This window comes from Odocoileus virginianus, chromosome 4, assembly GCF_023699985.2.
Source record: "Odocoileus virginianus isolate 20LAN1187 ecotype Illinois chromosome 4, Ovbor_1.2, whole genome shotgun sequence".
Taxonomy (NCBI): domain Eukaryota; kingdom Metazoa; phylum Chordata; class Mammalia; order Artiodactyla; family Cervidae; genus Odocoileus; species Odocoileus virginianus.
In genome coordinates, this window is record NC_069677.1 from 215,695 (window position 1) to 281,992 (window position 66,298).

Consider the following 66,298-nt stretch of genomic DNA (forward strand, 5'->3'; position numbering starts at 1 on the left):
GACACGACTGAGTGGCTAATCCTTTCATTTCACTTTTAGAACCCTGGTACTTCTCTGATGAAAAAAAGTTCTTGGAATTTCATGGAATGGAATTATGGCAACTTGGGTGAGGCAGTGTTCTTTTCAGTCTTTCAGATTTCCCTAATTCAGTTGGGTGCTTTTCTTTAGAAATATCATAATTCCATAATCTTTCTCAAAAATTAGAATTTATTAGTATTTTACCTTTTTTATTGTTGTTGCTGTTTGGGGAAGGAAATGTTTTTATAAAAAAAACAAACAACAACAACAATACCCAGACTTCCAACTACCAGATCTATAGCCCTAGAAAACAGATTCAGGTTACCTTATTCTTCAGTCCTCCCATTTGCTAAGATTTACTCTGCTTTTTTCCAGATTCTAGGATTTGAGGACATTTACTAATAGCATCTTCCTCTGAATGTGTCCCTTTGTTGAGCTGTGGCTTCTTTATTCTACAGTCCCCTAAATGATTACCCATGACTTCTCCACCCGCTCATCAAAGCGAAGAACCATTTCATTGCATTGCTAAAGACAATCTCAGTGCCAGTGAAACCAGAAGAATGCTTGAAAAAGTAACCTCATGTTATGAAAAACTGTTCTCTTTCTTTGGGTGCAGGAGCTAGAACCTTAACAAAATTATTCTATAAGAAAATGTTTATTATTCCTATCTAATTAGTTTCCTTGGGAGATGAAACTCCTTCATTATTGTATTTCCTGAAATTGAGACAATTTGGGCTCCTTACTTAGATATTGCCCCTGTGTAATTTCAGAGGCAATAATGAAGAAATCCATGGCAATTTTAAGCTGTGCTTCACCCTGCCAACAATTTAAGAGCAATGCACATCAGCCTGGTTCTTGCACCTGCCCTCCTCAAGCAGCTGGTATAGAAGGTTCTAGCAAAGAGGAGGAAAGATCCCCACCATGGGAGGAGGGGAGAACTGTAAGCATAATTTATACAATAAGTAAAGTATGCTCTGAAGTCACTTGTACTTTCTGAACTTTAGTTACCTGTAAAACAGGTAAGAATGAATGGTCTTTATGGAGAATAAGGGGCAAAACAAGTAATCCTTCAAGTTCATTTGAGGTAGAAATTCCACTTTTACTGTGATTGTAAGAAAGTTCGGATGAAGTAAAAGACAAATTTGTGCAAGTAGGCACAAATAAGTTAAATGCTAGCAACATTCACATGTGACTTCAATGCAGTTATTAATATCTGGGTTCATTAGAGCCAACAACCAATAATCAAGATTATTTGGAAAATCAATTTTAATAACAGTGACAAAAAAAATAAGCATTCCCATTACTGACAGAGGCTGGCACTGTCAGGATGCTAAAATCCAGGAACTTTGCCTGCCTGCCTTCGGGCAAGCTCATACATATTACTTGGTCATTGTTTGCTGGTAAAAAGTAAAATAATATAGAAGGAAGGAGGGGAAAGAGGGAGGGAAGAAGGGAGAATATTTAGTTTATATGCCGTATGTGAAAATAAATGCTCTATTTCAAAGACAAGGATTATATTTTGCACTCCAGTTATAATTTTATCCACTGTAATTTAGGAACACTTTCCTTTGAAGAAAAAAGGAATGCTTGGAAATAATCTCCTTTGTAATTTTATTTTAACAAGGTGCCAGTGTGTAATGGGCCTATTAGCAAACATGCCCAGGAAGTCAAGTGTGAAGAGTCAAGGTTTCCCATGCTGGGAATTCCATGGTACCTGATGGAACTCTGAAAGTGTCGCCTTTAGCTGCACAGCCAGTTCTGGAGGTGATTGAGGGTATCCTTTCCCCTGACACTAAAGATAAGAGAAACAGGGCAGGAAGTAGCTATGGTAACAAAGTGGAGTTTGGTACTTGCCCTGGCTTTGGAAGTCAATATCACTGGACTCCTCTGGTATCAAGCTTCAGGAAACAAACTCACAGTATAAAGCAGAGCCATCTTAATCATTCTTAGACTGACATTTCAAAAAGGGTTAAGATGCTATCTACTCTGTCTGTTCCATCTGTCCAGATGTTTATTTGAAAACATCTGTGCTGTGATCTTTAACAATCCTAGTTTTCACTTACCAATTAATACTTTTTAAAAAGTAATTCTTTTGAACATCTTTATGATTTAAGGTCTCTTGACAACTTATGAGTAGGCAAAATGTTGCTATTTATTTAATCTTGGAAGAACACTGAAAGAAAAAGGCAGGGAGTGCAGGCAGTGTGGAAGAACTCTCCCTTATGTAGCTGGCCACATGTGACTTTAACAGTTGCAGGGGAAACTGGCTGGGGCTAAGGTTACATATTTCTGTTCAGTAAGGATATCCATGGTGGTAACTCTCATGATGACGGTAGTCATCCTGGTAACCATCCTGGTATCCTTGATGGTAACTATGGTAACCATAGCCTGCATACTCATCTTCTGGGCAGCGCATCCCCAGTGACTGCTGAATGGCCATTTCCTGTCTCCGGAGTTGCATCGAATCAATTAAATCATATACAATCACCATGGACCACATTGGGGAAGGATACCAGGATTTCACATTTCCATCTTTTCCAACTAGAAGCATGGAGAAATACTCTGGGCTCACTTGAAAGTAGTTGCGTATGTCTTTCACCAGATGGGCTGGTATGTCTTCTCGCTCCACAACAGAGCTCCCTAGAATAGGATTAGAAAAGTTGTTAGTGGATTAAAGAGGCAATACTCAGGAAAGCATCAAGTGAGAAGAAATCACTGTGAGAACAGAGAAAGGACTCAAGGGTTTGTTCTCTACAGTTCAAAAATCCAATTTAGGAACTTTGCTGGTCTTTCTACTAGCAATGAAATGTTCCTGCTGTTCTACAATATGGATCACGTTTTGACTCACATGTCTCTTTACAGGAGTGTTATAAAATATAAAACTAGTTCCTTTATTTAATCCTGGCAAGAACACTGCCACATCAAGATCAACTCTGACATCCCTTGTTCACTGATATGGCAGGAAATATCCCATTTCTCATGCCTTATATTACTACCACAAGAATTAAATGAGATAACACAGGTGAAAATGCTTTGTAAGCCAATAAAGGCCCATGCAGACAAAAAAGAATGACATGTTTCTATTAAATGAATATCTTTGCTGTCAATTGTGAATGGTTTTTTAATAAAAACAACATGAGTGCTTATGCTCCCCTTCCCATTCTTCTACACACATTCTATGTATACATAAATTCTCACACCCATACACACACGTGCACACACACACACATGCATGGGGCACACACCAGGAGGGAGGATTTAGTGAGCTTTCTTCAACTGAGGGTAAATCCACTGCTTACATATGAATTAATATAACCCCACTGAACTTATCAGTAGTTTATACTCTTTTAAAGTAACAAAACTTTACCATTAATCGGGAACAGTTCTAAAACGCCCCCTACTTCCTCTCCAACACCTAAGAGCTTCAGAACCGTTATGTGGCGCAGACCTAAGAGAAAAAAATAAGCCACAGAATCTGTAGTAAGTCTTTTGCTTCCAAAGACTGAATATCTGACAATTAAAATCTCTAAGTTTAAAAAGAATATAAAACATAACCTGATTAGGTAAAATAAGTCATTTGAATTTTTTCCCATAAAAATGCATTTAAACATTTATAAAATCTTGAAAAGAGACTAATTACAGATTTTAGGATCAACAGCAGAGTCAAATGTGGTTTAGTTTTGTTTTTGCAGATTGAAAAAGAATTTGCTCTTAAACTGTGATTCTCACTCTATTAAATAACAAAACAAAAATGAAGCCATTGGAACTTTAAAATATCTAAGATGATCTGAGCTGATCAGTGTTCTGGAAAAAAGTCACAGCTGATGTTATAACAGCTTACATGGATAATTTAATTTTCCTCTTAAAGAAAAGACTACAGAGCGAGCCAATGTGATTGTTGAAGAAATTGTTCTGGCTTCCTCAAATGAAAGTTTGTCTGCTCAGTGGGCAGGGTTTTATCACTTTTTTAGAAGACTCAAAGGGGTAGCACTAAGGGAGGCACAGCTTGCTTCCCACCCATCCTCAACTAAAGTTTCAGGAAAGGAAAGAAGGTCACGCCTTGGTAGCTTGCTGGAATTCTTTTGAAGATGAAGCCCTTATGAAAAGATTCAGGAGAAAGAATATAGAAAGGCAGGGGGGCTATGGAGTCATCCTATTTAGATTTCATGGTTTTGGACAAAATCCGAGCCTAGTCACAGTAGTAATTTGGAACTATTAATAATAAATATGAATGTTGACAGTGTTGATTGTCCAGGAGAGAAAACTAAAAGCCACCAAGAAGGGCTCTTTTAAGGAAGAGCTGAAATCCAGGCAAAATGTTATTCCAAAAAAAATTTATGGGATTTATTCTTCTCCCAGAGAAGTGAAGCATTTCTGTTTTGCATGTTAAGTCATGTTTTCAAAAGGGACGATCATGAACTTAATTATCCCTTTAAAACATGACTTGTTCACATTTCCTATCTACTACAAAAGAGTTTGACTTAGACTCTGTGTAGCAATTCAAAATGAAACATCAACTAATAGCTGCTGCAAAGATGTCTTTAGAAAATTAGCAAGCCATGATCTTATTTATATATTCATATCATGGAGGGTCATTAACTGCCCTAAGAACTTCCATCTTACCCACCACTGTTGGTGGCTATTGAGAATTTAAATTATGCCTAAAAATACTGGCACAATCAAATCTTCCTTACATATACTGATATAAAATTTTAAAGCATTAATCTTGATAATAAGAGTATAAATAAACATTTACAAATTTTCTAATTATTCTTACTGTTATAAGCTTGTTTTCTGCCTTTTTTTTGAGTTATTATTTTACATCTTAAAACTGAAATATATTTATTATTTGTAGGTACCTGGTCATAGCAAGGACCCAGACTCTGTTAATGTTTTACAAAACTTATATGACCACCCTTCCCTTTTATAAATCAAACACAGTTTTATAACTAATAAATGATTCTTCTTCCTCATAGAAATATCAAAATGATGTGGATTCATCTATGTTCAAATTATGAAGTTTTAAATTTGTGGCCACTAGCTACTTTCCACCCCTCCACTGACTCTCAAAAATTCTTCCTCTGCAGAGGTGTATCTTAAATAAAATTTTTGTAGTAATTCCAACTTTTGAAATTACCACTATCTCTCTGGTTCAACATTGAACTTACTAATCATGTTCTATGTATTATGCATTTCCTTTCTATATGTATATATTCAGAATAGTATTAGCCCTTTCTGACCACTAGGATAATAATGTTTGGTAAAGAAAGCATACATTAGTTTTCAAAACACCGAGCAATTCACTGCAAATAATGATAGTAATAATAAACAGTATTTCTCTTTGACCTACTTGTCTTAAAGCATAAGGCATTGTTTAACAAATCTTGCTGTCTTCCCGGTGCTTAGTTAGAGATCAAAATCCTTTCAAAGGGACTGGTAATATAGTACAGTGGGGTTTAATTCATTCATTAATTCTCAAAGCCATTGTTGTCTTACAAAAATTACTTAAATCTATGGAAAAGCACTCAGTGTTGGTACCTAATTATTACCTAAGTAATTGATGATATCTGAGTTTTATTATCTTGAGACAAATTTTTAAAAAACAAACAAGAAGACACATAATACAGATCACTGTAAGTAAAACAGCAGGTATTTTCAAACATTTCAATAGAAAACCTGAGAGGGCAGAATACTAAAAAAAGAAAAACAGACCCCAGTTGACTAAGATTCCAGTCTGAAAGCAACTTTATCCTCAATATAACTGAGTAAGTGTCTGGGAATCTACAGTCTGGGCTGGGGAATATTTGGATGACCTAAGCTTCTGTGTTCCATTTTAGACCAGGAAGAGGGTGGTATGGAAAAGCAGTGATGATGAGGCTTCCCACTCACCAAAATTGCATGCCTGACCACTGAGGGCAGAGAGCTGCTGTGAATAGGCCCAGTCTTCATCATTAGGGGCCGAGATCACCAGCAACCGCCTCCTCCAACGGAATCTGGAAAAGAAGTAGAAGACCACAATTACTGCTTCAAACAATAGAGGCCAGTGTGAAAAAGCAGAGTAACATCGACTGTCACTGTTTTCCTGTGCCTGGAATAAAAAACAGTAACTTTGGAAATATTTCTTAGCTCCTCAAAGCCTAACATTAAACTGTATTACCACATTTCTTGCACTTTTTCCTTTATAAAGTCATGGTCTGCCTACTGTAGCATTTGCATGATGTGTCAGGCATGAATCTGGTCACCATGCATGATGAGGTCACTTAGGGAGAGAAGAAATTCTGATTTGATGAAAAGTAGCTGAAATTGTTTGTCAAATTATAGCAACAGAAATAAAGGAATTAGAAAATAACTGAAGAAAACTCAAGTTTTGGTCGAATTCCCCCAGGTTTGGCAGGGGGGGTGGTGGTGGTGGTGGTGAATATGGACAGGAAATAGTACAGAAAAAAAAAAGAACTAAATTTTAAGTAGATGGCAGTGACAGTAAGAAGGAAAATTAAAAAAGTATCTTAAAGGATCAAGCAAGGTTCCTGGAAAAATAAAGCTCTATGTACATTTCTCAGTAGCCAATGGTTTTTCCTGAGGCAAACGCTAGTTCAAAGATGTACCCTATCATCATAGCAAAAACCATCATTTATAGAGTACCCCTAAGAAGCAGAATGGAGCTAAACCTACTGTCATAGGATTTTAGAATATATAGTAAACTTCTTCCTGTTCATATAGTTCCAACACAATTGGGCAGTGGAAAGAGATTTTGTCTTGTAGCCGAGAAACTTGATCTATATTTTCTCACTGCTACATTTTTTGGGTTCCTTGAGCATGTCACTCTATTCATCTAAGTCATAGCTTTTCCTTAGCTTTAGAATTAAAAAGAGCATTACCTCAAAGAGGTGTTATAAGAATTAAACTCTAGGGACTTCCCTGTGGCTTAGACTCCACACCCCCAATGCAAGGGGCCTGGGTTTGATCCCTGGTCAGGGAACTAGATCCTACATGCCACAGCTAAGAGTTCACATGCCATAACTATACATTCAGAGTACTGCAACTAAGACCCAGGCAGTCAAATGAGTAAATAATTTTTTTTTTAAGAATTAAACTCAAAAATCCATCAATGTAAGTTATCCATGTGTTGGCATAGATATTGACAGTGTCTTAGTCTGCAGGCTTTAGATTTAGAACTTTGTCTGACAGATGGATTATGTCCATTGTCCGTTAACAGATCTTGGACATTATCATGATGCCATATGATAATCGATTTAATCCTTATGTTGGGGTATCATTTTATAGCTCACTTTCACTTACACAACACACATTCCTCACTGGAGGGCTTCTCTGGTGGCTTAGTGGTAAAGAATTGGCCTGCCGGTACAGGAGACATGGGTTCTATCCCTGACCCAGGAAGATCCCACGTCCTCCAAGAAACTAAGCCCATGCACCACAACTATTGAGCCTATGCTCTGGAGCCTGGGAACTGAAACTACTGAGCCCATACACCCTAGAGCCCATGCTCCCCAGCAAGAGAAGTCACTGCCCTGAGAAGCCCACGCACCACAATTAAAGTCTGTGTAGCAATGAAGACCCAGCACAGCCAAAAATAAATAAGTAAATAAATAATAATTAAAAAACAAAAAACATACATTCTTCACTGGAGTTCATCGAGGGCATGGCTTGCTTTCCCCATTTTGCAGGTAAAAAACAAGGTTTAGAGAAGTGAAGTGACTTGCTCAACTAGTAAATCTAAGAGGTGATACCAAAATTCAGATTTCTCTAAGTCCTGGTCCAGTGCTTTCCCTGGTCTACCCCTCTCAGAGGTGCTAATGATTGGCGGGCACTGTCAGGGTCCCTAAGGGGATATGAAGGAGAGAGGGTGTGTGTGCATCCAGAGAGATGCTGAGTGCCGTTGTCTCAAAGTCAACCTTCACGGAGAAAGGTCTTTTGCTTTTTGCCTTCTGCAGTCAGTGTTGCTGACTGCAGGGTGTCAGTGCACTCAGGGAGCCAGAGCCAGTTGATTTTATTCATGGCTTCTCTCCCTGTGCCCCCTCTAGCCTCTCAGTGGTCAGGAGAGTTTTCAATCCCAAAGAAAATGGCCTCTTGGGGGAATAGTGGTTTGGGTGAATGAGAGAAAATGATAATCTGATGAAATACAACCTCTGAATTGTCACCTTAGCAAGACTCACTAAGAGCTGCTTGCTGTGACATTACATTAGCTTCCTCCGCTTGTTTTTCTTCCAAGGGAAAGAAAAAACTTAAATCTCCACTGAGGATAGAAGATGAATGTATGTGGCACAAAGGAGGGGAGAGGAGAATCTGAGACTCTCTGAGGTTTCCTGGGAAAGGGAACAGGACTGTTGTTGGATCACAGAAGACAGTCTCCTGTGCTTTCCCTGCTTCCTTAGGAGGCCTGCCAGACCAGCATCCCTGACCCCCACCCCTTCCCAGCCAGCACCCACACCAGGCTAGCCTTTCTGGCCCCCATATAGAGCTTCAGGGTATCCTGGAGGGAGCTATCTTGGGTGAGGTCTATTTTGGCTTGTTTACCTGTGTGCACCACTGAATGCTGTCAGATTAGAGAGGGCTGGGATCTGAGACTTGTGGCAGACACAAAGGAGAGAGGGTCATTTCCCCTAAGTGGTGATTCTTTATCCCATAGACCTTCATATTAAGATCCAAGGCCCCAGCTCCCAGCCCTGAAGGAACAAATGTTAATGAAACTACTTCTGTAGAAGTAAGAAGAAATGTGGATATGGCCCAGACCCTTACTTTGAACAAATTGTTTTTCTGTCACTTTAGCGTGTCACTAAATAAAAACTGCAAGCTATGTATGTGTTTGCTTCTCTTAACTGGCATTCCCAAATTAGTGTGCATGTGCCAGTCTTTGGGGCTTCTGTCTTAGAGAAAGATAATTATAGCCTGAACCAGATGAGTGTCACTAAAGACTAGACAGGCTTCAGAGTTTGGTGAGCTGAAACCAGGCTGTGTAGACCACCAACTCAGAAAATTTGAAGGAAAATTCCCATTTGGATACTAGTTTATTACAGAGCTGTTATGTAGAAAAGAGAGAAAAAAATTCAGTTCTCTCTGCCTGGCTTTCAGTTCTGAAGGTATTTATTAAGTCTTCTCTTTGCTCTCCTTTGATGACAAAGTTCTCTAACTAGGACTTGAATATACAGTCCCTAATACTACTAATAACCAGTGTTTATTAATTACTTGCTTTGTGCTAAGTTCTAGGCTATCATTACCTTTAGTATTGAATTTACCTTTCATAATGATCTTAAGAATAGATAAACTTATTATCTCCATTTTTCAAATGAAAAAACTAAAGCCCAAAGAGGTTAAGCAATAAGTCCAAGGTCACACAGCTGATAAGTGAAAAACCAGGAATCAACTTCAGGGTTATCTTACTCATGCCTTTAAGTAATATACTATTCCACTTTAATTTTTAAGATCGACGGTAATTATCAGCACAATGATTCCATGAGTTGTGACCATAAGTCACAGATAACCATAGGACATCTAAATTATAATCATAGGCCATTCTGAATATCCATAACAGATGTATATTCCTGAAACAGCAGTGAATATAAGAACTTGTAGTCTTTTACACTGGAAGGAAAATACATTTGCTTATGTGTTGTAGGGCCCTATCTAGTTCAAAAGACTTTGGATGGAAAATATGTATAATTTCTTAAGAATTAAAAAAAAATGCAAATGCAAATCAGTGATCAACTTGAATGAGCATTGCAAGCATTGTGAGTGAACAAAAGTGAGATAATGCCAGCTTTTCCTTTGAAGTTTTGAAACCCATGACATGTGATTATAAAAAGAACCTCTACCTGAAAATGGCACAAATAATTCATCATAATGTCTGTAACTGCAGGTCTCATGGCTAGCCTAAATCCTGAGTTGTAAATAATATCAATGAGCTAGACGATAACTGTCTGCTTTACAAATCAGGCTATCAGAGTTTAGGGGTTGGTTCAATAGGTATACATCTTTCAGTACTGGAAGATTTAGAATTAAGAAGAGGAAGTTTGGAAAGAATCAAAATTATAGTAATAATATATTTTCCTAAGAAGGAGCCTAATTTTCTTTATGAATTTATGTTCTTGTGAAACTTAAGAGTATCTGGCTTAAAATGATAGCCTTGAAACTCCAAACTAGGAAGTGTGATTGAGTATGTGGTTTAGTTGCATGGTTTTAGGTTGAAATCTTACTAAGCATATACAGTTACTGGAACATTTGAGAAAACTTCACTGTATTTGCAAGATTAACTTATTAAACTTATGGATCATTTAAATACCCAGAAAGGTTGTATTTATTTCAAGCAATTGAAAGAAATATGGTAAATGTAAAATGACTGTTTTAACACCCAAAACTCTGTCTCCAAGATTTGATTTGGCACCGATGCAAAGAGGCCGAGCTTTCAGCATCACTGACACTTAACTCAGTGATGAAAGTTATTTGATCTCCATTAGCCTGAGTGGTCTCCATTAGCATGAGAATAGTTACAGTATTTATATCATGCGATTATTGTGAAACAACAGGAGGGAAGACGAAGTGCTTGGCACAAAAGGTGATTACAGCAACACTGAAGTGGAGGTAGGGCTACATGCTCTTGTTATTCTCATGGTGAAAGATTTTTAAGGCAGGTTAATTGGAAGCATAGAGACAACATACCTAGAAAATTATAAACTGAAAACTTGGATGAATGGTGAGTCCCATGCTCTTTACACATCATGATGTTATCTCCTAAGAGACCCAAGCTTCCCGAATCTAGAGGAATTCAGATTATCTATTTCCTAATCATAGAATTTTTGCTGCTGTAGGCGAAATTTCTGCATCCTTTAAAGTCCCAAAGCTTTGTAGAATTTTCATCCATCATGGGGGAAGGGATGAAGAAGGGAAAAGAGTGATTTTTTTATAAAACACTTTTTTGTGTATGTACTGGAGTTTCCCTACAAGGGTTTACAACAAACCATACTCCCCAAGGAATCAGGGATCTGGGTCAGGAGAATTTCTCCTTTTAAGGTCTTAGTGGAACTTCTGTTGTTCTCTGCAGAGTTGGAAGGAAGTAGAAAATCAAGCAGTGTTCCAAATCCCATTTGGAACTAGAGGGCCCAATAAATATAAGTACAATATACAAAGCTCCTCAGATTGACTGAATGAATTAACCCTTACAGGTCAGAATTATGTATCAGTGTCCCAAAAAAAAGCAGAAGAGAAAGAAAAGACTTATCCAAAGCCACCAAATCAACACTCAAGCTTGGAACTGATCCCAGCCAGCCTTGCAACCAGAGCCACTTCCAACAGGACAAGAATAAGCCTACTGGGCAGAGTGCTGTGAAGCAGACAGACACTTCCCCTTCTCACAGGGAAGGTCACCCTGCACAGACATGTCTGCTTTGTGTTTCTCTGGGGTTTTCATTAGCTCACTCAGAACGCTCTCCTGCCTTCCTCCTCGGTGTCTCCAAAGGAGATGTACCTGGATAGGAAGTTTTCCAGTGACTGCTTCTTGTCTTCCTTGCAAATGATGCCGTCCTTCTTCTGCTTTTCCATGTCTTTGATTCGGGACTGGAAAGTATCGATCAAATCAAACACAGACTTCATAGCTATAGGCACCTCATAATATTGCTGTTGAAGGAAAAGTAGGAAGTATATAATGCATTAAGGTGTTTCTTCCCTCTGTCCAGAGGGTGGAGAGCCTGGGAGAATTCATGGGAGCTCTGGGAAAAACGGAGCCTGGAGGGCTTATTTGTTTATAAACTCTCTCCTGCAATAGTACCTCTGCTGAGGCTTTGAGGTTCTGAATCCATGAAACAACTGCCTTTACCTTCCATGAGGATTTCTTCTTCACTTCACTCTTTTTATTGGAAAGGGTCCATGCCTTCTTCACCACACATATCCTAGATTTACTTCCCTGTTTCTAGGGCTAACCTGGTTCCTGTTCATTACACAACTGGAGAGAAAGGCAGAAACTCTGTACTGAACACAAAAAGTTAAATGCAAGAACATGTAAGAGTATCTGACCCCAGCAATAAGGGTAATTTTCCACCAGAAGGATGCCTGCTCTGTGGTCATCAGGAATCTACATGGGATGCCCCTAGTGGTCCAGGGTTAAGACTCCATGCTGCCAACGCAGGGGCTATGGGTTTGATCCTTGTTGGGGGAAGATTACACATGCCTTGTGGCACAACCAAAAAGTAAATAAATAAATGAATAAACAATCTATATAAACTCTTTGTGATCTCCAGGGACTATTTTATTGAGGGAGCATTACTTAAAATTAGGTCATGTTTGCTAACATAGTCTCAGAAAAAAAAAAAAAAAATTGGGGAATCTAAGTTAAGGATAATGAAATTCAGTTTCCTGCCTCAAAGCTGCCTGGACTTACAACAGCAACCTGAAATGGATTTGGGAGCTGGCTGAGCATAATCAACGTAAGTTAGAGAGAGAAGTCTGGACATGGCTTGGAGCTTTGCCCTCAATGGGAATTTAGTAAATCATGAAATGTGTAAGCTGGCAGACACCTTAGGGATCATCTAGTCCATCCTTTCACATTAGAGGTGGCAAAACACAAAAGCAGAATGAATTATTGAGGGGATCTCTCTCCAGATCCAGAAAAATACTTCAGGCTGAACTAGCTATTCTAATAGCCCGGGCAGCCTTTTTCCTAAGGATTTTCATGTAAGCATGGGCTCTGGAGTCAATCTATGTGTGTATGAAGTCTAACATTAACTGGGTGAAGTTGGGCAAGTTACTTAACAACTCTAGATTCCTGGCCTCTTTGAAACAAAGATAATACTTGTGATTTCTCTTATAGGTTTGAGATAAGAATTGTAAATATTTGAGGTGAGTACTTGGCATAATGAAAGAACTCAATAAAGTTAGTTATTATTGTTATTATTATTATTATTATTATGACTACATGGCATAATTTTTCATGGTTCAGAACTTTTGTCCCTATCATAGGAAGAAATTAGGTGTAAAACCCTACTGTTTTGCCCATGCTGAATCAGGAGATAAATTTCCAGATTCTTCCAAAGTATGCCTATATTAAATCTGAGTTTTCTTAAAACAGAAGCTAAATGCTCTTCACTTTTTATCACCAGGGTCTGACACATCATAGCCATTCAACAAGTGTCTAGTGAATGCATAACTTTAATGTTACAGAAGAATTTAGTCTGAGTCAAGTAACTGAGCTACAGGGGGTCATCCAATCCAATATTTTCCATAGACCACAAATTCTATAGGACAGTGGTAACTATTTGGACCATTTCCAAACTTTCCCATTTATGAAATAATTTGTGCTCAGTTGTATGTATAATAGACTCACTGATCCCCCCAAAATGAGTTTCTCTCTCAAGGAATGGCACTGCATCATCCAAAACAGGAACCCATACCTTGACTCTGAGGTCCACATCTGTGAGCACCATAAAGAAATCATTGTAGGTCATTCCATATTCCTTCCTCAGCTTGCTGATGAGATGCTGGTCTACCAAGTCCTCTTCATCCATAACTCGCATAGGTTTCTCATTGTCTTAAGGCAAATGAAATGTGAATAAATACGGATGTGACAAAAACAGAAATCAGTGGGAAACCAAAGGGTGGAGGATCTGAGCCTCCATCCGGAGTTAATTAGAACTGCTTTCATTAGTTGCACACATTCAAATAGTACTTTGTTTGAACTAATGTTTCCAAAGTGAACAAATATAGAAACAAATGAATAAATAAGCTCATTTTGAAAGTCACTCTTCCAAAGATGATTGAACCCCATCTCTGCCCACCCTGGTTATAGTGAATCAGAAGGAGCAACTTTAGAATGAAGCTACTGAGTCATTCCTGGAAGGAGATTGCCAACTCAGCCTGGGGATGAGTCATTATTGTGATTTACCAGGGAAACAGACCCAGATTTTTTGGTTAAGCTTTATTTCACTTAAAATTTTATTTTAGTTTTAGTTATTTATTTAAGTCTAAAATTGGTGTCTGTTCCTTCCTTATATTAGAGACTTTTTTTGGGGACACAGTGAAATATGTCATTGCTATGTGTGTGTATGTTAGTCACTTGGTCATGTCCGACTCTATGCAACCCCATGGACTGTTGCCAGCCAGGCTCCTCTGCCCATGGAATTCTCCAGTCATTGCCATAGAGAAAAATAAAAAGCCTATGTTCAAGTCTGGTCATTTGACTCCAAAAAAATCAAGCTATTCATAAGATAAATTTTGTAAGTGAATATAAGTTTAAGTAAAATGTTACTGAATTTATAGAAGTTCTTAATGGTATATATATATATATATATTTTCAAATATCAAGCCCTGAAAACTGTTATAATTCAGAGAGGTTCCTGCAGGTGCCACTGGGTTAATGGGAAGTATGAACATGGCAAACTATTAATACCATGCCTGGAAAACACTTTGGAAATGATAGACAGGTTTATTTACTTCCTTCCTCCCATACAGGTCACAGTGCTTCCCTCAACCCTGTTAAAACTTTTACTGGTAGAATAATCCCCTGTGTTTTAAAAAAATTTACAAATGTTAAAGTTAGCAAATATGTGATAATAAATCTATTACAGAAGGAAATTTATTGGTTATTATCAACACTGTTACCCAATGAATAGTACTACAGTAGAAAAAAACACAATTTTGTATCTACAAAGGTGATACAGCCAAGTATCACAGACTATTCTGCTTTTATTGATATAAAAGAGGTAATTATAATTTAGGTATTACTTTGGTTTACTTGATTAAGACTGTTGAAAGTATATAAGTAAGAAGCTTGATTCTCCCAAGTAGATCATAATGAGAGGGGAAAGAATACTATCATTAATAAAATATGTTAATTTAAAGAATTGTTAAGTTCTTCATGCTGTTGATTTTTGTTTAATCTATTGAGTAAAAATAGCAACTTGCAGAATAAAATACGAAGTATGATGTTATTCTTGGTTAAAAGGAAATAAAGCAAAAGAAAATACATCCATACGGGAATATACATAGGAAAAACTCCAGGACATAGAGCTAATAATAATAGTTGCCTCTGGGGAGTGAGAAGAGGTGAGGTAGAAACTTTGACTGTTTACTCTATGTGAGTCTATGTTATTTAAATTTTAACAAGGAGTATATTTTATTTTGTGATTAATAATATTAATATGAATTATGATGATGAAGGAAATCATTAAAAAACTGATTTGTAAGCATCCTTAACAACTAATGTTTTGATTTTAACACTTTACAAATCAGATTTTATCTTGAACCTAGGAACGCTATTTTTTATCCTCAATATACATTCATTTTTGCTTTTGATGATTTGGAACTCTTATTAAATTTATCCAGATTCTGCCAAAGCTCTCTAGTCTTCGTTAAGGGTAGCAGGGCTTAAAAGCAAACATTCCTTAGAATACATCCTATAAATTGTCCACATGGTCCCAGTCCAGCTAAAATGATTCATAGATCTAAGCCCATTTTGTGGGATTTGGTCATTTCACACAACCTGCCCCTGGACCTAAGATTTTTGAGGAGGGACAGCTGGGAGGGTGAGCTCTGCTGTGTGCCAATGAGGACTGGCCCTGTAAATGAAGCACTTGCCTAGTTTCCCACCCTTTAAGAACTCCAACTCCAAAAGTCAGTGGTTAAATTCAGGTAGTAGTAAATTTCTTCATGTATTTGTTTTTCCATGTCTGACTATAGACAGCAACGACACTGCAGAAAAATTCAACTTCAAAGGCAACTTATTAAACACCACCTGTATGCCAGGCATTGTATGTAAAGCCTCCATTTGTGACTGCTGCCTCTCTGTGATACCCATGGTTTCCCCTCCTCCTCCTTCTCATCCCTAAATTCAGGCCATTCCTCCAATGTCCTCGGACAACTTCAGCTCTCCCTTTGCTTCAGGAGCTTCAAATCTGCTCTGGCAGTTTTTCAAAGTAGGATTCACTGTATACTTTCATCATGAACACCTGGAAGGCATGTTAAAATTACAATCCTTGGACCCAGATCTATCTGGCTCATGGCCCCAGGAGCACCAATCAGTTGTCTCAGGGCCAGGAACTGGGCAATTAGGAAATACCCTACAGCCCCAAGCCTAACCAACTGTTCACCCAGCTATCTTGTGTTTCCCATGGGAACCCCAATAATAACCATGGTCTAGGCTCTCTCTTCACTCTGGCTTCTGCTTCCTGACCAAAACTTGGTATTCCTCCCATGACCTTGTGAGGTGTGGTGCAGTTTCCTTTTGGGGTAATGAATGAGTAATATATTTCATTTTCCTTTGGCATTCTGGTCTTTTGAGTGTCACTGACTTTGCTGCACCACCAGACCTTAATAAACTCTCTCCTGAAGTAATGCACAAAGTAAATAAAACATACTTATAAGGCATTTAAAATATAATTATCCTATTCAAGAAGTCAGTATAGACCAAAAATCTCTTGGTTGCATTTTGGATAAATCTGGAGGTAAAGACTCCAGCAGAGGCTGAATTGTTTTTAGTTGATAATGGGTAAATTTAACTAACTTTGTTGTCAACCCACTTGTTCCTTCCTGTTTTACTCTGAGTGAGTTGTTTCCCTGCCTAGCACTCAGTTGTGAGATGAGTGAGTGACTGAATTGAATGGGTATGTGAGACCAGCCTGGCCATTTCTGATCTCAAAGCTGAAGCTCACATTTGGTCCCTAGAAAGAACAATTTGTCTTATCTGTGAAGAATGTGTCCTGTCAGGTGCTTTTCTGTCCTACAGACTGACTACTAAACCTAAAAATGTATTTAAAATTTATTTGAAAAATATGTTTAGAAATCTTTAGTGACTTCACTTAATTTACCAAATTAAGTTTGAATTCTCTCTCCTGGTATTTGAAATTCTCTAAAATAGGGTGCTAATCTACATTTCTAGACCTCTCGTCCCTTCTCTCTGCCACTCAACTTTCTGCTGTAGACCAAATTTAACTGCAAATCAGAATCACTTGAGCAACACTTTTTAAAACAAACTCCTGAACTCCACCCCCAAACTAGGTCAGTATCTTATAACGAATACCTATAAATTGAGATTAAAAAAACCAACAACCCAACAGAGAAATAAGCAAAGGACACTAAAACCAAAGTATAAAGTTGCCTGAAATATATGAAAAAAATCTTCAATCACATTTATAAAAAGAGAAATGCAACCCAATACTATATCACATTTAAGATACCATTTTTCACATACAGCATTGGCTAAAAACATTCACAAGTTTGATCATACATTCTATTGAAGATGTTTGGAGATATGGACATTCTTATACATTTTTGGTGGTTTTGCAACATCATACAACTTGCATGGAGAGAAATTTGGTGATATCTACTAAAGCTAGATATACTTTCCATTTGGCCCAACAAACTTACTTCTCAGAATCTATTGTAAAGAAATACCCACATACATAGAGTGATATGTGTAGAGGTTAATTCTGAAATTGTTTATAATAACAGTATACTGAAAGCAATCCAAATGTTCCTCAACAAGGGGAGTGGTTAAATAAACTGTGGTAGAATCTCAGAATAGCTTAATAAAGAATGAGGAAGATCTCTATGTACTAATAAGAAAAGATTTCCGGGAAATACACTTAGATGAAAAACAATGCAAAACAGATATATAATATACTATTATTTGTACCAGAGATCAAATTGCCAATATCCGCTGGATGATAGAAACAGCAAGAGAATTCCAGAAAAACATCTACTCTGCTTCATTGATTATGCTAAAGTCTTTGATTGTGTGGATCATAGTAAATTGTGGAAAATTCTTCAAGAGATGGGAATCCCAGACCACCTTACCTGTCTCCTGAGAAATCTGTATGCAGGTCAAGAATCAACAGTTAGAACCGGACATGGAACAACAGACTGGTTCCAAATTGGGAAAGGAGTACGTCAAGGCTGTATATTGTCACCTATTTATTTAACTTATATGCAAGGTACATCATGCAAAATGCCAGGCTGGCTGAATCACAAGCTGGAATCAAGACTGCCCAGAGAAATATCAATAACCTCAGATATGTAGATGACACCACCATTATGGAAGAAAGCAAAGAGGAACATCAAGAGCCTCTTGATGAAAGTGAAAGAGAAGACTGAAAAAGTTGGCTTAAAACTCAACATTCAAAAAAATTAAGATCATGGCATCTGGTCCCATCACTTCATGGCAAATAGATGGGGAAATAATGGAAACAGTGACAGACTTTATTTTCTTGGGCTCCAAAATCACTGCAGATGGTGACTGCAGCCATGAAATTAAAAGATGCTTGCTCTTTGGAAGAAAAGCTATTACCCACCTAGACAGCATATTAAAAAGCAGAGACATTACTTTGCTATGTCTAGTCAAAGCTCTGGTTTTTCCACTAGTCATGTATGGATGAACCATAAAGAAAGCTGAGTGCCAAGGAATTGATGCTTTTGAACTGTGGTGTTGGAGAAGACTCTTGAGAGTCCCTTGGACTGCAAGGAGATCAAACCAGTCAATCCTAAAGGAAATCAGTACTGAATATTCATTGGAAGAATTGATGCTAAAGTTGAAGCTCTAATACTTTGGTCACCTGATGTGAAGAACTGACTCATAAGAAAAGACCCTGATGCTGGGCAAGATTGAAGGCAGGAGGAGAAGGGGACAACAGAGGATGACATGGTTGGATGTCCTCACCAACTCGATGGACATGAGTCTGAGCAAGTTCTGGGAATTGGTGATGGACAGGGGCCTGGCATGCTGCAGACCCTTTGGGGCAAAGGGTCAATTTTTCAGATGCTTCTGTGGGGTCACAAAGAGTCAGACACGACTGAGTGACTGAACTAAACTGATTGTTTGTATAAAAAGAAGGGAAAAGGAATAAGGAACTACTGTGTAGCACAGGGAACTGTATTCAATATTTTGTAATAATCTGTAACAGAAAAGAATCTAAAAAAGAGTTTATAATTATACATACATGAATCACTTCGCTATATACCTGGAACTAATACAACACTGTAAATCAGCTATATTTCAAGTGAAAAAAAAAGATTTTTCCAACTCAAGGTAATAAAACACTTTTCTGTTTAAAAAAGAGAAAGAAGGGGAATATAGGTATCTATATTGATTTGTGTTTGCATAAAGAAGCCATTAAATGGATCAACAAGTAATCATAAACATTACTGTGGGAGCAGAGAATAATAAGGGTCAAGAATGGGTGTAAGACTTGTCTGTTAATGCCTTTTTATATAGTGTTGACACTAGAATCCAAAAAATGTATCATTTGTTAAAAAATTGAATAAAAACAGAAAGTACTTTTGATAGCGTCATCATCTATCAAAAAAAATCTACTCAGTTTCAAGGCTCCTCCTTTAAATCCACTCCCTTTTCAGAACTCTGTGATACATACAATACCGTAATAACTGCAACTGGAAGAGCTTGTCCCTCCACCACATTCTTCAAACACTTGTTTTAAACACTTGACTTATCAGGTACTTTTAATCCCTTGCTTGTCAGGGGTTGATCTTGACAGTGATAAGCTTGATGTTAGAGGCAGTGCAACAGGTGGTCACACAAGTTAGGGGACAAACTGATTGATAATCAAAACCTGAATAAACAGAGAGGGACACCAAAGGCATTGTTTGAAAGTCTGGTCACTCATCCAGCCTTATCTCCTAGCACAGAGTGGCAGGGTCTAGAGAAGGCAGCTGCCAGGCATTACCACCACTGAAGAAGGGAGGAATTGGGAAAAAGGGTCAATTTTTCACATGCTTCTGTGGGAAAGCAGCATTTCTGCCTTATTATGGATCTGGATGGTTGTGAGGTTGTCCATAAAGGACAATTATCAACAGGATAAAAGACAGAATATTCTAGGCTGAAATAGATTCTATCAGTCTCAGGTATAAAAGTTACTCCAGAGACTCACCTAGGAACTCCCTACTCTTATGACTAAGGAATCAGAATTGCCTCTCCTTGTTGCCACAGTCCACTTTCACCAACTCTTCCTCTTTCCTTTTTTCATTCCTTCAGAAGAAGCTATCAAAAAATTGCCTTCTCCCCCCAAAAAATTAGCTCTTAAAGTTTAGTGATCAATACCAGTGTCAAAAACATTTTTCACCTATATATTTCACTAAGCATATAAATATACATATATACATGCCAACTACGTTTTACTCCCTCGTCTCTTTTCATTCTGTAATAAAGTGCCTTTAGCCAGCAACTCTTTCCCACCTGACAAACTTCCTCTATAATCCATCCTCTTAGCATAGACACCAATATTTCTATCTCAAATTGATATTTTAAATACCTCTGACAATTAAGAATGCCTTTATGTGTTAGGTCACTCTATTTTTTATCTTTAAAAATTTTTTTCTTTATTTTTAATTTGTGTGTGTGTGTATGTTGGGTCATTCTAAACCCTCATGTATAATATACTCTGGGCTGCCAAAATCAGATAGGCTTATTCTGCACTGGAATCTTCTCAAGAATGAATAACTTTCATTAGGCTAATGACTGAAATCTTAAAGTAGGCTTCCTGGTATGTGTAGGTTCATCACCTATAATTCAATACATTTAGCAAGATGGACCAGCTGGTGAGTACAGCCCACACTGTAGCTGGATGTGGGCCTGTTTTTAAGGCCCTGTAAAAGTCTGGAAGAGTAGAGAGTGCTTGATTTATTTTTAAGGAAAGTAAGGCCATCTGACAGATTTCCAACTGAAAATCAGTCAAGGCTGGAGATTGGTTTACTGAGACCATGGTGCATGCCAACTTCTATTTTCTCATGGCTGACTCCCAGTCTTGGCTGAATGCACTACAGCCTTTCCCATAAAGGTAACCTGGGACATGACACAAGGAGAGATAGGCCTTCCAGGAATTAGATGAGGAACAAAATCAAAGGCCCCCCAAATCATGTCCAAGCTGCCATTCAATGAGTGGCAAACAACCAAATCACAATACCTGACTTCCAATAAGGCAGAAAAGAAAATCTTCATCCTCTACAGTTCATATTCAATCCAGATGTCTAAAAGACATCAGGATTCCTGCTAACAAGTTGCCAAGGCAGCACCAGATGTTTGTAACAGTTAGGACCATGCACAGGTTGAGATGGAAGACATAATGATTTTTCCAAACTTCTCTGAAATAAGGAACGAGAATTCTTTGTGTGAGTTGGTGGGTGACACATTCGATACCAAGAACACCTGGTGGAGGAAGGCTTTCATCACCAGCCAGCAAGTCTCTGTACTGGATTGGGTGTCTACTTCCTCTCAAGACATCTGGATTATAATCAAGCTCACTGGCTCCTGCTACTATTTTACAATCCTGGAAGCCAAAGGTTGACTCCCAGTTAAGCACCAAATATGTGGCTTTGCAGTATTAGTCTCTTGGGCTTCAGTTTTGTCACCGACAGGATTAAGGCAGCCTGACCCTGAGGAGCAGCTGTGAGGATTCCTTGTTAATGAGCAGAAAGCAATTACAAGTATTTTTCAATTATAGTGCTCTAGGCCCTCTGACAGCTCATTGATCTCTAGATCAAATGGTGGTGATGACCACAGTAACAGCATTAAATACTCATCATCACCTATGAAATGGATATAATTATGTTCTAAGCTGAGACTTAGGAAGTAACTTGCTTAAGGTTACATGCAAATACATTATGACTGTGGATTTGAACCTCGTTGACTCTAGAACCTCTTTTGTGTCTTTTGCATGTATGATTATTGGTTGTTGTTGGTAAGGACTCTTACCAACAAAGAGTAAGGTAACTCTCTTTTTGTTCTCCCTGAAAAACATATGCATTATAAGGAATAAATGTCTACAAATCAATCACTGCTCCACTAATGACTTATGATAAGACATTGAAAAAGTGAAGCTGCTCAGTCATGTCCAACTCTTTGTGACCCCATGGACTGTAGCCTGCCAGGCTCCTCCATCCATGGGATTCTCCAGGTAAGAATCCTGGAGTGGGTTGCCATTTCCTTCTCTAGGGGATGTTCCTGACCCAGGGATAGAACCCAGGTCTCCTGCACTGCAGGCAGACTCTTTACCATCTGAGCCACCAGGGGCTCCTAAGACATTGGAAAAGATGCTATTTATTTTCCTTTTGAACTATCTCAGGGAAAAGTAAGCTAATAAAAATAGAGAATGCACAGCTGAAACGTCATACCTAAATAAATTAGGGAGACTTGCTGGCCAACACTGTACCTATAGTAAACAATACTGTATTGCACACTAAAAAATTAGTTTAGGATAGATCTCACGCTAAGTGTCTTTACAAAAGTAAAAAATACATACATGATTTAGAAAGCTAGACTATGTTAAAAATCAACAGACATCATCATGACTTAATTACAACTGATATGTGTTCATAGCACCAAGAGTATGTGACAGAAAAATCTGTGAAGTAAGATGTTATATGTAATGAAGTTAAATGTTAATTAATGGAGGGACTTCCCTGGCGATCTAACGGTTAAGACCCTGTACAGGAGAGGGCAAGGGTTCGATCCCTGGTAGGTGAAGTAAGATTCCCACATGCTGCGGTAAGGCCCCCCACTCCCTCAGAAATTGCTACCTAATGGGAAAAAGTATGCTTTATGTGCTTTCAGACAAAATATATTTTATGAAAAATACACAGGATATGCAAATGGTACAAAAAGGATTTTCGTTATAGTTGAAACAACAGTAAACAAAAGTAGAAAAATTATGTAAGAAAGAAAGATTTTTGTTTTTAAATAAAGCTCTAGAGATATAATAATTATAAAAGAAACTGGGTGGGTCAGATCTGGGGCTTCTGACCATGAGGCATAACTACTCACAGTAAATTTTGCCATGTTCCCACGAGAACCATGGCGAGTTAGACCTTAGCTGCTCAACACTGAGTTGTATGCCTCACGTGCATCATTAATATGAAAAATTGTGAAAACTCTACATTCAGCCAAATTCTTCTGCTTTCCAAAAGGACGTGGGCACCATTCAGTCCATATTTCCAGTGACTTTTCATTTAGTTTCACAGCTTCTCTCAGCCCCCGCTCACTCTCCCCGAGCCTGGCCAGAGTTAAGGACTCTGAAGGGTGTGCGGGACTCTATTTATGAGGGAGTTGCCTGCAGCATAGAGGCTGAAGGAGGATCAGATGGTGCTGCTCACAGGCAAGAAGACGCAGGATACAGAAGAAAGTGTCAGAATACCTCTCTGGCTATTCTATGTCAGAATATCTCCCCCACCCCTGCCCCCTGAATTACTTCTCTCCTTTTCCTCCATCTTACTGACTTTCAAACTGTAGACTGTTTGCATATTTTTCATTTAAGTGTTCAAAACTTAAGCCAGAACCATCCAAGACAGTTACATAAGTAGTTAGGCAGACTGAACTTTGTTACCACAAGAAAGCCCTCTGTGAAACCCAAATTTTCCTTTTGATTCCCCACTGACCTCTCCCATAAGGCATGCCCCACCTTAGCTAAGAGAAAAGCAATAATATAATAATTAAGTTGTTTCAAAGAACCTAGCTGGAAGTGGTCGATTTTCATGGTGCTGTTGCTGACAGGGCCAAAGATAGTGATCACGGAGACTTTCCTGGTGGCCATCTTGCAGAAACTTTCCAGATACTCATCTCGCTGCTGCACATACATGCTGTTTTCAGCCTTGGGAGTGGTAATCAGCTGGAGGAGGGAAAAAGCAAGCAAAAAATTAACTCAGAGTGATAGTTTCACACTGAGGGAAAAGTCAGAGGGATGATCTGGAATAGAGGGCTGATGGTGACTGAAAGGATGTGTGTGTCAGTCGCTCAGTCACGTCCAACTCTTTGTGACCCTACGGACTATAGCCCACTAAGCTCCTCTGTCCATGGAATTCTCCAGGCAAGAATACTGGAGTATGTTGCCATTCCTAAACTAGACTGACACCTAAACTGGAAAGCCAAAAGAGACTATTTGGAAAGGCTTTCTTAAAAAAATGATACCAGACAGTTTAGAGTTTCTGCTCACTTCCACTGTCGTTTGCCTTCATTATCAGTCTCCATGCGTCTTGGTTTTCTTATTTATGAACTCTGCACAGGAATACTTCTTTCACAAGGCTGTTTGTTGTAAGCATTACGTGACACTTGGCATGCAATAATTGTCCAATAAATGCTATCTCTCTCCCTTTATTTTGATCTTCATTACCTTAATTGGCTGCTCAGACATTCATGAATTCAGTGGCTATCGAATTATTTCACATTTTACGGAGCTGAGTTTCATAGCCAGGTCTTGGGCACTATGAAACATTCCACAGCTTAGAATTTTCATTAAGTAAACTTGCAGAGAATTTTTAGAATGGCCCTTTGGCCCAGTTTTGTCTCAGAATATAATCATTGTCACATTGGGCCTGCACAGAGCTCGTGGTGGATGTCTTTGATGCTGAAACCCTCCAAGAGGATGAATTTTTCTCTTTCTGTTCAACCGTCTTTCCAATTCAAACCTGGCATTTTTCACCTGGCCCCTGTGTCTCTCTCACTCAATTTGACCCCCTGACTTCCCCTGAGGAAAAAGAAGACAGAGCAATAAAAAGAGATGCTTTAACCACTAGCTGTCTGGGAAAACACAGACTTCACTATTTTGGATAAAATGAGGATACTCTTATTTTTCGAGATTCCTCTTGAACTCTCTCCCTAAGAATGCCTCAAAGTTGTAATCTAGCCAGATATAAAAGTCTTTTTACTATGGTGATTACTTTTGTTGCCTTTTCCTGAGTCTTCTCCAATTTTACTAGCTTCTCCCTGAAGAGAACCAGGATTGTGTAGCATGTCCAAGGAATGTGTGGGCGTGTGCTGTTTGCCCTGAGGTGGAAGGACATGAAATTTTATTCTGATGATGACCAGGTTTTTTTTTAATCTTTCTAAATGGTACCCCACTCCAGTACTCTTGCCTGGAAAATCCCATGGACAGAGGAGCCTGGTAGGCTGCAGTCCATTGGGTTGCTAGGAGTCGGACTGAGCGACTTCACTTTCACTTTTCACTTTCATGCATTGGAGAAGGCAATGGCAACCCACTCCAGGGTTCTTGCCTGGGGAATCCCAGGGATGGGGGAGCCTGGTGGTCTGCCATCTATGGGGTTGCACAGAGTCGGACACGACTGAAGTGACTTAGCAGCAGCAGCAACCTCAAACAGCTTAATCAGTTGATGTCTGCAAAAAACACAGTTTAGTCACCCTAGGCAGGTTTCTCATTAGCTTAGAGGCCAGCCTCTATATGCTCTCTCTTACTCTTATTCTTTTTTGTTGTTGTTTTTGTTGGGGGGGACCTCACAGCATGGTGGAGCTTGTGGGGTCTTAGTTCCCTGACCAGGGATTGAATTGGACCACCAGAGATTTCCCCCATCTATATACTTCCTTTCGTTTGACCAATTTATCAAGCACTTTTCTACTTACCCATCTAACCTTACAAAATATTCCTGAAGTTTGTGGCTATTAGCTTGGCATTTTGCAGAAGGGAAGTCACCATGTTGTTAAACTCTTTATCAAATACTTTATCAAGATAGTAATAAATCTGGTCCCAGCTCATTTTGCTGTTTATTTTGCTCTGTCCAAAATGTATTTATTATGGCCTGCAGGCATTCCCTTCTAAGAATTCTCTGTGCTTGACAAAATAGTATCCTTCATGGAAATCAAAATGAGTTCAATAGCTTTTGAGTAGAACATTAATGAAGATTTTTCCAAGATGAAGCTTTTGTTATGTTTTCTCAGATTGTTATTTATTTTAAGAAGACATGATTTCATCTATTTTTGATTTTGTGTTTATGTACCTCTCCAGATGGACAGGGCGGATAGGAAATGCTTGTTTTAGAAATATAATTCCCCAAGAGGAAAAATAATAAATTTCCCTTAATTTATTAATTGATTCATACTTAGCCTTAAAAAAAATTTAAGGAGGCTATAGAAAGATATGGTGATAGTATTTTTGCTTTGTTAGTTTTTTAATTAGCTACATGGCATTTGGAAATTTCTTTATGCTTTGAAGGTAGTCCATATCTAGGTGTTTCATTTTCAGTTGGTATATTTTAGTCTTTTATTTTTGGCTTGTCTTGGGTCACAGACACACTATTTTGAAATACATAAAATGAATGTTTGAGAAAACAAAACAGTAAAAAAGAAATTGAAAGTAATGATTTTGGACCCCCTGACCTAAAGGAAGGCTGAAAGAAAGTAAGAGTGTTAGTCACTCAGTTCTGTCGGACTATTTGAGACCCCATGGCTGTAGTCCGCCAGGCTCCTCTCTTCATGGAATTCTCCAGGTAAGAATACTGGAGTGGGCTGCCATGCCCTTCTCCAGGGGATCTTACCAACCCAGGGGTTGAACCCGGCTCTCCTGAACCGCAGGCAGATTCTTCACTGTCTGAGCCACCAGGGAAGCCCAAAAGGAAGGATAGGCTCATGTTTAGAATACATGCTCTGAAACTTCAGATCCATGAATAGACTCCATTCCATTCATGGACCTTTACAGTCCATGGACAGATTATGCTATGACAGGATTTTAAGAGTTCTCAAAGCCCCTCTGGTCTCTTTCTTCCCCTTGTGCATAACTGAGAATTTCAGAGAATATACAATCATACCGAACCTCATCCTGCCAGGCAGCTTCTCCCATGTATCTCTGAACACAGTAGCCTTAGACTGTGGATACCCAGTGGGAACTGCACGTAAATAAATAGAGAGCTCTGATGCTAACTTTCACCTCAGGCCCTTTGCCCAGGGAAGCCTTAACCCACCTGGGAGGTAATATTCATTTAGCATGACTCACTTCCTAGATTCTAGCCCTCCATAACCTGGCTTCAGGCTCTCTCTTGCTAACCTTTCCTCCTATTCCTCCCTTATGTGACTTCACCCTGGACTGGCCTAAATTATGAAATGAAAGGAATCTACACTGACTGGCACAGAGAAAGGGTGACTGTAGTCAAAATCCGAAGACCTGCATTTTTGTTCTAGTTCAACCCCTGGCTACTCTGTAGCCTCAGCAAAGCCTTTTAACCTTCTAAACCTTGGTTTTCTTATCTTTGGAATAACTTTCCTACGAACTCATAAAGTAGTGAATCAAGCATATATACTAGTATATATATTAGATAAATATATATAGGCTATGTACACCAGAGCATCATAGATGTATGCTGCCTTTGAATAATTCACTCACATTCCTTCCTTTGCCTTCCCCCATGTCACCCTTCTCACCCAGAATCTTCTCCCCTCCCTCCCACCTTATCAGAATCTGAGTCGTTCTTCAAATGCAGCATCCTCCTTTTAAAGTCTCATCTGTTCCACAACGATCACTTTCTCCTTTTAATTACTGTTCTTATTATCTGCATGGCTCACCTGGAATTTATGTATTTCCTTGATTTACCATTTTGTTTAATGTTTATGTCTCCATAACTAGAGTATCAATTCATCAAGGCACTAAAGCCCCGGCCCCACTACTGCCTAGTAGGTAGTAGGAGCACAGTGCTCCTCAGGTTACATCAATCACTCCTGCTAGAGGTGTGGTTCCCTGCTAGATTCAGCCCACAGACATATTCCTTTACATTCAATCTGCTCCTTGAGTTTGCAACACAGAAAGTGAAGGAGGCTGATCATTTGAACATATTTCAGTGACTCTTTCCCTGTGTATTGACATCTATGTCCCATTCATTTTCTAGTGTGGCAGTACTTCAAACAGTGTTTAAAATGGTAACCATTTCCAGTCTCCTCTTTTTAAAAAGAGCATTTTAGAAGACTGAAGAGACTTAGCACAGAACTTCCCACTAAACTTTATTGTCTGGCACTTGGCCTCTTTCTAGTCTGGTGGTGATAAATCAGGGCATGTATCATGAAGCTAGAATTGTGTTGTTCTTTTTTATGTTTCTATTCCAACTTTCCAACTGGCGTGTTGGCACAAGGAGCCTCAGACTATAAGGAAGCTAGTTTGCATAAGTAAAGGGTGCAAATTGGAATGGGAAGATGCTGGGGAGGAGGATATTTTAAGTCAGCTTACTCCAAGTACTGTGTTAAGCTCAAAACATTAGACTTTTACAGGATTCTGAGAAAAGGCATTCCAGCTGGTAGTCTGCCTCAGTAAATAGGAGGTTTATATTCTTTTCTAAAATTAAACCAAGTAAGTAGATTATTGTCCCAATATCCAAATTTCTGTAGTAAGATTAAAAGTACTAACATACTTGAATTATGGGAGATCCAGTCTCCAAAGAATACTTGAACTTGAATTTATGTATTTCAGCATGATGAAGCTTCTTGTTCATTGACAAACAGGTCAATGGGCACAGAGCACAGCATGATGACTTTTCAGCTATACCCCACATATTTCACTGTTTCCATGATAAAAGACTCATCCATATTCTCAATTTTGTCATCCCCAGACCAGCACCAATCAGTCTGAGGGATTAGATTAACCCTGTATTGTTCTCCACTTGACTATGTGGAAAGCCAGTGAGTTGAGGTACAAACAACTAGCTAGGTTTTAAAGGCAGAAACGCTATATCGGTGCGCAACACAAAATGTTGACAATTGGTATATCTTACTGTTTTTCTGAGTAATTCAAGATTGAAAAGGAATTTTAAAACATTTGTATTACTAACAGGTTCATTTCTGTTTCCATTTCCCTTTATGGCACATGCCCACAGTAAGCTCACATCCCTGGGAAGGCAGAACAGGGAAGTGATTGACCCTGAGTTTAAAATCAAACATACCTCAGTTTTAATTCTGGCTTTGTCATGTATTGGCTATACACCTTGGGAAACTCTTCAATTTGTCTAAGCTTCTGTAAATGGAGTTAATTAGTCCTTCCTCATGGGATTGTTGTGAAAATTAATCCACAGTCTCAGCAAAGCACCTTGCAGGGTGTGCCCCTTTTGGTTGACAAGCTGAGAGACAGAAGGTTTGGACCTCTGACCTAGCTCTACCTGTAGCTCCTCTTAAGATCACTAGGATGCTATTCATCCAACTATAACCTGTACCATCACTGCCAGTGTTTCTCTAAGTAGTTAAGTGTTAAAGAAGGATATAAATAAATCAAAGGACTAGGTTATTGTCACTGAGCACCAGGTTACTGAAAATCTGGAAAGAGAAGCTAAAAGGCTTGCACAATTTCTTGGAATGCAAATCTCACTTCAGTTTGAGCACACAGGGTTAGGTTGAGGCCAGTTGGGGGGCTTATGTTGTCTGTACTTTAATAGCCTGGAGGCTGCTATGCCTTAATGACTATTAATTAAATCACTGAAACTTCCTGAATAACATCAGCCATGTTTGACAGGAAGAATGAATGGAAAAAAGATAAGCGGCACCAGCAAAATCTTTCTCCAAGAGACATTGGTTTCCTTTCTGTCTGGTTAAAGACTCCTCTCCATCTTCTGACTTTCTGTTGCATTTATTTTATCATGTCTTTTCTAATCCATTTTTATTTTTGACATTATTAGCTCTTCATAGAACACAGTTCTGATATGATTGTCAGCCGGGCACACATGGGACTGAGATGCAAGGCTGAAATGCCTCCTGTTGGTATTTTCTGTCTAATAACAATCCTGGATCTTGGTCCAAGAGCAACACTGCCATGAGCAAGCCCAGCTGGTTTCTGTTTTGCCTCACATGACATCAGCAGAAGCTGTTGTCTGAGTTTTCATTCACTAGAAACTTATGATCAGGGATACTGTTAAAAGCAGAAAAGACCCAGTCGGGCTTTCAAATCCCTGACTAAGGGAATGGAAAGAAATGAAAGGCATGACTAATATCAGGGATATAGTATGAAAACCCCTTTCTTCTGACTCATGAGCTAGAGGCAGTGGAAGTATTTGCCAGATGGGTGCACAATTACAATCCTGACACTTTACTCATGATTATTTCCCCCCTGGTTAAAACCTGACCATGCTGGACAGAGTTCCAGGTACTCAGAAAGAGAGCAACAAAGTATGCTACTGATGATTTCCCATACCCCAAAGAGAGAAGTTTGCCCCCAAAAGTTCTTTACCAGGTAGAATTCTACTCTGAAATCAATGATTCTTCTGGTTTTGGCTGGAACATTCCCATTTAAACCTGTGTACTCTGGCAAAAACCAAGTAGTTGTTAAACAACTCTAATAGTCAGCCAATCCTCTGCTAACTTAAGTTTATATAGTTACTTTAAGGCTCTGGTTAGAAACGAGTACCAACATACGAAATATATATAACAAGACATACACACACACACAGGAATCTGTAGAATCTATCAAAATTTAGGTTTTGTTCTATTACAAAGATACACTAGATGGAACCGCTAAGAGAATTTGGGGACATGCCCCATCCATGATAAATATCACAGGGGATTCTGCTCTGAATAACATTTCAAAGTGAGCACATTTTGAAACCCCTAAAAGATAAATGGGCACCAGAGTCACTTTGCTCAGATCATTAATCCAAATTTAGTTAGAAAAAATGAAAAGATCCTCTAAGGAATGCCTTGAGTGATGAGCATCTCTCTTTTGGCTGTGGGAATGCAGGGCATGGAGTCATCTTGTGTCTGCAGCAGGATAGATGCTGTCCTCACTGGCATGAGACATCTCCCTCCCAGCCAGCTAGCTGAGAGAATTATTTCTGATTCAGGTTACCCAGCATTAACTTTCAGATCTATTTCTCTGAATTAACTGCATCATGCCCTCTTCCTCCTAGACAGCCTGGATTAAAACGCAGTATTAAGAAGCTAGGGACAAAATCTTGGAAGGGCACTAAAATAAGGGCAAGGAGACATTGAGAAGATGAGTCATTCTCATCAATAATGAAAATTTCCCATATATTTAAGATGATGCTTATTCTTGCCCAAAGCCCTCTTGGATCTGACTAGATTCTGGTGTCATTCTTTGGATGGTGTCAAGGAACGGCCAAAAGAGTTACTGAGATGGACCTGGGACTTGCTCGGTACCCAGGGCACTCAGAACCACAGGCAAAGAGGACTGCATGTCTCCTTTTCCACACACACACACACATGTTTTAGAGGCCCAGGAGAAACTGATATGACATCTTGACTCCAAATTCATATATGCCTCTAAGGGATCAGAAAATGGAGCAATTAACCCAGCTTCCACACTTCATTCGTTTTGCTTCTTACTGGTAGTTGGGCAGTTGTGGGGAGGGGGGGCAAGCTTTAGAAGAGAAAATTTTAGCTAGCTGATTTTAAAAATATATTTGTGGGGCTAAACAAACAAGGACCCTTCCCCACTACCAGTCATACCCACTCCCCAACCAGGGGCTGCCACACTTTCCCCTTTGAGTCTCCAAATTGTTGATATAGACCTAACTGTTGATATAGATCTGCTATTTTCCCATACACACGCTTCTAGTTTATAAGCTCATGCAGAAAGAAATCCTTTTCCTAAATTGTGACTGCCATCAATGCATTCCATTTTATTAACTCTTTTATTCTTTTTTGAACTTGGCAGAAGAGAGCTGTATCTAGCACTGTTCTGTGGAAGAGAGCTGTAAGGTGGGGATGGGTCTGGTGGGTTTGGAAGAAGTTGAGCACAGAAGAGCTGAGTGCTTCCCTGGGCTCATGGCTAAGATCCCTCAGTCACTGACTGCTTAGGGCCGTGGGTCTGTGTGGATAGAGATTCATAGAATATCTAAGTCAAAAGGAGCTACTGGCCTGGCTGTCCTTCTTTGACAAACCTCCTGATGTTCCTGACTGATTACCTGTTTAGCCATAGCCTGCTACCCAGTAATGTGATTTTAGAAAAATAACACTCCAAGTCCTAACACTGCCACAGCCCACAGAACAATGCCAAGGAGAAGATTACTTACAAGCAGCCTCCGTTTGCCTTCAAAGGGCCCCAGCAGGTCGGTCACCAACTTCCTGGGATTCTGAGTGAAGGGTTTTGTGGGTTTCAGGTGGCCATCCTGCTCTGTCCTCCCCACTTTTTTCTTCTTGTTCTTCTCTTTCTCCTGCCTGCTCTTTTTCTCAGCCTTGTCCTTCTTCACTTGCTTTTCACTCTTGAGTAACTTGTCTGCTTTCTCACTCTTCACCTTTTTTTTCTTCTCATTCTTGGGTTTCTCAAGTTTTTCGTGCTTTTTAGACTCCTTCGCTTTTTGGGGGGGCATATTTCCCCCCTGCAACTCCTCCTCCAGCTGAGAGGTGGTCGGCGGGCTGAGGTCATACTTATCCTCATACTCATTGCTAAGAATTTTGTCCTGGGCTTTCCTTTTGGGAGGTTTCCCCTTTGCTGGCTTGTGAGGACCTGGCACCACATTGGGTTCTCCAGGGCCATGCTCCCGCCTGTCTGTGCGGTTGTCCCGGAAACGGCCCACGCCAGCCCTGGTGCTGGGCTCGGAGATGGGGATGGAAGGGGCAGCTGTGAAGCCCTCAAAGTTGGTGGCCTTGCTGGGCCTCCTAGTGGTCGGGGGCCCCTCCCTGGGCTGCTCCTTCCTGGGCGGAGGGTAGAGATTCTCGGAGGCCACTGGCCCCTTGGCAGTGGTCACCTCAGCTGTTGCGGGGGGCTTGTGGGGGGCCGAAGAAAGGTGCACTCTGGAGGTCCAGGGCCTCTGGGTGGTCGGAAAGGCCGTGGTGGTTGTGGGTCTTGCAGCTACCGTCACCACCCGAGAGGTGGCCCGCGTCACTGTTGTGACCAGAGCTGGAGGCAGCGTGGTGGCCCGTGGGGTTGGAGGAGGGGGGTGAGGGGCCCCTGCAGTGGTGGCTGGTCTTCTCATCACCTTCACCCGACTCTCTCTGGTGGGTGGCATTTGTGCTCTCCTATGCTCCTCTTTCCTCTTCTCATTACTCAGGCCTGGCCTTCCTGCCTCTCCACCATTGTTCCCCTCCTCTACCACCTGGCCCTCGACTCCAGAGGCCTTACATTTTTGCACAAAACCCTTCTGCCTGATCTTCTCTATCCTGCGGATGGGGCCCTGGTCGATGATCTCATACATGGCTTCCAACCTGACGGGGTAAGGGTAGCGTTCCTCCACCTGCAATGTCTTCTTCAACAACACCATGCTGAACTTGCCTTTCTCTAACTTCAAGAAGCTCATCAGCTTCGGGATGAGGCTGGGGTCCAAGGGCTGCTCCAGGACGCGGCCCTCACTGGTGATCCTCCGCACCTTGCCTCCTTCCTCGCCTGCCTGGTGGAACAGCACGATCTGCTGGATGTGCCTCTCAGCCAGCTCACAATACACGTCATCCTTCAGCAGGCTCATCATGAGCCGGTAGTAGCCTTCCGAGGCGTGTGGGGCCGAGACGACCCATACCCTGTTTTTCCCTGCAAAGCTGGCAAGGATGTTGGGAGAGCTGGACCCAGACGGGAAACGCAACATTCTTGACCGAACTGAGGATCCCTCATCTCGGACCATCTCACGGGGAGAGCTCCGAGCTGCTGGGCTCTTCTGAGTTCTCACTGGGGCCCCATGGATGCCCAGAGAGGCTGGCGGTGCGGTGGCATGAGCTACTCTCAATACCGGTATGCTCCTCCTTTGAAGAGGCTGAAGGTTTGGTTCTTTCCGAGTGGTTCTCTCAATTCCCTGAGACCTCCCCGTGTGCCTCAGTAACCGAGCTGGCCTTCTGTTGACAGCAGAAACCAGAGGCACTTTCTGCCCTCCGCGGCTTCCTCTATTCATGGTCTGCCCGTGGGGTTCTGATCCACACACCAGCAATAATGCCAGCAGTATAGTCAAACTGGGTCCCATTCTCCATATCATTGTGCAGTCCTCTTTGGGGAGGCAGCAGGGTCAAAACACAGAAGGGGGAGGGCAGAGGGGAAAAAAATAGAAAGAAAGAAAGAAAATCATTTAATTGCAAACAGAGCTGGGCATTATCTCTTTATCTATCTTGGCCAACAAGAGGGGGAAGGGGTGGTTGGAGAAGAAGGAGGGAGGTCAGAGAATGGAAAATCAAATGAGATCCTGTTGGTTTTAAGTCCCTGTAATTTGTCAGTGCTTAGCAGAGACAGTTACATTAAGCAGGAAACTCAACTCAGTTCCCCATTCAGACTGTTTCAACTGTCTTATGCTCCAGAGAAAATGCACACTGAGCATATTAATTATGACAACATTCCTATTTCATTTCTTCAAATAAATGACAAAGAAACAAACAAACACTGTAAAGACAGGCAGGATTACACACTTACATAGTGGCTCATGGAGATGGAATGCAGAAGCTTTAAAAAGCAATCGAAGTGTGCTCCCAGAACAGTTCCTAGACGAAATACTTTTCCTCCCAACTTTCTTTCTCCTTTGCAAGGCTGGCCGATACAAAAGGGTGTGCTGCAGCCCGAGCTCCCAGAGCCGCACACAGACCACCACCCGTCAGGTCCTGAGGGCTGAACTTTCTTCTTTTCTTTCTGGCTGTGCTTTTTTACCTTCTTGACAAGTAGAATGAGGTGAAAGGAGCTGTCCTTTTAAGTCTTTGTATCTCCATTTGTCTGTAGCTTCTGCTTGGGCTGTGTGTCTGCGAATACCAATCCCCCCCGGCCAGCCGACAGCACTGGACGCCCCTTAAGGTGGAGTCCCAGCTATTTCTAAATCTCGCTCTTTCTCTTTTTCGAGTTCCAGGATCCTTCTTATCACCCTTTCCTCCACAGTCTGGCTTAGTCTCTTTGTTTCCGAGCGTAAAAGCACTGGGATTAATATGTTTTCCAGGCCGAGGGAAAACACAGGAATGTGATGTTGAAAAGGACTTTTTTCTTTTCCTTACGCTTCTCTCTTCCCTTTATTTCTTCCCACATTTACTCTCCTCTCTTCCTTCTCCTTTTTCTTCTTCCTCTTGCCTGGATTCAGTCCCAGAAATGCCAGGACAACCTCAGTTTTGATCCAAACCAAACTCAAACAACAGCAGCCACTGGAAATCAAGGAAACTTCACTAAGAATTTAACAGATCAGCAAAACACCGCCTCCTTCCCACTTCAGCATGGTGAGCGGTGAGCCTGGACTGGGAGGGAGAGAAGGGGCTGTTCTTTGGGTGGGGGTGTTGAAACACTGCACATCATCATAAATCACTTTGGAACAGGATGGCTGAGGACTTAACCCCTTCCCTACTGAGTCATCAGGACACTGTCCCTTCCTATCTGTACACACACTGTGCTTGGGACAAGGGAAAATTCTCAGCTTTCTATATCTGATTGCTTGGTTTTCCTAGAGACAGATAGTCCTTTGGGTCAGGGTGCTCGGCTGTACATACACAGACAGTATATATATATTTATAGTTCTATGAAAGTATTTTCATCTCTTTCTCCCTGCTTCATGTGTTTCATTTGAGGTTGGAAATGCCCATGGAAAACATGGCTGGGTTGTTTTTATTTTATGCTAATTGGGGATCATATTACCGTATTCTTTCCTAGTTTCTCCTTGGCATGAAAGGAAGCTGGTAAAAGGTTAGAAATGCAAGCAATGGCTGCTGTTCCCCTGAGATTGTGGTCAGCCATTACACAGGGAAAGGCCACTATGACCTCCAATTCTGAGCTCTGGCTGTGGTAGGCTAAGAGCTTCCTCAGAGGGCACGAGTGTATGTACATGTGTGTGTGTGTGTGTGTGTGTGTGTGTGTTGCAATATCTTGCACTCCAGAGACTTCCGGTATCCGGAGGGCTTTAAACAATCCTTAGAAATAGCCATATCGGAGATACTGAAGCAGCTCTGTGGATCCACCTCACAGATCTGCCATGAGGAATAAGCTTTTAGCAGGGAGGGAAGGCGCCTTGGGTTATACAGATATTTCTTCCAGCCTCTCCAAGTGCATTCAGTCGGTATTAACTGCCCCGGACAGTGGCGAGTCAGTGTTTTCAGGAGGTCCCTTGTAAGCTAGATCATGTTAATGTCTACCCTCTCTGGATAAAACCTGGTCCCTGGTTGTTCCTTTTCATCAGTACCATCTCTGACTTGTCATTTACTTTTCCTTCACATGAGCTCCCAGCACTGAATTGAAGATCTGTGGAGGGCTGAGTGTCAGGTTGTCAGTCCACAGCTTGAAGACCTGGTGGTGCCAAGAAGGCAGGGCCTTCTGTGGAGGCTTTCTGTTCTGGCTTTCTGTAAGTCCAGAACAAATGTGGGCTTCGGGCAGAGACTTCTGTCCCTTGAAGACAGAGATTTCCCCTTTCATGGGATTTACCTGTTAAGTTAATCAAATACCTAGTGGTGAACTGCACAGTCCTAGATGTGATTTCCTTTCTCACATCATAATGTGTTCTACACAATCCCTTGCTGAGCCTCCTCCCTCCCTTCCTTTCTCTTCCTTTTGTCTTCTCCCTGCTAATAATAATTACCATTTATTGAGCATTTTCACATGAGGCTCTGGGCTTGGCACTTTCATATATGCTTTTATTTAACCCTCACAGCATCCCCAAGAGATAGGTGGGATTTTCCCCTTTTACAGATGGGCAACCTGAGACTGAATGAATTTAAGTAATTGCTTACTGTCACACAAATGCTAAGAAGTGGCCCTGAAATTTGAACCCAAATGTAGAACTATCTACAAAGCATTGGGTTATCCTGCCTCTTCCCCCTTTCATTTTCTTCCCATACCTTCTCTTTCTTCTTTCCCTTCAATTTGTTTTTGTTTCCTATATTCACAGAAAAGTCTCATTAATTTGTTCAAAGAGAGTGCTTATAGTTTTAGAGTCCTATTTTCTAAAATTGTGTAGCAGTACTTTTTGCCTTTCTTAATAGGTCCTTAACATATTTTATCCTTTTTCTTGAATATCCCATGCCTTCTAGAAGCCTCAAAACGGTGTGCACAACAGTCTTCACCTATGCAATGTGTAGAGTTGAAATAAAACCACTTTAGTTTTATTTGACCTGTACTTAACCTTAAGGGGAAGCCAGCCCAACCCTGAGCTGAGTCTTCCGGACTCAGGCTTTCTTCTCTCCCCTTCCCTTCTATGAGCTTCTGCCACTAGATGGCGCGCTAAACACATATGCGGGAGAGGGACGGTCCAGGAACGCCCCACACCCCACAGCCATCCAACAGGCACACTGGCAATGTGCAGCTTCTTCTGCCTGTTCAGGATTTTTCAACCTCAAAACCTAAAGCCTTTTCTAGGACCTCAGAAAAGCCTGCCAGGCAAGTTCTGGGAGCACATGTCTGATAAGAGCTGTTAGGAAGCAAGTTAGCCTGTACCTCTTTCTGGAAAAGCCCTTAATGACACAGGATTTGTAATAACTCAATTTCTAGTCCATGATTTAAGAGTGTCTCCTACCTAGACCTGCCCATTTTTTCTGTAACCTAAGAAAGAAACACTAATGGCAGATAAAAAAGGGAAAGAAAGGAGAGAGGTGGGGGGATTGATGTTGAGTCAGAGAAAAGTAAAAAGAATAAAATTCAAAACATGATTTTAGAAATGCTAATTTAGGAATTCACTGACAAGACCCTGCCTGACACTGGTAGCACAGTAATTTGGAAGGAGGGAAGGAAAGAATAAGCAAAACAGATTTGCTTTAGAGACTCTGGCATGGGGGTTATTATTTGATGAAAATGTGAGTAAGTGGAAGGAGGTTTCCAGAAGGGGATGTACTAACTGAGAGGAACCAAGGCTCCAGTGACCTCAGACCAAGACTCAGCGAGATATCCTTTCCCAGGCACCCGAGAGAAACTTTTATTTCTGGCCTAGTTGGTTTCCTACACAGAGTAACACTTCATGGACCTTACTGACTAGTTTCATAGCATTGTTCCATTGCCTGAAAGAACCATTTGCTTAAGAGGAAACCAGAAAAAAACTAAACAAAACTTGTAAACTCTTCAGTGTGGTCTTGAAGGGAAACCACCTCTCCCACTCTGTGATAACCTATACCCTCAGCAGGAAGAATAACACAGCCATTTTTTCACATCTTGTGATAGAGACACAAAACAATATTCACACTGAGGATAATGCTGTGTGCTTTTCCTTTCCACTTGTAACTTATAATCACTGTTCAGTCTTCAGCCACATTTATGTCATTATGAATGAAAATGAACCCATCTCCTTCTCAGGATTCACATTTTTTAGTATTAGTAGGACATTCTTTGTAGCATTCTTTAGTTTGTGTAGGACAAACTAAAGAAAAAAATGGCAAAGTCGAGGGGAAAGCCCACAATGACCATGAACTCAGCCCAGAGAAATTCTGAGAAAGGGTAATCCCCAAAAAGAAACACTCTGAAATCATCTCTGAAATGTCAGCAAGCTCACAGGTTTAATCTGAAGTTGAGGTATACATATACTTTCCTTAAAAAATAAATTAAAAGTTACCTGATAGTGGCCAAAACTATTGGGAAGAATAGTTTTAATATTTTTAAAAATTCATTTAGTTTTGATTACTTTCAGAGATTTTTGGGGGGGGGGGCATGAAGACTTTTATTTTCCAGATGGGAAATTGTTTAATTAAGAAAATGTTGAAGTCTTAATTAGAGCAAATTGAAGGTCCCCCTCCCTCCCCGCTCCCACAGTAGAGATTAAGGAACTTTGTGAATGACTTAATGGCTCTTTTAAAATCTTTAACATTAAAATTTTAAATCTTTAACCATTCAAGTTGATGCTTGAAGGTTTAGTTGTGAATTGGGAGGGGGTGAACTACACTGAGTTCAAGGTTAACTATTGGCCATTTAATGCATACAAAAGCTTATTTCAATCAGGTTTCAGGAGGACAATTCTGAATACGTTGCTCTCCATGCCTTTAGGTATAGCCCAGTAAAGAGTAGTGATCCAATTTCTTTCTCCCTTCTTTCAACCTTTCTCTCAAATGTTTGTCAAGAGTGCAGACTTCATACCAGGAACAAGAGAGTACCAGGCAGTCTCTTCTCCTAAGGACCCCACAGCTCACTGGAGAAGATAAACAAGTATTAGTCAATTATGCTGTCTGCGGCAGTACTGCCAACTTTCTCTTCATGTAAAAATTCAGTGCATGACTATGACTCCATTCCTATTGAAGACTTTGCTTCTTTGATTCATGGGGCAGGCTTTACCCCGGAAGAGGCTTCCCATGGTAGCCACTATGTGGCACCCAGAAAACTTGCTTGGTTTATTCCATCAGTTCTAAAGTCCACTGGAGCCTACGAGAGTCCAAGATACTCTGGAAGGATGTGCTGGATTGCCTCACAGGCCTTTAATTCTCATTGTCCCAGTCCCCATCTTGGCTCTGTCTCTGGCGTCTGCCCTGCTGGGTTTGCCCTGTCTCTCACTCATTTCTCCATACTGACCTGGCACTTCAGGTTTCAGTCTCATCACTCAGGACATCACCTTACTCACATGAGAAGGGGTTGACCATGAGGATGGCAGTTCATTCATTCAACAAATATTTATTCAATGCCAGGCATTGTTCTAGTCACTGGAGATACAGCAACAAACACTCCCTGATTTCATGGAGCTTCTGTGCCAATAATAGGACTGACAAGAATATATGAATAAATATACAGACCTAGACATGTTCTTGAAAGAGATTTTTAAGAGGGAAGGGAGTGAAAGGTGATGAAGAGAAGGAGGCCATTTTATTGGGTTGGCCAAAAGGTTCATTTGGTTAATGAATACGTTGTTCAATAAAGTTTTTGGTGAAAATGAAAATTATATTCAGTTCATTCTGCAACATGCAGGACCTGTAACTATCTCTTCCACAGAGTTTCCCCAGAAACTCCAATAGGAATCTCTTTCCTTTCTCTAAGAAGATATTCAGTAGAGCATCACTTTCTGAACTTTTCATCCTTAAAATATGGATTCTTGTCCTTTCAAGCAGATCTTTAAACTTCTGAGATCATGGAAGGACCGGGGATGAACCTAGGTCCCTTGCATTGGGAGCAAGGAATCAAAGCCACTAGACCACCAAAGAAGTCCCTCAAGAAGTATTTTATTTGTAAAACAAACATTTTATTATGTGTAGATGAATAATATTCACCAGTTTATTGAAAGGACACCAGTACTTAGTGAGATATTTGAAACTACCTGTTTCACAGATATTCAGAGTGACAGTCTGACTGACGTTTAAAAGAATGAATATTTTTTCTTATGTTTTCAACTGCAGTGGAGCATCATTCCTAACATCCTGCATATAGTTAAGGGGAAAAGTATTATAAATTTATACCAATCAAATGCAGTTGTAAGAAGCAATGACAAGATACCAGAACATAACCCAAGTACAACATAACACTTTAAAAAAGGAAAGAAAAGAAAAAAAATCCACACTGTTAATGAACCAGAGCATTTCTTTATCTTGATTAAATAATAATATTAGAAATAAAAGATGTAGCACTGTAAACCAGTAAAATTAAACCTTATACTTGTATTGAGTTATGAAATCGTGACATCGAGGCATGACATTTTATGTAACATAATATAAATCTTTTATTTATTCATTTATTCAAAAACCACTTAAAGAGCACCTTTTATGTATTAGGCTTGATTTCAGTATTGGGAATACAGCAACAGACAGAAGTCTCTCCTCTCAAAGAACTTACATTCTGTTAGTGGAGATAAGCACTCTAAAGAAAAGCAACAAAGGGAAAAGAAATAGTGATTGAAGAAATGTACCATTTAAGATGGGGTGTTCAGACACGGTCAGGGGCTAGTTTCATCAAAGTGGTTTTATGCTGCATGTGAAAGAATCAGGCATGCCTTCAACATTGGTCATCAAGTCTTCAACCTTTGATGCTGGAGTTGAGTTTTAGTCATATTCTCTAGGAGCTAAGTCTGTTGAATGAGGTGGATGATCAAATTTATAATTCTGGTTGGGGTCAAAATAATAAAAGATCATGCAGTAACAAGTTTCCTGACAATTCACTAACTGACTTTGGAGGAAATATGAAAAAGGAATTTTAAAAATGCTCTGAATGTCTGGCATAGAATAAGGACTTATCATGTGTTTCAATGAATGAATAATTGGTACATCACTATCTATAGCCTCCCAAGATGACTACATTGAAGTCAATGATATTAATTTGAACTCTAGTTTTTTTTATTTATTTTTTTTATTTTGTCTGTTTTCTTTTTTTTTTTCTTCCATTTATTTTTATTAGTTGGAGGCTAATTACTTTACATCATTGCAGTAGTTTTTGTCATACATTGAAATGAATTAGCCATGGATTTACATGTATTCCCCATCCCTGTCCCCCCTCCCACCTCCCTCTCCACCCGATCCCTCTGGGTCTTCCCAGTGCACCAGGCCCGAGCACTTGTCTCATGCACCCAACCTGGGCTGGTGATCTGTTTCACCCTAGATAATATACATATTTCGATGCGGTTCTCTTGAAACATCCCACCCTCGCCTTCTCCCAGAGTCCACAAGTCTGTTCTATACATCTGAGTCTAGTTTTTTTTAAAAGTCACATTCATTAGTAATCACATTTCAAAAATCTCTGTTTAAAAATGGTATTGTTCTAACCTAAATGCTTTTAACCAAAATCTGTTGCAAAAATTCCAGAATGAAGTTCAAATATAAAGTGGTCTTCAAAGCAAGTTAAAAAGCTCAAAGTAGAATTCCTTCTGAATATGTTAACAGGTAACATTCCAAAGTTTTAAATAATATGTTTGCTTAAAAGTTAAGTATGGGAAATAAAAACATGTGGTCCCCTTTACAAATAATTTGTGATGGTGGATTTTGGCAGAAACCTTGGCATTAACTATTGGGAAAATTCAGTCAGCACAAATAAATGTTAGTGAGTAACTGCATCAAAATGAGAGGAGCACTTAGATTGAAACAAATTCATGATTAGAGAACTGTTTCCATGTTTGGAAATTTCACTCATTCATTGGATAAGATTTGCTTTGTCTTTGAGTAAAGAGCACAAATTTTGCAGACAAACAAACCTGAGATTGGAGTCCTCATTTCACTGTTCATTGTGTGACATGGGCAAGGTGTCACCCTCTCTGAACTATTTTGTAGTTTCTTCACCTACAAAAATGTGAATAGTTTTTTAAGTATAAATAATAGGCTTCAATTTTTTCTAAAGATGATTTTATTAGAGTGCTTCATGGTTCAAATAATAGCAAATTTACTGCTAACTGCTGTAAATGACAGGAAATTTGTCAGCTCACACCAGTAAAGCATCCTGAAGTATGGGAAGATTATTGGTTGATTTGCTTCAAAAGTTCTAAGTCCTTTTTATTTATTGTGGTAAAATACACACAACTCCTGGTATTTCAATGATTTTAAATGTAGAGTTTTGACAGCATTAACTACATTCATGTTGTTATGCAACCATTACAATTGTCCACCTACTAAACATTTTCATCTTCCCAAATTGAAATTCTGTACTTGTTAAACAATAACTGCTTGTTCCTCCTTTTTCTCAGTCCCAGGTAACCACAATTCTACTTTCTGTCTCTATGAATCTGTCTCTATTGAGAATGGCTATTTTTAGTGTATGAAATATGGCTAATACCAGCTCAATGGTGGGAGAAATGGTATTCACACCAGAGCAGTCATAAACTCAGACTTCCAGCCTAAGGCAAAAGGCAAGTGAAACAACACGGGAAGGAGCTAAAGGGCCAGACAGAGGTGCTAAGCATCAAACATAAAGAAGAATGACTACGCATTGGATGGAGATTCACTTATTACATATTTTGTGCCAATCTGTCATGAAATCAGAAGCCAGAGCAGTGTTTACACTTTGTGTCTTCTGTTGGCTCTCATTTATTTCAATTGGTTTTTGCCCACCAGACTCATCCTTTCCAATCCATCCTCCAAATGATTGTCACTCTCATTGTCTTCGAGCATTGTTGCTTCACTCCTGCTACAAACTCCTCAATAGTGAGCAGAGAACTTCAGAGAGAAAGTTCAAGTTTCCCCTGGCCTAGAAGTGAGATGGAAAAGTTGACATTGATGCTAGCAGTAATGATGGAAACCTGGTGATGCTGTGAAGTTGGATTCAGTTGAAAGGAGGAGTGAGACGGTATACCTGCAATGTTATACCCAAGTGGAGCTCGGCACCTTGAGCTTGCCTCCTGCAAAGAAGATTTTGAACTTTAATCAACAGATGACTATGGTGTAGAAGATGCCTTGAGGAACAAGAGAAATGTGTGGACTCAAAACCATGTTCTTCAGGAAAAAACTACTTGATAGTTTGAGTATGAGCAGCACAGAATTCACTGGAACTATCAAACCCCCTAGAGATACATCTCACAGGGTATACTGAAAAAAGACCACCACCATATTTGAAGGAAAAGCAGAGCCCAGAGCCTCTGTTTCCAATTAAAGAGCAGCTCAGTTGTGTGATTTGGAAGTTGAGGAGCACTGATTTCATTAATTATGGGTCTTAACAACATGGCTATTAGAAAATTTGCCTGAGTGTAAACTTGGAATAAGATGAAAAGAATTAATTTTCACCATGGTGGACCTAAAGTAACCCAGTTACATTTGAAACTTAGAAAAAGGAAAAAGGCAGAAAAAGAATATTGTGGTTTTAATTTTATTTTTATAAATAAAATAATTTATGTTATTTTTAAAAGAAAGATTGTGATTTTATTTTTAATTTAAGATCTATCAAGATAGATGAACATTGTAATATATACACACTATTCATGGTGAGCTAGTATGTCTAAATTTTCAAGATTTCTGTATGTGATTATAAATAGAAATATAGCATCAAGCAATATTTTAAATCCAGAATTATCTTTAAGAAGATTCTTAAATATTTACTTATTTTTAAATTTTTTTATTTTTTTAAACTATGAAAGCTTGATAATACATTTACAGGAGACTTGAAAAATAAACAGGGTTACATATAGCTCCACACTATATATTACAATTATTTTTTAAGTAGATAAACATTTTAGTAGGAATTTTGATATCAAACTCTTAAAACTTAACAGAATCAATATATAGAGAAATAGAAGGATATAGTAGACCTGAAATGTTGAACTGAAAAGACCTGAACTGTGAACCAATTCAACATAATTAAGATTTATACAATTTTCACACAATAGTAGGATACAAATTCTATTCTAGTTCCCACAGACTATAAACTAGGAGACACTGGAACATATCCAAGGACATAAAACAATGTGCACAAATTTTATGGTCTAAAGGTATTGAAATTGTACAGTCTCTTCTCTTGTCTCTGTGAAATTATGTTAGAAATCAACATCAAAAGATATTTGAAAACAACACACATATTGTCAAGTGCAGTATGACATTTGCCAAAAGAAATTTTTGACTTAGCCATCAAAATAATATTTATTTATTTATTTGGCTGCTCTGGGTCTTAGTTGCGGCACGGGGGATTTCTAGTTGTAGCATGCAAACTCTTAGTTGCAGCATGTGGGATCTAGTTCCCCACCAAACCAGCGATTGAACCTAGGTCCCTTGCATTGGGAGCAAGGAATCAAAGACACTAGACCACCAAAGAAGTCCCTCAAGAAGTATTTTATTTGTAAAACAAACATTTTATTATGTGTAGATGAACAATATTCACCAGTTTATTGAAAGGACACCAGTACTTAGTGAGATATTTGAAACTACCTGTTTCACAGATATTCAGAGTGACAATCTGCCTGATGTTTAAAAGAATGAATGCTTTTTCTTATGTTTTCAACTGCAGTGGAGCCAGTTAAATGTTCACCCAACTATTCAAACTCGATTTACCTCAATGGAAAAATAACCCAACTGATTTTTTGTTCCTCCCTTTTCCTCACTGTGTTTTTCCAGCATCCTGACAGCTATACTTACATGTGCTCAAATACTAGATAAAATTTCAGCTTGCTAGAAGAAAAGTGTTATAAATATCAGAGCTGTTCAAGGATGAAGAAAGATGCGTGGGGAAGCAGGAAACTCCCTGTTGGAGAAGATGTTAAAATAGGGGTTCCTTAGCAGAGAATTTAAGCATTAGGTGAGTGGCTAACTCAGGTGGAAGTTTAGCCTTAAAGATTGTAGGAGTATATAGTTACTATGATTACTATATATGAATTGATGCATTTCTCCGGATTCTTTATGAAAAAAAATTTACATGAACTAAATTATCAGAGTTTTCATCTAAAGGCACAAAGTAGAGAAGCAAGTGTCATCATAACAGAATTATTTACTAGCAGATTGTCCACTTACAAAGTTAATTTCCAAACATTTTTTATCCATGTAACAACTTTGCCATCAATTAACAAGTTTATCTAGCTAGAAATAGTGCACAATTGCTGAAATTACATGCAGAGATATTAACAAGTAGAAATAACAGAGGAGAAAGTCAACAAGAATGAAAATATGATTGGAATCTCAGTGAAAATTTACAGATTACAGTAAGTCTTTCAGAATATTACTGAAGCCATTGAGTAAGCTTAAAAATGTGATCCTCATAGGAGCCATGCTATAAAAGTCCAAACTGTGAAGTGATGAATACTAGGTCATGTTACATAGTCTTGTGGGAAAATCTTACTCTCCCCCTAATCAACAGGTGAGTGTAGGGAGTTCCGTGGTGGCATAGTGGTTAGGATTCTGGGCTTCTATTGGGGGAACTGAGATCCCACAAACTGCGTAGTGTGGCTAAAAAAAAAAAAAAAAGAAAAGAAAAACAAAAGAATTTAGTGTGCATTTACAATTATAACTCAATTTGTTAAGTCTAAAACAAACTTCTTATTTTCCTAACAGATTTCAAGATAAGGTTGCAAACAAACTTTAAATTATTTGCTATGACAGTACCTGTTGAGATGGATTGACTTTAATGGCTTTTTCTCAGGATTAAATTTCTGTTGAGTAACACAAACTTTCTGTACTCTCACAAAGAGCCCCTCCAAATTATCTGAAAACAAACATGTAAAATAAGATGCACTGTACTAATAATTTTTAAGAAATTATTTAAACAAATCCACAGAAAATATAGCCAATGTATGTCACCCGCAAAGAAAAAAAGTCTAAGCCTGTTTTGTCTGAAAATTCTTTGGAAATTGAAGATGCATGCATGCATCCTAAGTTGCTTCAGTCATGTCCAACTCTTTGCAACCCTATGGACTGTAGCCTGCCAGGGTCCTCTGTCCATGGGATTCTCCAGGCAAGAATTCAGGAGTGGGTTGCTATGCCATCCTCCAGGTGAATCTTCCTGACCCAGGGATCAAACTCAGGCCTCTTATGTTTCCTGCATTGGCAAATGGTTTCTTTACCACTAGGGCCACCTGAGAAATCGAAGATAATTCCATTAATTATTTACACTGAAAACAGTTTAGTCAAAGCCTGAAGCATCCCCTCAGATGTCAGTTGTTGAATGCAATTATGCATGACTATGGGTCATATTTTTAGATGATTCAGTATATATACACTCAGATATATGAAAGTACTGCACTCAATATGCCAGCAAATTTGGAAAACTCAGCAGTGGCCACAGGACTGGAAAAGGTCAGCTTTCATTCCAATCCCAAAGAAAGACAATGCCAAAGAATGTTCAAGCTACCACACAGTTGCACTTAACTCACACGCTACCAAAATAATGCTCAAAATTCTCCAAGCCAGGCTTCGACAGTACATGAACCATGAACTTCCAGATGTTCAAGCTGTTTTAGAAAAGGTAGAGGAACCAGAGATCAAATTGCCAACATCTGCTGGATCATCAAAAAAGCAAGAGAGTTCCAGAAAAACTTCTATTTCCACTTTATTGACTATGCCAAAGCCTTTGACTGTGTGAATCACAACAAACTGTGGAAAATTCTGAAAGAGATGGGAATACCAGACCACCCAACCTGCCTCTCGAGAAACCTGTATGCAGGTCAGGAAGCAACAGTCAGAACTGGACATGGAACAACAGACTGCGTCCAAATAGGGAAAGGAATACATTAAGGTTGTATATTGTCACCCTGCTTATTTAACTTATATGCAGAGTACATCATGAGAAATGCTGGGCTGGATGAAGCACAAGCTGGAATCAAGATTGCCGGGAGAAACATCAATAACCTCAGATATGCAGATGTCACCATTCTAATGGCAGAAAGGGAAGAAGAACTAAAGAGCCTCTTGATGAAAGTGAAAGAGGAGAGTGAAAAAGTTGGCCTAAAGCTCAACATTCAGAAAACTAAGATCATGGCATCTGGTCCCATCACTTAAAGGCAAATGCATGGGGAAACAATGGAAACAGTGAGAAACTTTATTTTTTGGGACTCCAAAATCAATGCAGATGGTGACTGCAACCATGAAATTAAAAGATGCTTTCTCCTTGGAGTAAAAGTTATGACCAACCTAAACAGCATATTAAAAAGCAGAGACATTACTTTGCCAACAAAGGTCCATCTAGTCAAGGCTATGATTTTTCCAGTAGTCATGTATGGATGTGAGATTTGGACTATAAAGAAAGCTGGACACTGAAGAATTGATGCTTTTGAACTGTGGTGTAGGAGAAGACTCTTGAGAGTCCCTTGGACTGCAAGGAGATCAAACCAGTCAATCTTAAAAGAAATCTGTCCTGAATATTCTTTGGCAGGACTGACGCTGATGCTGAAACTCCAGTACTTTGGCCACCTGATGTGAACAACTGACTCATTTGAGAAGACCCTGATGCTGGGAAAGATTGAAGGCGGGAGGAGGAGGGGATGACAGAGGATGAGATGATTGGACGGCATCACCGACTCAATGGATATGAGTCTGAGCAAGCTCCAAGAGTTGGTGAAGGACAGCGTGGTGTGCTGTAATCCATGGGGTCACAAAGAGTCAGACACAACTGAACTGAACTGAACTGAACTGAAGGTCTGTTCCACCTCTGCCTCTGACCTCTGCTCCATTGACCCTATCTTGGCCTCTTGACCTACCTCTAGTGTTCTGGAGTCCAGTGCATCAGTCTGAGTGCCTACTAGAGTTAGTTTCTGCTCCCACAATCCTCACAGGTATGTTGACCTAAATAAAGAGGTAAACTGAGTCAAACTAAAAAAATGAGTTTACTTGGAAATAGTAAAGTAATTGCAATTGGGATATGCAAATTGCAACAAGCTACAGGTGAGTCAAGTGAGGTTGTATTTTTGGTAACGGATGTAGAGGGGAGAGTTCAGTTAGAGTCAGCTAAAATAAAAAACAAGTGAAAGGACTTCCCTGGTATTACAGTGGATAAGAATCCACGTGCCAATGCAGAGGCACTGGTTTGATGTCTGGTGCAGGAAGATTACACATGCCACAAAGAAAATAAGCCCATGCACTATAACTACTGAAGCCTGCAAGCTCTTGGCCTATGAGCCACAATTACTGAGCCCCTGTGCTGCAATTCCTGAAGCTCTCAAGTCTAGAGCCTCTGCTCCACGATAGAAGCCTCAGCAATGAGAAGTCCATGTACTGCAATGAAGAGTAGCTCACCACAATGAAGACCCAGCACAACCAAAAATAAATAAATAAATAAAAATAAATTCTAAAACAAACGAAAAACAAATGAAGATCAGCCTTGAAAACTTTCTGAGCAGACAAAATCAGTCTAGCCACACAAAGCTCAATTCAGCCGACATGACCTGACACATCTCTCATTTGTGCTTTTGACAAAACTTCTCAAGGTTGTTATGAGACAACTTCTGACCAACCCCCATCATATCAGAAAGTTCTGACACCATCAGTTTTCTGTAAATCAGGGGCTTATTATAATTAGGCTCTTAGTCCTTATGTTTTGTCTTCCTTGAGGGCATGTGTGTGAGATTCTCTTTATATTTTCCAGTTCTAGTTTAGATTAAATTCTCCTACAGGTATTACCTAGGGTTCTTAAAGTAAATTTATCTCTACCCCAGAGTTCCATCTTAACAGTAAATTATCAGGATAGACTGTTTTGACCTGTCAAAATTTCTAGTTTACTGGAAGCCAATCTGGTTCTTCCCTAGTCACAGAATAATGCCCTGGAGAGAGTGAGGAAGGTCAGAAATCCTGGAACAGAGATGGATGTTTAAGTTTCCTCATAATTGAGATAGGAAGACTTTGGAGGAAAATTCAGATAAGACAGAGCCTCAAATGTAGACAAGAGCCCAAAGATCAATCCAAACAGCATTTCTTGACCTTTCTGGTACCTTCCTTTCTCTTTACAGAACTCATGATCTAACATGATGACCATAAATACATTGGCTTTTGGGCCAAGGCAGCACAGTACAGCTTTGGAAGAAGGACCCTAAGGAAACATTCTCCTCAATGGCAGTTTTTCACTTATTTGCTCATCACTGCAAGAAAGGACTTAACCTCTGGCTGCCTCCCTTTATAGTATTACATAATCCATTCTTCACTGAGGGCCCAACCCTAGTTGCTAGTTGCTTCATTGGATAAAGAAAATTTTAAATCTTGGACTTTAAACATTTAAAAGGCTTATCTGTGTGGCTTAGTGTCATTTCCCTCTATGTTGGTAAATTCATGCCAAATGTGTTTATTTAACATGATGACTTTTACATGAAGTAATAGGATAAAGTCTTCAGCCACCTATCTTGCTCCTACTTAGTTTAGGAATTCCTTGTTTTAGGAGTAGGAAACTCAGTCCCCTGTTTCCCCTGGCTCTAAATAAACCCAGAGCAATCCCTGAAAGCTCTTCTGTGGGACATACCAAGACAGTGTCTCACACTCTCTGGAGTTCATGATGGAAACGAGACAGAGATTAGAAATATGTAGACCCTTCTCTGTGTCTGTCTTCCAGACACCCTGTGAGGGCTGGTAAATGTGTTCTTATTCTCCAAATATTCACTGGCAATGAACTTGTGTAATAAAATTATGTTTGGGGTTTGTAGTTGGTTCTTTTAAATGAACATCTGTTATTCTCTTTCAGTTGAAAGTTTCTGAACACTGGGCAGGGCAATTTGGCTTCCTCCACCACCTCTGCAGAGTGACAAATGGAGCCTGTCATCTGTCGGCGGCTTGTTGATTGGTTGACCAGTCACCATGGTCTCCCACAGCTGTTTTTCCTCTGAGAGGTTGGAGTGTGGGGAGGGAGGAAGTCAGGGTCAGCTTGTTCTGTGCATGTAGCCCATGGGAGTTCCAGAAGTAGGAATATTTCATTAAACTGCTCTGATCAGCCATTATTGGATGATGTGTGGGTGAAGCAGGCAGAGGATTTGTACTTTTGGAATGGTGGATCATAGCAGTTTTGTTTTCAGAGCAATTGTTTTTACCTCTTGGTGTCTCTCTTCCCTTTGCCTATGGTACAGATTTTAGATAATGTGACCTGTGCAAGGAAATAAGAGATGTGATTACAAGAAGTGCTTTATTTTCACCAGAGAAATATGTGTTTTGCATCTGCCTTATGAGTTCCATAGTATTCAGAAACAGAAGTTTATTTTCTTTATGCTTCAGCACCAGCAAATCTTGGGTTGGCCAAAAAGTTCATTTGGGTTTTTCCATTACATCTTATGGAAAACCTGAACAATGTTACTGGCCATTGGCCAAACCAATTCAAAAATACTTGAAGTTCCCCAGGCCACTCCAACTCTATTAGCTTCAGGACTCTGGCTTTCAAGAGAACCAACATGCTGCTGCTGCTCTTGCTGCTAAGTCGCTTTAGTCATGTCCGACTTTGTGCTACCCCATAGACTGCGGCAGCCCACCAGGCTCCCCCGTCCCTGGGATTCTTCAGGCAAGAACACTGGAGTGGGTTTCTATTTCCTTCTCCAATGCGTGAAAGTGAAAAGTGAATGTGAAGTCGCTCAGTTGTGTCCGACTCTTAGCAACCCCATAGACTGCAGCCCAGGCTCCTCTGTCCATGGGATTTTCCAGGCAAGAGTACTGGAGTGGGGCGCCATTGCCTTCTCCGAGAGGACCAACATAGAAGACCTCAAAAGCTGTTTCGCCAAAGCCTAAGTAAAATCATAGCAGCAGTGGTAAACATTCATTTGATACACTGTTGGTGTCTCTCTTCCCTATATCTGTGGTACAGATTTTAGGTAATGTGGCCTGTGCTAAGGCAAATGAGAGATGTTATTACAAAGAGTGCTTTATTTGTATACATTTGATACACTGTTGTAGGATTATTACTCTTCCAACTCACAGCTCCAGTCATTTTACTGTCTTAGTCAAACTCCGTTAATGGCTTGCAGCTTTCAACAATACAAGTCACACTCTTTCACTCTGCATTTAGAGTCTGCTAGGATCTGATCTCAGAGAAGGAAATGGCAACCCACTCCAGTGTTCTTGCCTGGAGAATCCCAGGGACAGGGGAGCCTGGTGGGCTGCCGTCTATGGGGTTGCACAGGGTCAGACACAACTGAAGAGACTTAGCAGCAGCAGCAGTGTATATATATATATCAATCCAAATCTCCCAATTCATCCCATCCCCTCTTCTCCCCTTAGTATCCATATCCATATGTTTGTTCTCCGTGTGTGTTTTTGGCAGATAAGATCACCTATACCATTTTTCTAGATTCCACATATATGCATGAATATACGATATTTGTTTTGCCCTTTCTGACTTACTTCATTCTGTATGGCAGTCTTTAGGTCCATCCATATCTCTGCAAATGGCACTATTTCATTCTTTTCTTTTTGGCTGAGTAATGTTCTACTGCACATATGTTCCACATCTTCTTTATTCATTCCTCTGTTAATGGACTTTTAGGTTGCTTCCCTGTCCTGATTATTGTAAATAGTGCTGCAGTGAACACTGGGTGCATGTATCCTTTTGAATTATGGTTTTCTCTAGGTATATACCCAGGAGTGGGATTGTTGCATCATGTGGTAGGTCTATTTTTAGTTTTTTAAGGCACCTCCATACTGTTCTCTGTAGCACCTTCTTCAATCTAGTCAAAATGCACCACGTACTGTTTCTTTGTTGCCCCTTGATGATCTCCTTCTATATTTTGCTTATTCTTTTGGCTGATCTCTTCAAGTCCATGTGGCCCCTGTCAAGTCCAAATGCACCTGCTGCACAGAGTCTTCCCAGCTGAGCCCACTTCTGCCTCCTCCAAATATCCAACAACTCACCCTTCCCTCTCTCAAAGCCCTTTAGTACTTTATCTGGACAACTGGCTCACAGTGCCCAGTTGTCCTACCTCCCTCCACAGGAGCAGGAAGAACCTGCATCCAACTATTCTTTCTACTTTCCCTCAGTTCAGTTCAGTTGCTCAGTCATCTCCGACTCTCTGTGACCCCATGAATCGCAGCACGCCATGCCTCCCTGTCCATCACAAACTTCCAGATTTATTTAAACTCATGCCCATCGAGTTGGTGATGCCATCCAGCCATTTCATCCTCTATTGTCCTCTTCTCCTTCTGCCCCCAATCCCTCCCAGCATCTGGATCTTTTCCAATGAGTCAACTCTTTGCATGAGGTGGCCAAAGTATTGGAGTTTCAGCTTCAGCATCAGTCCCTCCAATGAATACCCAGGACTGATCTCCTTTAGGATGGACTGGTTGGATCTCCTTGCAGTCCATGGGACTCTCAAGAATCTTCTCCAACACCACAGTTCAAAATCATCAATTTTTTGTCTCTCAGCTTTCCTCACAGTCCAACTCTCACATCCATACATGACCACTGGAAAAACCATAGCCTTGACCAGATGGACCTTTGTTGGCAAAGTAATTTCTCTGCTTTTTAATATGCTGTCTAGGTTGGTCATAACTTTTCTTCCAAGGAGTAAGTGTCTTTTCATTTCATGGCTGCAATCACCATCTGCAGTGATTTTGGAGCCCAGAAAAATAAAGTCTGACACTGTTTCCCCTGTTTCTCCATCTATCTCCCATGAAGTGATGGGACCAGATGCCATGATCTTAGTTTTCTGAATGTTGAGCTTTAAGCCAACTTTTTCACTCTCCTCTTTCAGTTTCATCAAGAGGCTCTTTAGTTCCTCTTCACTTTCTGGCATAAGGGTGGTGCCATCTGCGTAACTGAGGTTATTGATATTTCTCCTGGCAATCTTAATTCCAGCTTGTGCATCTTCCAGCCCAGCATTTCTCATGATGTACTCTGCATATAAGTTAAATAAGCAGGGTGACAATATACAGCCTTGACGTACTCCTTTTCCTATTTGTAACCAGTCTGTTGTTCCATGTCCAGTTCTGACTGTTGCTTCCTGACCTGCATACAGGTTTCTCAAGAGGCAGGTTGGGTGGTCTGGTATTCCCATCTCTTTCAGAATTTTCCACAGTTTGTTGTGATTCACACAGTCAAAGGCTTTGGCATAGTCAATAAAGCGGAAATAGATGTTTTTCTGGAACGCTCTTGCTTTTTCGATGATCCAGCGGATGTACTTTCCCTAGGGCCTTGCAATTACTGCATACTTGATCAATTTTCATTACAAGTATAGCAATAGACATTTGTAGAGAGCTTTAAAGTTTACTTAATTGATTCACTTTACAAAGTTGATTCACTTAATTCATTAATTCACTTAATTCTCATAAGTGAAAGTAGAAAGCACAGGTGCTCCCTTTACTATAAATGAGGAGAAGGGAAAGGGAATTAATTTTTAGTCAGAATTAACTTTTACCTATTTATCAAACTATTTATGACCTTCTTAATGTCTGCCTCTTCTGCCATTTTTTAAGCTCATGAGAGCAGAATCATGACTGTTTTCTCACTGTTGTATTTCCAATGCCTGACACATTGCTGGATGTAGTATAAAAGCTCATTGAACATAGCTGAATATGAATGAATGAGTGAATATTATGAGACAAGCAGTGGGCTAAATGTTCTATATGAACTATTTTACTCTCAGAGCAGGCATTATCTCTATCTCACAGGCAAGGAAATTAAGTCTCCAAGGCACACAGAGTTTGTGTGCTAGCTAGAATTGAAACACAGATCTCATGATTATAGATACTGTGTGTTTATCATCACACCATCAGTGACTTTAAGTTGTCTTTCTTTTGTTGTTGTCATTTTTTCACCTTTAATTGTTTTATAATTCTATTTTTTTAAAAAAATAAATTTCAAAAATTACTTTAACTCTTAAACATTTAGCTCTGTTAATTACAAACAGTTACAAAATACTGGATAGTATATTAGTCATTATTGCCAAATTCAATGGTAATTATTGAGGGTAGATGAGAGTGCATCCTTGAAAGGAAGGAAATAATTTTTTGCAGATTTCTCTGCCTCTGTAGTTTCCTGCTTTTGAACTAAAAATGAAGTATAATTAAATTCCTATCACAATTTATTTTCTCCTAAGTGATCTAGAGGAATATGCAGAGTTACATTTTGATAGTTGTCACTGAAGAAAGGAAATGAACATATATTGAGCAATCTCTTCATGCCAGGACTTTGTTTAGGTCAATTCTTGATGAGGTAAGTATTATTATCTCCTTTATTTTATGAAGGAAGACAGTATTGCTTTTATTTCTAAGCACAGTTTATTTTTATATCTATTCAAATAAAAGATTGAATTGTCCAACTATCCTGCTTTCTCTCTGTGTGAAATTTGGTGAAAGATTTTCTTCTGATTAAACAACATTTTTCGTACTTAAAGTCAAAAGGGAAGCTTGAAATTTGTATTTTTTCAGTCTTCTTTCATAGCATTTTAAAACTGTGGTTAAGTCATTGGGCTCAAAATTTTGTGTTTGATTAACACAAGCATGCAGAAATGGAATTAAGTAATGTCTGATGATAATGATGATGATGACAATGATTTAATGTGTTTGTTTTCTTTTTGTCATAAGATCTACATATTTCTCTTTAACTTCTCAACATACATTTGGGAAGCCAAGTCTAAAACTACTTGCTTTGAAAGGTAAACTATTTCAACATTATTTCTAAGAGAGAATTGAGTTTATTTATATTTTATAAATCTGTGTTAATCTACCTTTACTATCTGATTTGCATCTTTAATATTTAGTATGCATCCCGAGGAAACCAGAATTGAAAGAGACACGTGTACCCCTCATTGCAGCACTGTTTACAATAGCCAGGAAATGGAAGCAATCTAGATGTCCATGCAGACAAAAGGATAAGAAAGCTGTGGTACATATACACAATGGAATATTACTCAGCTATTAAAAAGAATGTATTTGAATCAATTCTCATGAGGTAGATGAAACTGGAGCCTCCTATACAGAGTGAAGTAAGTCAGAAAGAAAAGCACCAATACAGTATATTAACGCATATATATGGAATTTAGAAAGATAATGATGACCCTATATGTGAGACAGAAAAAAGAGACACAGATATAAAAAACAGTCTTTGGACTCTGTGGGAGAAGGTGAGTGTGGGATGATCTGAGGGAATAGCATTGAAATATGTATATTATCATATGCGAAATAGATAGCCAGTCCAGATTCAATACGTGAGACAGAGTGCTCAGGGCTGGTGCACTGGGACAACCCTGAGGGATGGGATGGGGAGGGAGGTGGGAAGGGGGTTCAGGATGGGGAACACATGTACACCCATGGCTGATTCATGTCAATGTATGGCAAAAACCACTACAATATTATAAAGTAATTAGCTTCCAATTAAAATTAATTAATTAATTAAAGAATATTTAGTATGTGTCTTAGTCACAGAAACTAAACGTGTTCTGCTTTGCTTTTGTGCAGACCTCAATTACTAAACTGCTGGTAAGCAGTTAGTTTTCACAAAGTGTATTTGATCAAAAGGCTATAAAGGCAAAGCTTTATTCTCTGACATCAGTCCCATAACCTGGTTGGTTTCCACAGCATGTTATTATCATGATACGGACTTAAGGAAAACTTTTAGAAACGTGGTAAATAAGCAACCTCTAATCATTCCTGGATGGAGCCTACTCTCAAATGCAATCCAAAACTGACATCACAGAGAATCTTTTGTAGAAATTTCTATTTTTGTGGTTACTCTTGCAGTGCAAAATATTTATGTGAACTGAAATTCTTCAAAGTGACTATTGAAAGGATATCATCTCATGTCTTCTTACGTATGTCTTCATGGTCTCACCTCAAATTTATGGACCTTTTATGTTAAGGGATCCTTGAAAGAAACATCTGCAAAGGGAATTTGGGACATTGAAGTGCCAACTGTAAAAAAGTAAAAATGTACCTTATAAATAGAGTTTTCTAAATAATTGCATCAATTAAATAGAAACAAAAGTTCCTTTTCTGATGGTAGGAAAGTAGTCTTTTCTTTTATGGGTCCCTATATACCCACACATAACTGCAGGGCTCCAGGTCATTTCTGCAGAGTTCCCAGGTCCAGAGAGCTAAACATCCTTCAAGAACTGTAAGGGAAGAGAAGGTCCTTGCAAGTGCCTCTTGAGCACTGTCCATCATCTTGCTGTCTCTGCCTGCATGTGATGAACACCATTTCCCTTCCTTACTATAGTCTTTAGGACCTCTCCAGATTTATAACTGTCATACACTTTGATGTTAACTGTCATTTCTTGGCCATCAAGTTTAACATCATTCCACTTCAGTTGCCTGATTCTGGTCTTTGTAGACCTACTTTGTCCTTACTGTCTATTTGTAAACTTCTCTAGTCCCCCATTTCCACTGGAATTTCCCACTGTAATAGCTATTTAATGCCTCCTCCCGCTCAAAGCATGTATAACCTGAGGTGATTAACCCAGAGGAAGTTCATCCTTCAGGTTTTGACAAAATATACCCAATGAGTGTGGGTCTTCTCTGATGATTCAGTGGTAAAGAATGGAGATGTGGGTTCAGTCCCTGGGTAGGGAAGATTCTCTGGAGAAGGAAATGGCAACCCACTTCAGTATTCTTGTCTGGGAAATCCCATGGATCAAAGAGCCTGGTGGGCTACAGTCCATGGCATTAAAAAATAGTTGGACAAGACTTAGTGACTAAACAACAACAACCCAGTGAGTGCGTATTATAACAAATGCAGATAATGATTTTTGAAGTTAGTAGTCATCTAACTAGGGCTTCCCTAGTGGCTTAGATGGTAAAGAATCTGCCTGCAATGCAGGAGACCCTGGCCAGCCTATACTGCTTATACATATTTTTTATTTTCTTTTCCCTAGGACTCTACTTGGATGTGTTGTTGGACATGGGGGAAAGAGGAGGTAAATGTGGACAGAGGATTTGACATTCATTGTAGCTGTAACCTGTAGGGATGATTCTCTAGAGAACCATGTGGATGAGAAGTTGAAACAGTTCTAGATTACATGCTGAATTGTCCACCACTTTACCAAAGACACAGTAAAATACATAAATGTTATTTTTCTTCCTTAATTCTAAATGAATGTATGTGTGTATATGTCTGTGTGCATGTATAATTCTGAGTATGTTAGCAATTCTTATTTTCTCATAAAAATTAAATGAAATTTCAATTTTTTTTATTATTTTTTACTTTAGTGATTAACCACAGGGAATCCAAAGATCTGAGTCCCTGGGTCTGTGTTCAATTTTAACTGCAGGTTCATCAGTTCTTTATTTCTAAAGGCAAATTCTCCGATAACTTCAAGTCCTAGAAAGAAAAGTCTGTACACTTGAGACTAACACCTATTGTAAATCAACTATCCTCTAATAAAACATATATATATATATATATAAATGTTTGCAAAGTTGAAAAAAAAGTACTCACACAGTTGGAGCCAAAACTTCCTGTTTGGAAACAAACAGTATGACCATGCATGCCTGCTCACTTGTGTCAGACCCCAAGAACTGTAGGCCTCAAGGCTCTTCTGTCCATGAGATTCTCCAGGCAAGAATACTGGAGTGGGTTGCTGTTTCCTTCTCCAAGGGATCTTCTCAACTGACGGATCAAACCCATGTCTCTTGTATCTCCTCCATTGGCAGGTGGGTTCTTTACCAAGTGGGGTCATAATGGGGTTTTTAAGTATCATTTTTCCTCCACTGACTTCTTTTCAAATAAAATTCAAATTAATCAATATGCCACTGAGACATATTTTGGCTCAGTCTGCCCTGGGCCCCAACAGTGCTCATGCTGAAATCTCCATTTGTAATTGTTCAGAGTTCCCTGGAAATGAAAACTATATGTATACAATTGTTCTGAGTTCTCTGGAGTAAAAGAAATCAAATAGGTACTTATTACCTAAAATAAATCTTGTTGAATGAGTGAAAGTAATAACCACTAGCATGCTGAACATAAGCAGAAATTGTGTGATTGTTGGGAGAAGCAAAGGGTCCAAAGGAGACCTGGAGTTGGAGGAGATGAAGGAGGACGGAGAAGAAGTAGGGGAGCTGAGCATGTGGTGTGATTGCTAGGGAGACTGGTGATGAGTGCATCCCAGTCCAACTTCAGAGAGTGAGGGCTCTGCTTCCTGGGAGGCTACAGGGCCAGACAAGACAGCTAAGCCTGGACCAGGGGAAGAAGGAGAGTGTGGGTACTGGCCACAAATTTTCTGATAGTCAGAGATGGTGACAAGCTGGTCTGGGACACTCAGTCAGAAATATCTAGAAGTATAATTTGATAAATCTGAAGATAGACTGTGCTGATTCATATCCAATTTATCACTTTAGGTGTACTCATGATTTTTCCTCATAATTTTCTAGGAAAAGAAATGATTACACAGTTTGTCTTATTTTCTAGTCTTTCTTCAATGTTCTTTCTTAATTTTTAAAAAAGTATCTTAACCTTTAGCCACCTTGTAACTGTCTTCATTTTGAGGTAATTTTGTCCTTTTCTTCCATTGCTTTCCTGAATTCAATCAATAATCATTTCATTTCTTTCTGACTGGTTTTTTTTTTTTTTTTTGGTCCACTTTTGCTTTAAATTTTTAATTTTTGATTCATCCCAAATACTGGTAAGCAAGGCTTGCAGGAGACATTAGGGGTTGGATGTCAGGGTCCAGCCCCAGCAGGACCAGGAATACCCAAGGGATGAGTGGTGTCGGCGAGAAGAAGACAGACACACACACACACACAGAGAAGGTTGCGTAGAAGAGGTAGCTTTTTTTAATTTTTAGGATAGCTCAGTTTTTATAGAATGAACGTTACCTCCCCCTTAAGTCACCACATATTACATCAGATATTGGTTTCGTGCTTCTGTCAATATTTTTTTTCCCATGTTTTTCCCTAATGCATTTATCTGGAACTTTTCTGATTACAGAGTTTTTTTCTTAAATGTCCCATACATAGTTTTCTTGCCTCAATGGCCTAACGTTTTCACTCTAACAAAAACAATGTTCCATAGATTCCAGGTATAGTATGAATTCTTTGGGTAATAAAACAATGCATGAGAAGGGTCACAGTAACATGTTTGACATTTCTAAGAATAGTACCATGAGAAAAACCTGATATTTTTCTTTACCTGAAACCACAAAATCTCAATTTACAATGATTAACTATTAAACAGCAAAAACACCTCTAAAGCAGCAAAACACCTCTATTAATAGTGAGATAATGGCAGTGAAGCTGGTTAATATAAATCTTCTATTGAAATCCTATGTACCCCATTTTCTAATTCTACAAAAATACCATGATATCCCATGTTGTTTAAAGAAAGGGAAACAATGAACAAATAGCAGCAAAGAAATAGCAATAATGAAAACCTTCTCAACCAAGGAGCAAGTAAACTGAAGCAGTATATCTACTTCCAAATCTAAATGCCTCTACTCTTTTCTATTCTAGAACATTATAATCTTTTAAGCAAGCAGCCAAACTATACCTGTGGCCTTTTCTTTTCTGACTTGATGTTTATGGTCGTGTCCTGAGCCAGAGCAATCATGAGCATTTCCAAAAAGGCTTGGACTTTTCCAGGGAGGCCTTATTACTATATATTAATTTCAAAAAATTAATAGAAAGCCCAACAACAGTGAGACAGAAGGAGGAGAGGGACATACCAGGCCCCCGGCTCTCGTCCCGTGACCTTGTCACGGCCTGGGCATGTCCTGGCGGCTCCCGACAGTTGGGATGGGGGATCCTGGTGGGTAGCTGTGGAAGCCAGGGCCACACAGAGAATATTTGCAAAGGCATTCAGTTAGGTACAAACCTGGCTTACTTGAGGAAAAGCACCGAAGCTACTATGGGTCTTCCCAGGTGGTGCAGTAGTAAATAACCCACCTGCCAATGCAAGAGACACAAGTTTGATCCCTGGATCAGGAAGAGTTTGGAGTAGGAAATGGCAAACCACTCCAGTATTCTCACCTAGAAAATCCCATGGACAGAGGAGCCTGGCAGGCTACAATCCATGGGGTCACAAAGAGTTGGACATGACTGTGTAACTGAGCACGCACACACTGAAGCCAGCATGGGTGAAGCAAGGGAATAACAAGATTATGCTTTTTAAATATTAAATGTTTTGTCTTTATAGCAACACTATGAGCAAGATAGGATTATTAGCTTCATGTTGCAGATGAAGAAGTGAGGCAAAGATTCGTTAAGTTATTCACCCAAAGACACACAGAAAATAGAGCCAGGGTTTGAATCTGTGTAATCTGTGGAAAGAGGAGGAGGAGGAGGAGGAGGAACAGGAGGACATCAAAGGTAAGGGGGTACCCCACCATGGAAAGTCTTGCAGAGGACTTCTGGGACTCTGGTTTTTACTGTGAGTGAGGGGGGACACCGTGGGAAGATTTCACTCAATAGAGTGACATATTTTGATTTACACTGTAAAAGGATCTGCCTGGCTGATGGGTATAAAACAGACTGCAAACAATAGTGCCTGCTAAGCAGCTGTTAAAATAAATATGGGTGAGGTTACCAGATCACCTGATAATCATGAAACCTGATTTTTTAATGTAAAATCTATTTTTTAAAAAAAGCTGACAACTAATTAAGACCTTTTTGTACATTGTGACTGCTGATCTAAGGACATGACTGCTGACCTCTCTGCCCTGTACACACATCTTTGCTTTTGTAGGAGGGGCTCTGTGGCCTGTACCTGCTCCTCTCTACTTGAAAACGGATGTGCCACAAGTGAATCAGCTTAGTCATCACTGAAGTGAGGGGAGCGACCTAGCAAAGAAGAGGTGTAGCAAAACTGTCCCCTGGGGGATTTCACTTCCCTTACAGTGTTTATTCTGCTCCCCCACCTCACCCTGCATGGACTGCCTGAGAGAAACCCCTGGTGCTTTCTCTTCCTCCCGGTCTACCCCTTGCCCTTCCACATGCAAAGTCAGAGAGGGAGTGGCTGAGGCATCCCAGACTGGTGTTTGAGATCATCTCAGTTCTTTTTTTCCCAGCCTTGGAGGCTCAAGATCCTGAGTTACAAGCTTCCCCCTCTGCCAGTGCTGCCTTCACATTGATACCTATGTTTTGCCAGCCTAAATGAGGTAGCTGTACAAAGCTTATGGGAAGAGAAGCATGCAAGGATTTGGGAGGTGATTTGTATTTCTACTTTTTAAATTGGAGTTTAGTTGCTTTACAGTGTTGTGTTAGTTTCTGCTGTACAGCATGGTGAATCAACTTACATATACATATATCCCCTCTTTGTCACCACAGAGCTTGGAGCTCCCTGTGCTATATAGTAGGTTCTCATTAGTTATCTATTTTATACATAGTAGTGTACATATGTGAATCTGATCTCCCAATTCAGCCCTCCCCACCTTTCCCCTTTGGTATCCATATATTTGTTCTCCATGTCTGTGTCTTTATTTCTGCTTTGCAGATAGGTTCATCTGTACCATTTTCTAGATTCCACACATATATATTAATGTATGATATTTGTTCTCTTTCTGACTTTATTCTGTATGACAGTTTCTGGGTCCATCCATATCTCTGCAAATGGCAGGATTTTGTGTTTTGTTTTGTTTTTTTGTCTGAGTAATATTCTATTGTATATATGTTCCACATCTTCTTTATCCATTCCCCTGTTGATGGACATTTAGGATGCTTCCATATCCTGGTTATTGTAAACAGTGCTGCAATGGACATTGGGGAGCATGTATCTTTTGTAATTATGGTTTTCTCTGTGTATATGCCTGGGAGTCGAATTGCTGGGTCATATGGTAGGTCTATTTTTAGTTTTTAAGGAACCTCCATATTATTCTCCACAGTAGGAGCCTTTTTATCTCCTCCAAACAGAATCATACGAACTAATGCAGATGAGCCCGTTAGCCACTAGAGTATAACCAGTATCAGTCTGAGAAGATCTCAGTGGGATTCCTGAGGGGTCTAAGAGCTTTGGCTTTTGCATCAATACCCAAGGGCTGAGGTTCTATTTAGAAGGAAAGTCCTTGTCTGTTCTCCATGCGTTTCTTTTTGATATGGTCACAAAAGCCACACATAGATTCACCTTAGGAAGTCTGCCACGAGCTTGGAGACTTTACCTTCTCAGCAGTTGATGTGAGAGTTCCTAAGGTAGAAATGATAGGCTTTGACAGGCTTATGAGGAGGCTGAAAGTCATGGTCTAGATTCTAAGTGGGCTTCCTAGGTGGCAATAATGGTAAAGAACACACCTGCCAATGCAGGAGACATAAGAGACACAGGTTAGGTCCCTGGGTTGGGAAGATCTCCTGGAGGAGGGCATGGCAACTTACTTCAGTATTCTTGCCTGGAGAATCCCATGGACAGAGGAGTCTGGCGGGCTATGGTCCATAATATGACATGACTGAAGCAACTTAGCACGCAGCACGCACAGGTTTTAAGTAGAGAAGGAAGTTTTTATAAAGACTGGGACCAAGTCCTATAGGACAAGCATGAAATGTGACAGGAGACTGGCTGGGGAAGAGGAGAGATTTAGAGAAGTTCGTGTTGCCTGAGGTGGAGGAATTGAGCAAATGCTGTGCACTTTGGCGTGAGCCCCTTTCCCATGAATTCCCAGATCTTTGTGAAAACTAAAAACAAAATTTTGGCTATTCTTAGTGTGATAGAATTTCTTGTGAGAACTGGTGAGGTGCCTTGAGCATCAAGGCTGGCCTGGGGCAGAAACAGTCAACTTGCACAACCCAGGGGAAGAGTCAAGTTCTAGGCTAAGGTATTTGACACATGAGGTGACATGAGCCAGGTGGACCCTTGCAGGACAGCTGTGCAGACGGATCTGGACTCTTCCTGCACTTCATTCCATCCTTCCCCCTGGCTCCCTGGAGGTCTCTCTCCTAATCCTAATATTTCTATTTCAGTAATATTTCTATTTCTATTTCAGTAAGCTCAGTTCCCAAATATTTGAGACTTTTTTCTGAGAGGTGGTCAAGCGTAAACATAGTGGAGAAGTTCAGTCTGGATTGAGATCCTGGTTTGGCTAGTTTTAGCAGTGAGTCCTTGTTGGAGTCTATCCATGCCTCAGTTTCTCCAACTATAAAATGTTATAATCAGGTTATCAATCTCATAGGGATATTGTGAGTATTAAACAAGCTGACACATGTAAAGTGCTTAAAAATTCGGCCTTGCTCATGGTAAGCTTTCACTAAAGTAGATCTGTTTGTTATTACTTAATACTAGAAAGAATAAGGGAGTTAGCCACAATACCAAACTTTTATTTTTTTGATCACTGAAATTTCTTTTAAATTTCAAACTAGTCATAATTCTGTTATTTAAAAATTTTTTATTTTGAGGTATAATTGACATATGATAAACTGCACATATATGAAGTAGGCAATCTGATAAATTTTGAATATATATATGTATAATGTATGAGGTTATATACACTCATGAAACCATCATCAAAATCAAGAACGTGGACATATACATCACCCCAAAAAGTTTCCTTGTGGTCCTTAATAGTCTGTCCTTCCAGTCCTCCATGCTCTCCTCTACTCCCTGTTACCAGCGAAAAGCTGTTACCAGCTTTTGTTGCTGTCACCACAGAATTTTTTGCACTTTCTAGAATTTTATATAACTAGAATCATATGTGCTCTTTTTTGGGTGTTTTCTTTCACTAAGAAGGATTATTTTAATATCCCTCCATGTTGCTGTATATATCAATAGTTCATTCCTTTTTATTGCCAAGTGGTATTCTGTTGTATAGATACACCATAATTTACCTATTCATCTGTGGCTAGAAAATTGGGTTGTTTCTAGGTTTCTACTACAAAAATAGTTGCTATGAGTATGTGCATGAACCTTTTGGTGTGAACATGGTTTTTGTTTCTTTTATGTAAATACCTAAGAGAAGAAACAGCTAGATCATAAATATATTTTTACTTTTTAAGAAGCTGCTAAACTGCTTTCCAAAGTAGTTTTGCCATTTTTATATTCCCATCAGCAGTTTCTCTTCCATGTTACATATTGTCAGTCTTTTTTGTTCTAGTTCTCCTAATAGATGTATAGTGTTAGCTCATTGTGACTTTATTTGCATTTCCTTAATGACTAACAATGCTGAGTGTCTTATCATTTACATACTTGTTATCTATCTTTTTTGATGAAGGGAAATGTCTGCTCAAGTACTTTGCCCATTTTTAAAAATTGGATAATTGGCTTTTATATTATTGATTTTTGAGAATTATTTATATATTCTGGATACTGCTTTTTTCAGATATATCTTTGCAAATATCTCAAGTCTGCAACTTGACTTTTCATTCTCTTGACAGTGCTTTTTATTTTCTTTTATCCTTAATGAAAATTAATTTTTTTTCTTCCTTCAGCCATGCCCCATGGCATGTGGGCTCTAGCTCCCTGACTAGAGATTAAACTCATGCCCACCCCTGCAGTGGAAGCTCAGATTCTTAACCACTGTACCACCAGGAAGGCTTCTTCTTTTTTTTTTTTTTTTTGAAAGCTTCTTTTTCCTTTTTTTTTTTTTCATTTATTTTTATTAGTTGGAGGCTAATTACTTTACAATATTGTAGTGGTTTTTGCCATACAATGACATGAATCAGCCATGGATTTACATGTGTTCTCCATCCCGATCCCCTCTCCAGCCTCCCAGGCAGGTTTAAGTGAAGGCTGCTGAGATAACCCCATCGCTGTGTCAAGCTTTTCTCTTGGCCTGTTTGGAGTTTCTTTAGACCCTAAGTTGGATTCTGCAGGCACCATGCAGCCAATGAGGTCTTGGCTCACCTTTCCTAACTGGGTTTTTTCCTGACTCAGTTCAGCAATCATTTGGTTGGGATAAAGTTAGTTCAGTTCAGTTCAGTCACTCAGTTGTGTCTGACTCTTTGTGACCCTATGGACTGCAGCACACCAGGCCTCCCTGTCCATCACCAACTCCCGGAGTTTACTCAAACTCATGTCCATTGATTTGGTGATGCATTCCCACTATCTCATCCTCTGTCAAACTCTTCTCCTCCCACCTTCGATTATTCTCAGCATCTGAGTATTTTCAAATGAGTCAGTTCACATCAGGTGTCCAAAGTACTGGAGTTTCAGCTTCAACATCAGTCCTTCAAATGAATATTCAGGACTGATTTCCTGTAGGATGGACTGGTTGGATCTTCTCGAAGTCCAAGGGACTCTCAAGAGTCTTCTCCAACACCACAGTTCAAAAGCATCAATTCTTCAGTGCTCAGTTTTCTTTATAGTCCAACTCCCAAGTTTGACTACTGGAAAAGCCATAGCTTCGACTAGATAAACATTTGTTGGCAAAGTAATGTCTCTGCTTTTTAATATACTGCCTAGGTTGCTCATTACTTTTCTTCCAAGGAGTAAACATCTTTTAATTTCATGGCTGCAGTCACCGTCTGCAGTGATTTTGGAGCCCCCAAAAATAAAGTCTGTCAGTTTCCACTGTTGCCCCATCTATTTGCCATGAAGAGATGGGACCAGATGCCATGACCTTAGTTTTCTGAATGTTGAGCCAGCTTTTTCACTCTCCTCCTTCACTTTCATCAAGAGGCTCTTATAGTTCTTATGGTTTTCTGCCAGAAGGGTGGTGTCATCTGTGTAACTGAGGTTATTGATATTTCTCCCGGCAATCTTAATTCCAGCTTGTGCTTCTTCCAGCCCAGCATTTCTCATGATGTACTCTGCATATAAGTTAAATAAGCAGGGTGACAATATACAGCCTTGACATACTCCTTTTCCTATTTGTAACCAGTCTGTTGTTCCATCTCCAGTTCTAACTGTTGCTTCCTGACCTGCATACAGATTTCTCAGGAGGCAGGTCAGGTGGTCTGGTATTCCCATCTCTTTCAGAATTTTTCACAGTTTGTGGTGATCCAAACAGTCAAAAGCTTTGGCACAGTCAATAAAGCAGAAATAGATGTTTTTCTGGAACTCTCTTGCTTTTTCGATAATCCAGTGGATGTTGGCAGTTTGATCTCTGGTTCCTCTGCCTTTTCTAAAACAGCTTGAACATCTGGAAGTTCACGGTTCACATACTATTGAAGCCTGGCTTGGAGAATTTTGAGCATTACTTTGCTAGCATGTGAGATGAGTGCAGTTGTGTGGTAGTTTGAGCATTCTTTAGCATTGCCTTTCTTTGGGATTGGAGTCAAAACGGACCTTTTCCAGTCCTGTGGCCACTGCTGAGTTTTCCAAATTTGCTGGCATATTGAGTTCAGCAGTTTTGCAGCATCATTTTTTAAGATTTGAAATAGCTCACCTGGGTAAAGTAATTAGCCTCCAACTAATAAAAATAAATGGAAAAAAAAAAAAGAAAGAAATAGCTCACCTGGAATTCCATCACCTCCACTAGCTTTGTTCATAGTGTGCTTCCTAAGGCCTGCTTGAGTTCGCATTCCAGGATGTCTGGCTCTAGGTGAGTGATCATATCACCGTGATTATCTGGGTCGTGAAGATCTTTTTTGTATAGTTCTTCTGTGTATTCCTGCCACCTCTTCTTAATATCTTCTGCTTCTGTTAGGTCC

General features: G+C 39.7%; 1 protein-coding gene across 2 annotated transcripts; it reads right to left on the minus strand.

The window, feature by feature from the left end:
* Positions 1 to 2,145: 2,145 nt before the first annotated feature.
* Positions 2,146 to 34,881, minus strand: CCDC80 (coiled-coil domain containing 80). Of its 2 annotated transcripts, none has more exons than XM_070465918.1 (8): positions 34,062 to 34,881; positions 31,747 to 33,644; positions 23,474 to 23,630; positions 13,416 to 13,552; positions 11,498 to 11,586; positions 5,908 to 6,011; positions 3,386 to 3,466; positions 2,146 to 2,658 (listed from the first exon to the last, which is right to left on the minus strand). In XM_070465918.1, exons 2-8 carry the CDS (start codon positions 33,631 to 33,633, stop codon positions 2,312 to 2,314), a joined length of 2,802 nt encoding a protein of 933 aa, XP_070322019.1. In that variant the 5' UTR covers positions 33,634 to 33,644; positions 34,062 to 34,881; the 3' UTR covers positions 2,146 to 2,311. The 2 variants fall into 2 exon arrangements, with proteins under 2 accessions (XP_070322019.1, XP_020746538.1); XM_020890879.2 differs by having other exon boundaries at positions 11,498 to 11,646; positions 34,062 to 34,880.
* Positions 34,882 to 66,298: the final 31,417 nt, after the last annotated feature.

Coding starts and splice junctions, on each gene's coding strand:
- CCDC80 (XM_020890879.2), bottom strand. CDS start 33,633: ATGATATGGAGAATGGGACCCAGTTTGACTATACTGCTGGCATTATTG. Junction 3,467..5,907: donor TGGTCAGGCATGCAATTTTG/GTGAGTGGGAAG, acceptor TTTTTCTCTTAG/GTCTGCGCCACATAACGGTT. Junction 2,659..3,385: donor AGAACTGTTCCCGATTAATG/GTAAAGTTTTGT, acceptor ATCCTATTCTAG/GGAGCTCTGTTGTGGAGCGA.